Source organism: Rissa tridactyla, chromosome 3 (genome assembly GCF_028500815.1).
Source record: "Rissa tridactyla isolate bRisTri1 chromosome 3, bRisTri1.patW.cur.20221130, whole genome shotgun sequence".
Taxonomy (NCBI): Eukaryota; Metazoa; Chordata; class Aves; order Charadriiformes; family Laridae; genus Rissa; species Rissa tridactyla.
This window is the reverse complement of record NC_071468.1, coordinates 122,306,986-122,369,292: the sequence shown is the minus strand read 5'-3', so window position 1 is coordinate 122,369,292 and position 62,307 is coordinate 122,306,986. Positions and strand designations below refer to the sequence as shown.

The 62,307-nt window shown below is 40.5% G+C and overlaps 1 protein-coding gene across 1 annotated transcript; it reads right to left on the bottom strand.

The window, feature by feature from the left end:
• Window positions 1-12,606: 12,606 nt before the first annotated feature.
• TFAP2D (transcription factor AP-2 delta) lies at window positions 12,607-60,676 on the bottom strand. The gene is made up of 8 exons (XM_054196417.1): window positions 60,484-60,676; window positions 59,077-59,574; window positions 55,408-55,468; window positions 43,652-43,817; window positions 40,779-40,897; window positions 33,455-33,596; window positions 26,148-26,261; window positions 12,607-12,826 (listed from the first exon to the last, which is right to left on the bottom strand). Exons 1-8 carry the CDS (start codon window positions 60,520-60,522, stop codon window positions 12,607-12,609), a joined length of 1,359 nt encoding a protein of 452 aa, XP_054052392.1. The 5' UTR covers window positions 60,523-60,676.
• Window positions 60,677-62,307: the final 1,631 nt, after the last annotated feature.

Genomic DNA, 62,307 nt, shown 5'->3' with positions numbered 1-62,307 from the left:
ATTGCCACCTATGACCAACAATTGCCTTTCAGAGTTTCTACTTTGCAGAGTGGAGTCCACCATCTCATAGGGAAAAAGACATGTATTTTCTTCTTAGATATAGAAATTCCTTTTCACATTATTAATAATTTTTTTGCTGGCATCCAGTTTATTGAACAACCCAGATCATGATACATTTTTCCCCTTCGTCAGTTTTCCCTCAATCTTCCAGTCACTTACAAATATTATCATCAGTGATGTTATATATCCTCATTGATGAGAATATAAACTAACGTCAGGGGGAACTGAAACCTGAAGCTCTATTAGGAATTTACATGTTCAGTCATTATTCTCTCCTCCTCATCCATTTCAGGTTCAAATAGATAGCTTTAGATCCACTTAATGCATTTAGTATTTTGTCTAATTGTTATAATTGCAATCAACATCCCTGTGGTTGCAAGTTAAATGTGCTCTAGAAGTCAATCAAATTTGCAATCTCATTAAAAGGAAGAAAAACAAGTTCATTTGACAGCATCTATTTTCTGTAAACCCATATTGATTAGTATTAATTATATTATCCTCCTTTAATTTTTTTATTAATTGACTCCTCAGTCAGATAATTCATTAGTGAGAACAGAACTGGTGCCAGACTGTTAAGCATCTAATTATGTGGATTTTTCTGTTCATATTTTTAAAATTTTAGCAACATATTAGCTTCTATGCTTCACCAAGTTATAAAAAAAAGAAATATTTATTTTCCAGGCAGCTGATCATTTCTTTGAAAACTGCTCAATTTGTCATATTCTAAGACATTGAACAACAGCAGATGAAGTTATTCCTTTGTTGTTATTCATAGAGCTTGTTATCTGCTGGTCTGGTTTGATAATGTTCTTACACTGGACTTATACACACTTTTATAATCTTTATCCACATACTCATGTGTATAGAGCAAAATCTGGATGCAATTTTAAATTAAAGTCTTACCTAATAAACAGGATGGGTTTTTTCTTGTTTTTGAAGTTTTGTGAACCTGGAAGTCAAATGAAGATAGTGGCTTTCCGTGATCTCAAATGGAGCATTGAAAACGAACAGGTGTTAGTAGTAATAAAAAAAAAAAATCACCTGAAAAAGACGGGAAACATGTCCACTCCTTGTGCCACCATATCCCCTCAATATGGGTATGAAAACCCTCATGAAAACTCTGTGCAGATAACACATACACATCTAAAATTTATGAGGGATACAAATTGGAATTTGTAGATCAGTAATTACATATGGACTCATGAAACATGGGATTCCTCCTAGAAGCAGGTGGGAACACTGCTCAGCTGTGTAGTGGCCATAAAGTGTAGTTGTAGGACAGGATTTTTGGTGGGATGGGACGTGTTTGGGAATGGTCACTTGGGTTTATGGGAGCTAAAGAGAACCCAGTTTTGCTGTTGTCATCATTTTTGAGAGTGGGAATTTTGGGGAATCATGAAGGAATAGTGAAACAGTGAACAGCTTAAGCACTGCCCTGCAATATCTACCAATTTTCCATATGCTTACACTGCTAGAAAGTTCCTGGTAAAGTTTTGGCTTAGACTAAATATCAGTCTGCCAGGCATGGGGGAAAAAGTCATAACACAAGTCAGACCTTTCCTATTCTCAGTCTGGATGCAAACACCTCTTTTGAAGGAAAAAAGTCATGCTGTATCACACTGAAAACTTCACATTTATGAGAAGTACAAGAAGAAATCCTATAGAATAAGGGACAAAAGCATTGCTAATAAACAGAGTTGTCTGGAATTAATCCTGGTCCTACTAAAGTCCATGGGCATTTTGTTATTGACTCAAGTAAAGGCTGAAAAGGGTCATTAGGATACCCTCAAGGTACTGAGTACTAGTAGTCAAGGATGTAGTGTGATATTGGAAAATAAAAGGAATTATCTCTCTTCTGGGGTATTCTGTAACTAGGTGAAAGCAAGAAACTAGGAGGTTCCCTCTGAACTGTCATTTAGAGCAGAGAAAAGAAAGCACATTGTTCCCCATTGTAAATAATGGACACACTTTATATATTTATCTTTAAATATTATTCAGTGAAGCAAACTTTTGTTTCTCACCCTAAGATATATTAGAGTGTAACTAAAATTAGAAAAAATCTTTATAATTTTGGAATATAAATCTGATTTTATTTTATTATTATGATTATGATTATGATGTATATTTAGATTAGTTTATTAAACAGATCAACTTGCTTGGCAATCATCCTCATTGCTTGAATAATACACATGTTTAGTTTGTCTATGAGGTGAAACTCTTTTACCTTGATCTTGGGGTCAGTCAGCAGTTACATAGATGCAACCTTTCACATGAACACCCTGGGGCCTGGGTATGTCCACCCCTTTGAGGTTTCCTCTGGCCCTGGCCAGAAGCCCTGAAGTATGTGGCTGATGGATATGATGTAGGACCTACATAAGATCCATGTCATAACTCTGTAACACTTATTTTAATATTATAAAATAAAAAGATATGTATAGCTTGCTTGAAAAGCTAATGAGTCTGCTTCTTTGGCCTCATATTTGGCCCTTTTAACATGTAGACTTGGTTGATAGTTGCAGTGGCACATTTGTCTGATCTAAAATATGTGCAGTCATTTTGCAAAAAGTTTTTAATGATCCCTGTGAACTACCGACCTGTCAGCCTCACCTCTGTGCCTTGAAAGATCATGGAACAGATCCTCCTAGAAGCATTGCTAAGGCACATGGAGGACAGGGAGGGGATTTGACACAATCACCATGGCTTCACCATGGGCAAGTCCTGCCTGATGAACCTAGTGGCCTTCTATAACGGAGTGACTACATCAGTGGACAAGGGAAGAGCTAAGGATCTAATTAGCTAAGGATCTAATTAGCAAAGAGCTAATCTATCTGGATTTCTCTAAGGCCTTTGACAGCATCCTCACTAACATTCTTCTCTCTAAATTGGAGAGATATATATTTGATGGGTGGACTGGTTGGTGGACAGGGAATTGTTTGGATGGTTGCATCCAGTGGGGGGTGGTCAACAGCTCAATGTCCAGGTGGAGATCAGTGACAGACAATGTCACTCAGGAGTCTATATTGGGACCAGTATTGTTGGGTACCTTCATCAGTGACGTAGACAGTGGGATTGAGTGCACCCTCAGCAAGTTTGGAGATGACATCAAGCTGAATGGTGTGGTTGACATGCCTGAGGGATGGGACACCATCCAGAAGGACCTGGACAGGCTCAAGAAATGGGCCTGTGTGAACCTCATGAGGTTCAACCAGGCCAAGTGCAGGGTCCTGCATGTGGGTTGGGGTAACCCTCAGTATCAAAACAGGCTGCGGGATGAAGGGATTGAGAACAGCCCTGCCAAGGAGGGCTTCGGGGTACTGGTGGGTGAAAAGCTGAACATGAGCCAACAATACATGCTCGCAGCCCAGAAAGCCAACCGTTTCCTGGGCTGTATCAAAAGCAACATGGCCAGCAGGTCGAGGGGCGTGATTCTGCCCCTCTGCTCTGCTCTGGTGAGACCCCACCTGCAGTGCTGCCTCCAGCTCTGGAGCCTTCAGCACAAGAGAGACATCTACCTGATGGAGCAAGTCTAGAGGAGGGCCACAAAAATGATCAGAGGGCTGTCGTAACAATGAAAAGTAGGCAAAGATCAGTCCTGTCTCTCTTCATTCTGCTCCAAAATTATGAGATTGGATCCACAGAACCTTTTTCTGCTACCATAGTGTACTTTGCTCATTATTATGCTCTCTACTGACCATTCCTAATTTTCTGCATAGTTTTATTACTGGCTTCACACTGTATATTAATTGGCAAAGGCTCTATGCTCTGATAACTCCTTAATTTAGCTGGCCATGATGATGTCTCAGAGTGGTTCATTAATATTTGTGTTAAATGCATTAATTAATAAAAACCAAAACAAAACAAACACAAAAACTAGATGGCTCTGGGTTGTATACAGTAATAGGACTCATCCTTTTGCCACTATATGATCAGTTCAAGGCTTTAGATGCAGAAGCTGAGTTTCATAAGGTGTTGAAGATCTGTGTATGTACCACCAGTACATCAGCTTGTATTGGCACAGGTACGAATACGTAACTGAAATAGATGCAAGGCAGATGCTCTTTTCACAGTTTTATGCATTTATGGACTAAGGAAACAGAGTGAGGCTGGAAAATGTGACATATGTCCTCTCTGCAAAAATTCATATGGACTGAGCAGGATACCTTATCTATCTCAAAAGTTGCTAGGTCCTGTGTGTGGTCAACTGAACTGAGCCCAAAGGGTTCACAGAATCACAGACTAGCTGAAGTTGGAAAGGGCACCTCAAGATCATTTAGTCCACCTACCCTGCTCAGAGAAGATTAAAGAATTAGTTTGAGACTGTGGAGATATGCATTTGATTGCCAGCATTGTCACAGCCTTTCTATGCAATTGTGGCCAAGGCACTTCTAAGGTCATACGTCTCAATTTAGCCTGGTCATCTAAATCTGACCCTCAAAGCAGAATCGTCTTGAGCACATTGTTCAGGACCGTCTCCTGTCAGCCTCTGAGTATCTTCAAAGATGGAGATTCCACAACCTCTCTGGGCTACCTAGTCACTAAAAGTAAAAATATTTTCCCTATGTTTTAATGGAGTTTCTTGTATTACAATTTGTGCCCATCACCTCTCGTGCTATCACTGGACATTACTGAGCAGAGTCTGGTTCTGTTTTGTTTACTCCCCCATCAGGTATTTATATACATTGTTAAAATGGATCCACAGGGATCTGTGGGAAGCCCATTCTCTTCTGGATTGGTAGATGGACACGAAGCAGAATACTCCCGGGCTGCTGAAATGGCAGCAGATGCCTATGTGTGGGCACAACGGAATCAAAATGTTGATTTTGATTCAGGCTGTCTGTGTAGACTGTACAGTATGTGTATGTTTGCTGAAAGATGATGTGTAGTACTATTTCAGGTTGCCTTGAGTATCCATGATATACATGAGGGTTTGACAGAAACCGTGAAGCTGTGAGAGACCTTGATCCCTCTGGAGAAGCAGTGGGAAGCCAGGCAGGATAGACAAGACTGTCTAAAATGTCACTTGATGCTTATATGTGGGTGATTGAATCATGCCTCCAGTGTGTCTGCTGGTATAAAATGACAGCAAACTACGTCTTGATTGTCACAGTGTGGGTTTGCCTAGTGTGCTAGATCCTGAATGAGCAGAACTCTGTCCCATGCTGTAGCGTAATCCTAGTAATACTTTCTCCAAAAGCAGGATATTTTGAGTTGCTTCAGAAACTGTGTTCATATATCATAAATTCAAATGTCTTTCCACTAAAAAACAGCATAAACCTTTGTCCAGAGCAACGACAATTTCCATTCAGGCTTGAAGTTCCTATTGATTTCTTGTTCATGTCCCTTCTGCAGGAAGGTGAACCTAAATAACAGTTAAGAGTCTAGACATTTTGTTAGATTTCTCTGCTGGTGCCTACCTAGAAACTAGATGGTATTTTCCAGCAAAACATAAGTGGACATTCAACCTCTTTAACATAAGCGGGGGTTCTGTTGCTGAACACATGGACAAATATTACCATATGTACATCATCAATTCTGCTAATTCTGTCAGTACAGGACACTCAGCATTTTACAGATTTGGTCCCTTTTTTGCCTGGTCACTTAATTTGAATGCATATTTGCCCAAGGTCTCTATATGCAGTTTACCTTTAAAGTCTGATAGAGGTGGATTTTATTTTTTCCTATTCCTTTTTAACTTTCATCTCCTTGTATGTTACAGTGTTTACAAATTAGAGGCTACTTGTGCATGTTGACAAGTATTTTGGCATGGCACTTCTGCAAATCTCAGCAGGTTGGCCTTTTTGTTTTAATAGAGCAAGTGGAAAATTTACACACCGAAGTGAAAAGAGATGGGAGAAGCAACCTCTCATGTGACTGTATTTAAAATACCGATGAATTTGTCACAGTTGTGTTTCCCCTGACTTTGGAGAAGAGCACAAACAGAACTGATCAGAGGAATTCACTATAGCACCTGGGAAGTTCTATTTCCCAGAAGATTAGAGGGGTAATATTAATTAGTGAGAGTTCATTTGTTAGGAAGCAGAGGCGGGGATTGGATAACCAAGTTTAAACATGTGGAAACGGCCTCCTAAACCATTTTTCTTGAAATCCTTCTGAAGTTTCTGCCATTGCAACTTTGCCCTTGGTGTGTCATTGTCTCAAATTACACATAAAGTCATTTCTGCAAGCACTGAAACAATACAAAAAGAAGGGTTGTCATCAGGTTCCCAGACAGTTTTGAAACAATATGTCTAGGAAATTGCCTAAAAATCCCTCTTTCTGAATTTTTTTTTTCAGTAAAACTTTTCAGATCCATTTGTTTTGGAAAGGTTGGCTAAACATCTAATCTAGATTTGCTTCAAGTCTTACTTGAGAAAGGATCCTGTTTACATCTAAAGACTCATTTTTTTGACTCTCATTGTTTCTGCCTGGGAACATTCAAACTTTGTGCCACAACACTGGAATCAAAACCTGGAGTGGGATCATTAGCAATTAACCCAGACCATTGGCTGAAGTAGGGCTTGGAAATGAACTACTATAAGCTTGCAGGGAGAAGATTAAAGAATTAGTTTGAAACTGTGGAGATATGGATTTGAGTGCCAGCATTGTCACAGCCTTTCTATGCAATTGTGGCCAAGGCACTTCTGAGGGCTTATGTCTCGATTTAGTCTTGTCATCTAAATATTAAGTATACAAGGTTATCTAGTTTTCTAGGTTGAGGCCATTGTTGATGGATAGGGACTAGGATTCCTGCCACTTTTGCCCTGTGGTCAACTGAAAGAGATTAATCTAATGTAACTCATCCCATCTAGCTTTGATTTCTGTTTTAGGACAGTATAAATTGCCTTGCAGTTTGTCTTTCTCTTGAAACACCAAGAATGAAATCTGGTTAACAGATTCTGGATGAAATAACTATTTAATATAGCTACAGTTAGGTAGGATGAATTCCACCATTAATCTTTGTATAAGCCGATCTTCTTACTGTAATATGGTAACAGTATTATTGCTGTTCCTCTGCTTTGTATGTCTTAGCTATCGGATGGAAGTTCTGGTTCTGTAATGTCATAGATCTGGTTCCTAGCCAGGTTTGTTGTCCTTATTTATCCAGAGATGAAAATTATTTTCAAGCACCAGACAAATCAGGGTTAAATCAACATAGATTTTATTGCCGTGAAATGTTTGATCAAATGTGGTCATTATCTTCATAGACTCATGTAAAACAGGTAGCTTGTATAGGAAATAGAAATATAAAAGATTATGTTTTGCACCACTGAATTATAAATTAGGTTAAATTAAGTGGAAGGAAAAAAACCCCAAAACAAACCAAACCCCCAAACCAATAAATAGGACATTGTTTGTTGGTGACCAAGTGCGCACTTACATTTAAATACAATCACAACAGCTGCTGTACAGAAGTAATTGTACAAAATAAAGAAAAGAATAGCGATAAAAAAAAATCAGACCTCTCCAAATGACCTTCACCTGGCAAAGGAAAATGACTTTATCTTCCTCCCTCATTCCCCACACAGCTGTACTTGAAGTCTTGTTGAACCTGTAATGAGGGCAGAGGCAGAGGATATTTTTATAAATACAGTTCTTGTATAATTATGTTTACTGATTCTTCCTTGTGTTGCAGGCTTGTGTCTTCTATTAATGCTGTTTCTTCTTGTCCTTAAAAATAAAGAATTAGAGCAGCAGAACTATCTCTCCAAAGGATAAATGAAAGTCAAATGACCTTGGAATTCATCAGCAGCCCTTTTGGATATCTAAGACATCTCAGACCAAAACTGCTTGTTGGTGTTAGGAAACAAACAAACAAACAAAAAAGCAATTAGAGAAATTGGCTCTTAGGACAATAAAGCAGCCCTTCTTGCTGCAAAATTCTGAGCTGCAGCTGTGCCACTGAGTCATGTTCAAAGGAAGAGATGAGCTGGGAAAATATTTACACAGAGGTCCAGGATTTGGAAGGGCTATACATTGTGCCTGCTTTGTAGCAGATTTTTTTGTCGTTTTCTTTTTAGGTGAAGTTAAAGAGAAGCTTCAAAGAGCAGATTCCTTGTTGATTTGGAGAGCTGAAGTCTGTTCCCAATGAATGTTGGAGTTTCTCTTTAAAAAAAAGTAAACCAAAGGTCCAAATTCACCCCTTGTGCCAGTTCTCCAAGGCAACAGAAGGACACCTAGAAGGAGTTAGGGTTTAAGATGGCAACAAGAAGGACAAGATCCTTGACAGTCTTCAGTTGTAGGTGACAGGGTCATCACTGCTTGTCTGTGGTTCACTCCCCTTTACAGGCCATACGAACGTTGTCCCAGTTCTCATCATCTGCATAAAGCTCTCCCTTCGCTCTACATCTCTGCCATGTAACAATACTAGTGTAGGATTGGGTGAACAGAGATCCAAATCTTAGGGCAGAGGTTGGAGATGAGAATATCACTCCCAGCTCAGCCAGACACTTACCTTCTAAGCTTAGTCAACACATGAGCTGTTTGTACTCTCAGTGAGTAACACCTTGCTCTAGAAAGAAAGGCATGTAGTTAGTCAGTGTGTTTACTTCATGAGTAATTTGCTAATAAATCCAAGTACGAACAGCTGGTCTTTGCGAGTCAAATGTGTCGGTGCTTAGTATAAGAAGTAAGTACAGAGACCTACTTAAAGTGTTTTGAGGTTTGTGGTAGGAAAGGTGTAATGCATATAAAGCCGAGCAATGGCCTGAAGTACAACAGGATCCAAATATTCAGACAGCACTTGAGATATGAATCTCTTTTTGGAGTTTCAAACATCATAGTGAATTAGTACTTTCGCCATGGAAGTTTGGACACTTTTCTGTACTCCTTCAATGTTTTTGACCTGAACGGAATAAAAAATTCCATGATCTCTCAACAGGAGAATTCCCCCCCTCTCCCCCACCCAGATCATATTAATTTTGAAGTCAAAAAGGTACAAATATACCTGGATTTGCCACCAGTGAGCACCTACTAATTTCAAACCATGCCCGTCCTCCAGGCTGATCTAATTCATGAATGTATTTTGAGATGTCAAGATTTCCGTAGAGACAAGGACTAAGAAAATAAAAAAAATAAGACAACATAGGAACATTGTGCAGGTATAAGTGGGCGAGAACTTAGGCTGAGATTTTAACAGGAACATCAGTGAATTCATTGCTTAAAACCACACTGAAAGTTCCAACTTAAAAAAACAAAGGCATTTTGACACCAAACTGCTCTGATAACTACTCCATCAGAAAAGGCAGTAATAATTATATCTCTCAATAAAATTATTAAGTACAGTTAAAAATAAATAACAGAGAACCTGTGAATGTTGAAAAACCTCATAGCTACCTTTTAAAAACAATTTTGCTTTTAAAACATGCTAAGGTACTAATGTTAAAAAACAAAAAGGTGAGGTTATGAATGCAAGTAGGCTCTTGATGGTAAGAATATATGCCAGTTCAGTCAAGTTGAATCAGATCTATATTGAACCTTACCAAAAATCTTTAGGGGTCATTAAGTTGAAAACTGGAAGTTCTGGGGCTTCAAGAGTGCTCAGGTTAATTAATGTTAATCAATCAAATGGTAATCCAGGTCAAAATAATTTGCTGCCCACAGAGCAGAGGCTTATTGTGATTATGTAATAACAAAAGATGCAAGTCTTTAAAGAAATTATTGTTGGGACCTTGGACCATATCCTGAACAGGTGAATATTTCAAATAATGTTGTGTACATATTATTCCCAATAGCAGTCATTTGAATTTGGTTGTAATAAAATACTGCTTCCTCAACAGTTTTGAAGAATAATCTACACAGCCAATCATTCCCCCTTCTCCAGAGGACTGTTACTTTAGTGAAGAAAGTGGAAAAGGATTCTAAAATCTTTTTTCTTCATTTTTTTTTTCTCCATAAAAATCTGATTTAAATTTATCCACATCTGGAGGGAGAGGACCACAATTAAATTGCTTTACAGTACGTTTTCATGTGGCAAATCTGTGTATCTGGCACAGTCAAACTTTTAATTCTTCCCCTCCCCTCCTTTTCTCTCCCTCAGTTTGGGCAATAGAAAAAGGAACATGAGTTTCCTTTTAACTTTTTATCATGGTTATCTACTTTCACACTCAAGTATTTAATGTTCTAGAACATTTCTATGTTTCTGTTGAAGACATCTCTGAGGATCCTTCATTAGCACTTCTCCAGAGGCACTGGAGTGAAAAATTAATTCGGTAAAGTCTAAGTTCTGTTAGGCACTTAGCTGATCTTAGTGTGTTAAGGAGGTGGAGTCCCATGGAGATACATCTATTGCCCTCAATGTAGGTATCTGAGTTACAAACCTACCATGAGGAAGGACAAATCTGGGCAAAATAATAGGATTTCTTTTTTTTTTTTTTTTTTTTGTGTGTAGATTTTCTTATGCAAGCAAATAGGAACTCGATAGTTCCTAGTGTGTTTTCTCGCCATGATGGCAATGTCCTTACTGACCTCAAGAGGAACAGCATCATGCCATAAACGCTCTGTTTCCTTCCAGACATTTGGAAGGCAAGGCTGATCTTGTTAATTCAGTTTGACTCCCTACATCATGGCTGTAAACACCCTCAAATATTTGTCATAGTCCCTAGGTTTAGCCTGAAGCTGGTCATCCGAGATGTAATGCATACTAACTAGTTCTAGAAAGCTACGATGTAGACACCTGTATAAGCGCTTTTATCCTTGGCTTCCTTTATACCTAGTTGAGAAAAGCACACACTTTCAGGGCATGATTCATCATTACTTTGAGGTGAGATAAACTGCATACTGTAAGCGCCTTTTTCTCTCCGCTGATTATAGGGAGAGGAGAGTGATTAGTCTGGTTGTAGCCAAGTACAATGCAAAATGCCACCATTACATGCCGTATCATCAATGACAGGCACTTCCAGATGATCCCTTTTACCTATCCTAGACACTTGGTGTGCGAGTTAAGTGGCCACCCATAGGTCTCTAGCACTGTCTTCTGGGGTCCTCCAGCCCTTCCTCCAGGTAAGCCCAGTTCTCCTATAGGTTTCATCTTATATCTGTCAAAACTCTGTGACTGTCTTAGATACCCTAAAACATCTCAAATGGTTCTAAACATTTACACATGGACAACTGTGTTATTTCCTACCATAGAAAGAGATGAATTGTCCCTTGGAAGAAAAGGTCTGGTTCTACTGATATTAAAAGGAGTTTAGATGGCCAGCAGAACCCCACCCTCTAATACCCATCCTTCCTAACTTTCTCAATAAAGTAATGCCAGAGAAACAAGAGAAGGAATGGAGTAAAAGTCTTGTTGAAGAAGAAGTTAGAACCTGGCTGGAAAAAGCCTCTTGACTCAAAGACGCTTGAGCTTAAACTACACCTCCAATGCTTTATGAGTGAGGATTTGTGGTAGGTGGTAAAATAATATTTCAAAAGTACATTAGCAAGGTTGTTACCACTTAGCTGCTGTGGACCAAGCTTATTTGTCTTATTTGTCATTTTTGTTTTATTTTATTTTCTTTTTGGTAAGTGAGTGGATTCTGTTAGACCTCTGCACCTGAGCTGGATTTCTAAAGACAATAACGCTGCAGAAACAAGCTGTTGAAGAAAAGAAAGCATCATAAAATCAAGGCAACACAAAAGGCGACTCCAATTGCCTGCATTGATCCTGGTGAACAGAGACCGAGGTACGGCAGACTGCAGTGTTGTGGGACCAGGGGCTGAAAAGATAGAAGACAGAAGCCCATGCTGTCATTTAACATGAAGTTCACAGAGGGATCAGGGCTCTTATTGAAACTATCAAGTTTGGTTTGATTTTTTTTTTTTTCATTTAGTCTGCCATGCTCTTTTCACAAGAAACACCACGTCTGCTGCTTGAATGGTCAGGACAGATTCCCAACAGGTTCTGACCTCACTCCAGTGCAGCTTTATTGTACATTCCCACGTGGGGACAAGCAGTCCCCAACACCAAATAGTTCATTTGTCCCATGACCCAAGAATTCCTCTTTTGCCAGGTTTCCCTATTGTTTTCCCAACGGTGAGTAGACCAGGCTTCTCCGATGGATCAGGGGAAGCCCTTCTTTCAATCTAACCAGCATGCAAGCAAAGCCAGGATGCTGGAACTGCGTGTCCCACAACGGATGCGCTGGCCCTAACTGTGCTGCCGGAGAAGAAAGTGCTTCAAATTTCAGGTGCCACCTCAGCCAAGTCCAGAAGTGCTTATAAAAAACAGTGTTAGTGTATCATTCAGAACAATCAAATACTACGTGCACGAAAAAGTAGTTCAGGGCAACATAAATTTTAAAAAAGTGACAGTTTCATCACACAATTACTGTACACTACTGTTCTTAGGGTTGAATACTTTCCTCTCTCACACTCTCTCTTTCTCTCTGTTTTAATCTTTCTCTTTTTTATTACCTTTTTTTTTTGATTTTTTTCTTTCTTTTTTTTTTTCTTTTTCCCCCTTTTTTGGATTTGGTCCACTGGAGATAAATCGCCCTCAATGATATATATATTTAAAAAAAAATATCAGCAGCAAGACTCTCTTGAAATAGATTCTGTTTGATGTAGTTAGTCTGTCTTTTCTGTTTTGCCCTCTTTCACAGCAGCCTCTGAAGTTTTCCGCAGGGGGGCTTTCTCCGAGTTGGCGTGTCCTTGGCCGGATTCCGCCGCTCCTCCGTTTTTGTGTGATGTGTGCTTTTCCAAGTAGTTCAGCATTTCACTGAGAACAGTTTGGAAAGTGCTTAGGGCAGCACATATTGCAGGAGTTCCAAAACCATGAGTGATCAAACTACAAATGGGAAAGAGACAGAAAAAGAAAAATACACACACACACATAAATATAAATGCACTCACATACATTGAAGCGTTACAATACACTCATTTTGCTATAGTGAAATTCAAGATTTTCTCCCTAAACTATTTATTACCTATGGGGAAAAAAGAACAGAAAAGCGTAGAGCTGAAGAGCAGACTACATACAGCTTCAAAGGTTGGTTTTGGTAGGAGTCTCAGTTCTGATACACCGTGGGACAGATCTTCAGCTGATGCAGGTTGACACAGGGTTGTTGACTTCAGAGAGGCCAAGAGAGTATGTGTGCCCTAGGCTCTCCAGCATTGCTACGTTTCCAGTCTCAGAAGGTTTGGCTTCCTCCTTCTCAGGTAAATGAAACCAGTTCTATGGGGTTTGATCACTCTCTGAGATCACAGTCTTGAACAACAAGACCTGGTTATTCTACGTGGATGTATGGCTGCATCTGCACTAGGAAATTGAGCAAGGCCGAGTGCAATCTCTATTGGCATGGTTTGGCCATAACTGTGCTGCTAAGCCCTCTGAGCACCTAACAGGATGGAATCCAAACTGCCTATTGGGAATAGTCCCTGGACAATGCTAATGACCAAACAATGCCCAGGCCATGTTTCACATGGGGTTAGTTCAGCCAGGCTAAATTCACACACCATCCTAACCAATTAATAGTAAAAATAACCAAGTTTCAAGAACGTTGCCCTGGTGGTATTGAATTTACTACTATAGATTTACCTTGTTGCAATTTTCATTCTAATAAGGTGTTTTTCCAAGGTAACACTGTATTTTTCTTGTTTTTCTGCACTGCAAAGCAGCTGAGTTCAGTGTTGCTCCTCACTTAACAATTACTGAATCAACGTATTAATGCAGTTGCTAGGCGGAGCTATAGTGGGTTAATGTCATGTAAGTTTAGAGGAACTTTTCAGTGCACACGTGTATCTACAGTCACTTGAGATGCTTTGGGCATCCAGTTTGGCTTCCACTTGCAGATCCAGAAGTCTGCAGGTTTCCCACAGGTCCTGTCTCCTAAATACCATCTCTGTGAGTATGTCTCAGCTACCTTAGGATATTAGAAATGGCACTAGAGACCAGTTTTTAGGCAATCAAATCTAGCCCTATCCATCTAAATTTTATGTGTACTGTATAAGATGTTCACATAAGGACTAGGGAAACTCACGTTGTACTAGACATCTTAGTGGGGGCAACAAATTATTCTCATTGTTATAATGACTAATTTTGATAAGTGGTAAGTGAAAAATAACCACTCAAACACTGCAGATTTTTAATTTTCATTTAGAAAAGAAAATGAAAAATAATTTCAAAGGTTCGAAATGCCATTGCAGTTTTTAAAAGACTGATTTCAGTTATACCAATTCTGCTCAGGGCAGAAAGAGGACAAGGAGAGGAAAAGAACCTGATTTTTAAGTTTGTGGACATTTTTGAGAAATCAATATTTTATATTAGTTCGGGTGAAAAAAAACACCCAAACAACAAAGCATTACAGTGATCCTGACAAAACAATAACTATTTCCCATTCCATGCTAGTTAAGATTTTGCCTCTGTGGTAATTCTCTAGGTGTCTTAGACACCACATCAGTAAACACTGATGTAATGCAGATAACCACGCGCAGGTCAGAAATGGGAACATTTCACTTCTGTGAGAACCCCTCTCCTCTGCATTTTGGCTCCTTAGTCTTTGCAGCTGTTTTAGAAAAAAACGTGAAAAAGTAGGGGCCAAGGGAAAACAGGTTATCTAGAACATGGACAATTGCCAGGATGCTGGAATTATCAAAAAACAAACCCACCATGGGAAAGGCTCTGAGATATCTTTTAGGGTGATCTTTCTGTCTGCTGAACATAGGAACCCTGTTTTCTAGGAAGGCCGGTATCCTAGGGAAGACACCAAATTTAGGGGAGTCCTAATCAAAATGAGAGCTCAGTTTGGAAATATATCTCCATTTCAGATTGGGAGTGGCCCAGCCTTTTATGAAAGGTCTCCCAAAAGCTAATAACAAATAACTTGCTTTTAGAATGTTTATCCATTAGTCTCCAGGCACTTTTCAAAGCAGGAATTGATGTTTATCCCCAGTTAGTAATGAGAGGAAAATGATAATTAAATATTTACAAAGAATATTTTGCAGACATCAATTAATAATACTACATGATTCTTGAAGTTTGGACTTGTAGTAATATCTGGATCTTTCTAATTTAACATTAAAAAGAGGTAAAGAGGTAAATATAACTTGTTTTTTTTTTTTTTTTTTTTTTTTTTAAGAAATGCCTGGCATGCCAGGGAAATAAAAATCAATCATCATCATCATTATTGTAAGTCATATTTTTAACAGTAGTAAAAACAAGATTAGCAATAGCATCTAGATAAGACCAAGTCCTTTTATTAATCAGGTGATTTCAAGATTTTGTGTTGCATTTTATCATCATTTCTAGCCTTCAGAAGTCCAAATAAATGAACATGTGATGGCGCTTACAACACCAGAAAGCAAGAAGGAGCAAATTCAAATGTATCATTACTGGTTGTAATATCTCATGATTTTTACACTGCTTGTGTGATCTTCTGGGTCCTGATCTCAGGAACTAACTGTACCGAGACATATATAAAAATATTTATGATCTTACATGCAAAAGAAACCAGTTTATTTTCAATGTTGGCAATACCTGCAATCATTCATTTCCAGTCAAATAGTAAGTTTAACAAAGGATTGAATAAAAAAGAAATCTTCCATCCTGCTCTCTTTGAACTATTCTACTCGTGAGCAAAAGCAATAGTACTGTGTTCATATGATAGTTCAATGCACTCTGAAGAGTAAAGTGGGAATACTACAGTGAAAACTTACAGGGATTGTCTCAGAAATGATCTGTAGGGTTAAGAAAAATGATAGAAAGCTTTAATGTTCTCCAATACTGAACAAGATGGTAGAAAATACCAAAATGGGTCAAAATGTGATATTAAGGTACATAAGCGTAAGTGTTGTCTTGTAGGTGTATATATCAACAGTGCCTAAACTACCATTTCAATCAAAGGGGACTTAATGTAGTTTCCTACATATAAGAGTCTACAGTGATTTGAGATGCCCTATTGCATCTGAGACATCTGCACAGAACTGCTAGATATGATATAGGACTTAAGTCTACCTTGAACCCAGGCAGGTTACCCTTGTGTACCTCACATGACACTAGATGCCAATGTTTGGGCGACTGAATTGAGCCCCGGGGCTTTATTCAATACAGAGAAGTCTGGAGAATGATTTAGCACATGGGATGGACATGTCACCTTTATGGTGGGCCGCACCACTATTCTGGTTACATCGAGCGCTCCATAAAGCTGAATAAAAATGTGTGTTCGATGCTATTTGAGATGTTCTATAGTAACAAGACACCTGTGTCAGGTGAACAGGTAATGCACAGGACTCATAGGAAAACAGCACCCTTTTAAAGCAACAATGGACTAATGGAATATCTCATCGCATCTAAAAAGATGCTGCATGCTAATGTTTACTCAACTATATCTTGTCCTAGGTCTTCATTGACTACATGGGAAGCTTAGACACCCAGCTTACATGAAGACACCTAGATATGGCTATTTAATTCTGAGCAGAATCTTAAACTTATTATCTAACTAGTGTTTATAGGAAAAGGATTTTGTGGGGTGAGCTAGCGGTCTAGCTCCTTTACAGTTTAGCCTCTTATGTACCACCAATCATCAAATATGGCAATTTTTTTCAAGTTAGCACTGTATTTCTTTTAAAAAAGCCAAACCATTTTTAGTGAAATGGCACTGCAGAGTCTCATGGCAACTCTACTTTCAGTTCCTGATGTATTTATCCTTCTCCACAGATTAGGATGTGCAGATCTTATTAATTTTCCCATGAAGCTTATTGAAACAGTTTTATGGAAAATTTCTTGCCAGCCCTCCTTGCCATGCTCCTGTGAGGGTGTATTTTTTTAGCCTCACTTTATCTAATGAGCATAAAAAGGCTGAGAGAGATTATCTTCTACTTTGTGTTACATTTTTATCAGTAATTCCCCTTGCTCTAATTTTGGTGGACTTTATTTCTCCACAAGTTAAAGTCTTTGAAAAATCGAAGAAAGTTGGATAATTTCCCTCTGCTGATGAAAGTTTCAAGTTGGGGAGAAAATCTGATTTTACATTTTAATCAGACGTGACAGACAGAAGACTAATGGCAAAGCATTCAAATGTGTTTCATGAAAGTCATATTTAGTTGCTTGATTTTTCAGACTGAGCTCCCACTGAAGTAGGTTCATTTTTGGTATGCTTCATACCTATCAAATGAGTTGCTTTCATTGTAAGACTTTCACTTGTGTTTAAAAGCCTAAAATTAAACATGGTGGTTTCATAACGGAGTCTTCTGGGTATTCTCAGCTTTGTAGTGCATCTCATTGTGATTCCTATAAACTAGTAACTTTATTGTTCTAAAAGGCAAGGCTGAAATCTCTGATTTTGGTACTATGCATGGAGAGCTGCAGAAAGAAGGCAATGAATATCAGGCCAGCATATTCTATAAATCCTGATGCTTAAGGACATCCAGACCTGCCTGCAATTCTGCCCAGCACTATGATGCAATTATGTCTGCTCATGTTTTAATGATGGCCTTACTTAAAAGTGAAAAGATCCAAGTGTGCCTGAAGGCTTGGACTCTCGTTTGGCAACTACCTCAAGGACTCCTCCATACCCCAGGCTGGTGAAACGCCGACATGCGGCAAAAGAAACAGATTCCCTCTCAGTGGGGGGGAAGAGGCCATCTGCACTGAATGTTTACACCCTCATTTAAAATAAATTATTACTTTAAAACAATAATAATGAAGAAAAAGCAAGGTTGAACTTATCAGCTGGACTTTGTTGGAACTTTGAAAGTGAAAACAACTTCATGATTATCCAAATTTAACAACACATGGCAGACAACAAATTATAATATTGATAAGACTTTTGGTGGCTGTAAAGGAAATGGAAAAAGATTTGAATACCTTCACTGATACAAGTAACTTCTTAAGTTAGAGGTACCTATATTGACTTTGAAGTACTTCTGTTGATTTGAAGATCTGTCCTATGAGGAATGCTTAGAGAGTTAAATCGTGATAACATTACTTCAGAAGGTAGGTAGGCCTGACCATGACACAAGTTGGACTGATAGTCAAGGTAAACATTAGAACATGATGAGTATATATGTCAGGGATAAGTAGTCTACAGCACTGGAGTGGCAAACAGCACATACAAAAATTGCCTTGCAAAGTAGGCTCTCACGCTTGTTTTCTGTTCATAACCAAACAAGTGTATTAAGGTCATGTTCTCCTAAGCAGATGAACCTCTTTTTACCATGTGTAAAAGCAGTGGAGAAAGTAAGAAGAGAGTGCTAGAGCTGATGCGCCATATTTCCAAAATATTCTATTTCAGCTCTGTATATTTTAGACCTTGGGACTGATTTTCTGCACTAGGAGAGTTGCCCAGGGAACATATCTGAAACATCCAAGACTGTGACTGTGGAGTGTTTCTGAGCTACAGACCAAAGATTAAACCATGGCCCTGTGTTGCACATGGGGCTTACAGAAGCCCTTGGATATTTGCTGGGAAATGTTTCCAGCATAACGCCCTATATCTTCTGAATAAAACACTGGATAACACTATGACTTGCTGGTTTTGAATGACAAAACGACGCACAAGCTTCTGCCTAACTGTGGATGAAAAGTGACTTTGCTGCCTACTACTACCTGTGGAGCCAAATACACCAGTGAGACCACAGATCCAAGATGACTGGCTATTTTTGAAGAAGAGTGAGCATGTCCCTCACACAGCCAGCAGCTCTATCAGTTTCTCCTTTCACTTAGTCAAAGGTCACACCTCTGCCCTACAGGAAGGCAGAGAAATGAATGAGATCCATCCAACTTGCTACCATGCAAAGACTTTTTCCAGTGAGACAGCTAACGTAGCTGAGAAACCCCATTGCCCTCCTCAAATGAGAAAGACCAAGAGGTACGCATTATAAACATGCCGATGACGAGAGACAATGCAACTTTGTAACCTAATAATTTAGAAATGAGGGGATGGCGTTTGTTTTTTTGGGAAGCATGAGGGTGCCTTAAATGTTTTAAGAAATCTGAAGTGCTGGATCAAGAAACAAATCAAGCCCTGCAAGTTTTTTTCCATCTTTGATGAATGTATATTCACTTTTTCCTTGGTAATCATGGAACTTCTTTGTTAATGAAGAGGATAAAGAAAAGAAAACAGATTCTTATCTGTTCTCTTGACTCCATAAGTTGTGACTTTAAGGGAATATGGTATGGTAAGGTTTATGATAAAAATCATTAGCAATATTAGAAATTCTCACCCTTCCAAATGGATTTTTGTCATGAGCAGAACAAGAGAAGGTGATTGAACTCTTGCTATGGAATGATCAAAGATGGAATCCCTGGGAAAGGGAATGAGGGAAAAATCCCAGAGCAAGCAACTCTAATGCCTTCGGTAAATGAAAAGCCAAGGAAAAGAAAGAAAGAAAAAAAAAAAAAAGAAAGGAAAAAATTGTTGATTACTAGTACCTCAGCACTGGGAACCAGTGTTGTCCCTCTCAGCTAGCTGAATCTAAAACCAGATTGAGAGAGATCATGAAAATCAGGGAACTCTAGAGGGCACCAGAGGTGTTTCACCACAAAATTCATTGCACACCAGGCGTCTTCCAGTCTGTGCAGCCAAAGAGAAGCCTGCTGCTGCTAATCAAGATGACTGGAATTATGACAGCAGCTGCTCCACCTCCTGATAAGCAAAGAAGTGTAAAAAGGAGAGAACAATATATAAGGGGGGTAAGCACACCTGTAAAGGTGACCCACTAGTAAGTCTTTGGGCTTGGCTCTTTGTTACAATTTATAAAACATGTTGAGCTTCAAAATCCATTTCAGTGGTCCCTTTTACCCTTCAGAAAGAGGGATGTTACTTTCTCGCTGCTCCCGAAGTCTGAGCCTCTGGTTTCTTGCCTGTCGCTTTTCATGTCACCTTGTCAGTGTGATGCCAGGCACTCGCAGGAGGCTGACAGCTCCAGGCTCAGAGACTAGCTAAATGACAAAACTCCTGTCTCAAACAGTTTCATAGGAAGGGTGTTTCATATCAGCTGGATGGCTAGGCGAAACACAGAATAATTTGTGAAGATGCTGATTGCTTTCATTGTCTAGCTTTAGTATTCTGAGCCTATTATTTTTTTGTCTGTTTTTATAAGGTTTCTGCACTGAAAGAGGTGCCACTTGCAAGAAAGTAACTTTCTCTTTGTTGTTTTGCTGTCTTTATCTTTTATATATAAGGTAGATGTGGATCTGATTTTGTATCTTAATGAAATGCAACCTTAATGTGAAAGGATCAAAACCAACTTCTGTAATTGGTGGCTATTCCTCTTTCCCTATATGACGGATGACATCAGTAGGATATCTGAACTTTCCAAACACTACAGATTCTTACAGACATGAGTACTCCAAAAGTGAAGAAAGTGAGACTAAGAGTCTGCCTAATGACGTCAGGGAGTCTGTATGTGCAAGCCAAGAAACACATGCAGACCTCGTAAGCAATCGTGCCCTGCTTCACCATTTTCTAAAAAGAATTATTGCTCATTTTCTCAAGTGAATTATTCTGAAATCGTTATGTATGTGTTTTGTTTGTATCCATCTCTTTGCTTTCTTCAAATATTCCAACCTCCTTTTTCCCTCCTATCACCTTCGATAATTGAGAGCTGTCTCTCAATTTCACTGACTATGAAACTTGTCTCTTTTACCTGATCTGAATTCAAGACCAACCAATCTACAGTGCTAAAGAGAAATTTGTACAACCTTTCTGCCCTGGGGAAAAAAAAAAAAAACAAAACCAAAACCAAAGATGAAATCCCAGCTTTACTGCCACCAGTGGGATTTGAAAATGTTTTTAGTTTCAGCAGGAATTAGAATCCCAGCTTTTCCCTCTTGCATACACAGACACATACAGATATAGAAGTGTCTCACATGATTCTGTGGGGTTCTGGGGAGAAGAATCTCTCAATTATAAATAATAGAAGACATTTAAAAAGAAACTATCTAAATATTCTCTCTCTCCCCCCCTGCTTTTCCTAATGCTCACTCCACTTTGAAAACAAAGAGTGAGAGAAATAAGTTCCTCTCACTAAAGCTATAGAAACTTTTGTGTTCTTTTCAAGTACTGGTGTGCTGATTTTGTTCTCTACTGTGGTGGACTCATAAATGCTTTTACACAGATCAGCCTTTAGAGGACAAGAAAGACACACTCATGTATCCACACAAAAAAATCCCATTACTTAGTGGAACTGTTTTTTTTCCAGGGTTTTCTTCTTTGCCCTGTTGCTTAATGATGACTCTGTCTTCAAAAACTGGGGACAGGGTAGATCAAGTGGTGGCTTTCAGGCCAGATACAACACACTGGATTATTCCTCTTGCTCCTCTGCATTTATCATGATGGAACCAAAGAAAAGCTGAAGGACAGCTTGGGTAGCCCTACACTTACATATCTCCTTAGAAATCTGAGCTGCCCCAACACTTAGCCCATGAGGACAATGACTTATGATCCAGCCCTGACAAGGTTGGGCTTCTCTTAGTGTCAGTACATTTTTTAAAGCACAGGTAAGGCACCTAACTGGGCTGTAATAAGGTCTGATTCTTCCCTGAATTCTCAGGCTACATATATGTTAGCAATATATATGTGCCACTGTGCCCAGGAATAATTTGTGACAGTGCTACTTAGACAGGACAACAAAACCCTAGGGAACCTGCTAAAAAGCAACATGGGTAGCCAATACCTGCCTGTGCCCTGGCACTACTTTTATTTACTAAAATCAATATAACTTCTTTACAGCAAGATACTCAAAAATGCCTTGAAAAGGGGAAAATCTTGAATAAGGCACACATGGCTCAAGAAGGGCACAATAATTGCTGCTATGAATGTAAAGATCTACTGAATTCTCTGTTCATGGTCAAACAATATTGGGAAATCATTCTTCCTGCAGCATTGAGTTTTCTGTATTCAGGTCAGGTGGACACCTCTCAGAGCAGCTGCACAAACATGGTTGCACCAGGGGTGGAGAAGTGCCTCTGTTTTTTGCATATCTGGTGAAGTTGTGCAAAACTCAGCAGTTTTCAGGCTCGCTGGCAGCTCCTTTGAAGATTTCCCTTTTTTTATGCTTTGTATATGAACTTTGAGTTTGGAGTTTGAGCAAGCCCAGCAATTCCGGTCCCTTCTGACTACCCTGTACTTCAGGTTGGACACATGTTTACAGATCTTGATGAATTGGCACTCAGTAGAAAAACTTCAGAGCGAAGGGTGAGCTTGAAGATTCAAAACAGAGGAAATGGGAAACATTGTTTCAGTCTGACTTGTGCCAGTCTGTGTACACTGGTCTTATTAAAGTTGGGCAAGTAACATCACGAGCAAGTGGAGCATGTGACTCTACACTTAGCAGCTGTAGGGCAATTTTTTCCTAAAGAAAACTCTCTTTTACCCCAAGGTAATGGAGGCTGGCTTCTGCTGTAGGTATCAGATATAGATCTTCAAAAAGTCTTTCATTATCTTAGAATTTATTCTAATAATAGAGATTTGTGCTATTCCTCTGAATTTTTCTGGTCTTAAAAATTTCTTTGACTTTCTGACATCATGTGGCATCAACCTTTCACCTTATGGTTTCTTTGCTGCCTTGGTTATGGTTTACAAGACCAAATTTTTGAACCTCTTCTTGATATATTAAATCTGTATGAAACTATATGAGATTTCCCATGATCAAAAATCAGTTCATATTGGATAATGGTAGAAAAATATGCTATATCTATGCTAAAAAAAACATTCACAAAGCCTTGTCAGAGATTCCAGTGAAAAACTATGGCTTGTCCTTGACAAATGTAATATTTTGGCTCCATTCCAACCTAGGGATTTATAGAGCACAGAGATGGAGAATTTATTGCGAGAAAGCCCACAGTTCTGGAAAACAGATAAAAATGAAGATGAAAGTTTCACTGTTGAAAAAGCACTTTATAAAATTTGTGATGACTATACAGAGTTACTGCTTCAGATTTATGTCTACTCAGCAAGACCTATTTGTAAAGCACCAACAGCTCTTGGACGTTTTGGTCATAAGTAACATTAAATTCATGTGTATAATGAGGACCAGACACTTATTAAGACAGTCCAATTTTAGACTCTGACTACTATAGAGGTCATCAGGGTATTTGACAATGACTATGGTATGAAGGTCAAATCCATCTCTGGCATACAGTTGCAAGACTCTTATCTATAGATATAGGTACATGATAAATGTGTTCATTTCAGTGTAATTAAGGACAACCTGTTCTTATGGAAATCTGATCTTAGGTGGGACCTAAGATCAGGGTTGCAGAGGCCACTGTACTTTGAATATTTGGATTCTTAGTGTTAGGCATGTGCTTTATGTTAGGCAGATGCATTCAACATCTTCTTATGAAATAATTTTCAACTGATGTATAATGACAAATAGCTATTTGTGCTTGTGACCAGTAGGAGGCTGTGCTATGCCTGAAACAGTGGTGAGCATGTTGCTCATGGGCTACAAGGACTTTCTCTGTGTGTTGGGGTACAAAGAATATCTTCAAGAATTTCTTCCTCTTCTCTCAACCCCAACTGATCAGGTGCAAATTTCCTGTGACAGAGGTTGGTTCAGTCTAAGGATCATCACTTAGAGAAAACCAGAGAAACCAAATGATAGGTCGGACGCAGTCTGTGTTGAAAACTTGACTCAGAAAATGCTTAATGCTCACAGAAAACACGGTGAGTTGCATACTTGCATCTTCTCTAGCATCTGAGACAGACTTAAGTGCATTCTGTGATATTTAATCAAGTAGCGGTAGGAGTGGTTCAGATGACCTAGCTGTGAAGGCTGCCAGGTTCAGAGGATGGGAATAATGATTTTTTTTGCCTACATCAGATTTAGCTACTTACAATATAAGTGTCCAGCATGTACTGGTTGGCTAAGCTCCTGTTCAGCTGGAGATCTAGATCAGACTGTTCAGTCAATGGAGTTTAGAGGGAAATTGAAGTCACACTAATGTAGATGTCTATGTTAGGCCTGCTTAATTGTAATGCAGATTTCATGGGCTATACAGATGAGATGTCTAGAGACTACAGCAGAAGATATACACCTGGCTGAAATGGAGGCATCTACACGTAGATGACTTGAGTTAGAAGTATGGGTTAGAAGCCAGATCTGAACTCAACTTCTCTACAATAGACAGAAGAAGAGTATGGTCTCAGCTCAGCCTCTGGGTCTGGCAGTACTCATCATTCCCCAAGCACAGACATCAGACAAGGCTGTCTGATTTAAGCCCATGGAAGCATCTGTGTAGGATTGAGACCTATGCTCTTCTAGGTACCCATCTTCAGTCCAACACTCATTACCTACAGCAGGCATGAAAGAAAGCACTGAATGATCCAGGAGCTGCCTACAGATGCTTTGTGCTCCAACCTACTGAAGTGAAGCTGAGAAAGAAGGATGGGAGCTGTACCAGTTGATGGTTTTTATAGCTGAAGCCTTCAGCATTTTATCCTGACTGCTATTTCTTCTTTAAACACAGGAATCCTTGGAGATTTGCTACCTTATATCACATTTACTTTTTGTGCATGTATTGGGGAATTATCTGTTCTTCCACAAGCCCAGGCGGCCCATTAAAATCCCCCTATGAGTATCCTGTGTAAATAAGTATGTCTTCCTTGGTGTGCATGTGTAGTTAGGCATTTAGGAGAGTGTGTGTTTAAGGGAAAGTATACATAGGTGGTATGTGTGTGTGTGCACATTACTGCATGAGAATAGAAATGGGGTTGTCTAAATGTGTTTGTATATGCGTAGGATGCACACAGGTATGTGTAAGCATAAACAGGAATGTGTGTATTCGTGACCAGGCATTATCTTTGCCTCTCCCTACCCTGCAACAGACAAATGGAAGAGGTGGAATGGTGGGTATTTTGGATTCCATTGGAAGTCTGAGGGACTAAACATTAGGTATCACATCACCATCTGGCTGGTAGGTGTTTCACATTCTATCACAATCTTAACAAATAAAAGGTGTTGGGATGTTTAGGCACAAAAGTTTTCTGTCCAGCCAATGGATGAAGGTTTATCTGGCTGGGCTAAAGAATATGCAGCATCACTCTAAGGCTTTATAGGACTAACAAACCTGCTTGGTCTGTAACCAACTCTTTGAAACAGTTCTTTACATATTGATTTTTTCAGGTACCGGTTAATGGCTAGAAAAATATAAAAATCTCTAGCATCAGCTAGTCATGTATTCCCCTCTGTGGTCTGAGAAAAGACAGGAGCACCTCTAGGGTGTTTCTTCACACTTATCTTTCTTTGACAAATATCTTAGATGACCCCACTATTTCAAAGTGGTCCTCTGGAAGTTTCCATCTCACTCTTGACTGTATCTAGTATATAGCCTAAAGCAAAAATGTGAAATTGCACAGCAACTCCCGGGATAATAAGTCTTTCTAATCCCAAACTGTCTATACACTTTTATCCATAACTTGGATAAAATTCTGATGAAGTTTAGACTTGGCATGCAGGTACCATGGGTCCTTTCTTCGTAACAGCTTCTTAGGCTGTCTGCACCAGTAAATTAAATATTGCTAGGGCATGGGCCCAGGAACTGAGTCTAAATATATTAGCAGTCTCCAGATCTTTGGTCTGAGCCAGCTTGCATTTTCCCACATCTTTCCAGGGTGCTGTTCAGGAATGACTGCAGTGAGACTGTTCCAGTAGGTAGTCTGCTTTAAGGCCAGTCTGCTTTGAAGGCCGAAGAGTTAATAGTATGGTCATGGTAAGATGATGTCAAATGATCTCAGTAGCGTAGAGGAGGCTCTGGAACTATTTAGTTACTGGTAAGGTTGTGGCCTAACTGTTTCTCTTTTATTGCTACTTTGATTCATCAGTATTGTCATTTTGGCTCTGAACTTGAGTTTCTACATTTCTGAACCATCCAGTTCGTTGGTTGGCTTGTGATTTGGCTCACATAGAGCAAGGCAACTTTCTTTCCAGATGGAGACATTTGGCCAGCAGATGTAGACAAAATCAGGCTGTGGTCCTAGAGGCAGGGTAAATGCAATTAGCCTGAACTACATTGCTGGGCAAACATGTGCTTTTAATAGGCACAGACAACAGAGGGATTACGGACATTATAGTCTTCTAGGTAAGGGAAAAAACATTATAACATTATATGTAGTCTTTATCAAAATTATGCATTGTAGTTAATTGTTCCTCTTTCAAAATCATACCTGAAATGTGTTAAATGTCTCTGGATGTCGAGGTCTAATATTGGAGTCGGTCTGGAGGATCCGAGTGGTGATCTGTCTTGACTTAGAAGGTCTTGGAATTCTTTACATATTTGTCTGAAAGGAAAGTGAAAAACCTTAAATAAGACAGGTGTAAAGCTGATTTCCATAGCACTGTCACCTTATCCTGTGTGATCTTATTCATAACAGAAATATTTGGCAGAAGCATTGTTAAAGAAATTAAAGGTGAACAAATCTCCCTCTTGCCTCCCAGCCCCAAATTCTGAGAACTAGCAACATACAGAATCTCTTAAACAAGAATATTTCCCCAGTGGAACCATATTAACATTGACATTTTAAAATGTGAATTCTCTCCTGGATTGGTCCTGGTTTGGCAGTGTTAAGTCTGGCTTAGCTCACCTACATTAGAAGCAAGGGTTACGGTTAAAGATAACGATGAACTAGCATTAGGACATGCCTGAAGAACTTGTGTAAATACACCACTACTTCTACATTTGCTTGTGTGCACTGGTTATCTGCAAATAGAAGTCCTGGACATTTTGGCCTAGCCTTCTTGACCCCAACTCATAAGACAAATGAATCACTAGGAGTTGTGAAGGAAAATGTCATCTTTGCTCTCTTAGTTTCTATTCGTGTTCATACTCTGCTTCTTTGTAGACTTTGGGGCAGAAGAACAGATGGATCCTCAACTGATACCTCTCCCACAGGTCTGCCCAGAGTAAGAATTCATTCCAGCATCAGCTATTTAAATTTCTTATTGAAACATTCATTAAATTATTTTACATTTCTACCATGTATTGGGCACCCTGAAGTACTTGTCTATAGCAGTCTAGAGGACTTGCGTTCTAACAGGGCCTCTTTCTCTCCAGTGACTGTAGGAGGAGCTCAGTGACTCACTCAACTGTCAGTACCCACACGACAGACAGGCAAGTGAGGCAAATCCCATTATCTCCACTTTTTCTCGATGATGGTTTCCTGGGCAGCACACACTTTCAGCAGGTAGGACCTGGGACCCCAGTTCAGCACCTTGCAATGGAAACTCAGGCTCTGCCTTGCCTGATCTCCCACCAGCATAGTAACACTACTTCTTTGATGGTCTTGCTGTCTTTCCCTCTGCTTCTCTGTATGCCTCAGCACCAGGGGGTTAAAAACATCCCCTAGCATAACTCTATATAGGATCTAACACTAAGAGAGAACTGAAAATAAGATTTTTTTTTTCATTCTTGTGATATTGTTGGTTTGGGCTGGTTTGCAAATTAATCCATGAATGTTCTACGAGTGTGGATTTTTTTTAAAGGAATCAAACAGCTTCCATTTAGTACATGCCCTCAGAAGAGTACTGTCTGGACCATGGATGAATAGAGACACCACTTATATCAGTTAGTTTATGATATAGTTAATTAAAAAAAGAAGGGGTGTCTGGATCTCTCGTTCAGGACTTTTCCAAATGAGCATACCTTTCTCCTTTGACTGCATTAAAAGAATGGGTACTTAATGTGGGGTCAGGAGGGCCTGATGTACACTAGATGATCAGGACGATCAGTTTGGTTGCCTGATATTAGCCTGAGACTCAGTTGGATTGGCCTAATATTGGCCACAGTGACTACATGTAACCTAGTAAACAGTGCCGTCCAGTAAAGTGAGCAGTGCCAGGGATCCTTCTCACATCCTCATGACAATTGTCACCATCTGATAAGATCCATATATTTATGCTCTTCTAGTCTCCTAAACAGGGATGCTTCCTGAGAGTGGACCCTGGCATGGGCTAACTCCCAGAACATGCCCAGAAGATATTTGGGAGAGTTCAAGAAGCCATTCTAGTGTTTTAATAATATAGATGATTGCAATGTGATGACACAGCCTGTGTTTGCTTTACTTAGTTAGAATAGATGCAACTACTGTGCCTGGGCATGGTTTCAAATACTAAAGAGCATCTCTGTGATCCATGATTTCTGTTAGAAGACTCTTTGCACATCTAGTCCTAGATAAAGTTCAAGTACTTCATTACCACCTTGTAACTCTTGTCCTTTGGGACAGGGACATAATGGAAAACAGGTGTGTAAACTCAGCTTCTTGGTGTTTAGAAGGTCCTCCATTGCCCGGTTACAAGAAAAGAAACTGCATTAACCCGTTTTTACCCTTCATTATATCACTGTTCTGCACATTATGGACATAGACTTTGGATACCACAGCTCTCTTCTGACTAAGAGGAGAGGAGATGCAGAAAACTATTTCCTGCTGTGTTACTGGGCTTCATCCAAGCCTGATTTCTGTAATCGCTTGTCATCTGTATGGACCTAGACACCGACTGCTTGAAAAGACAGCATCATCTTAGCCTTTCAGGCAAAGAGAGGTATTCAGCAGAAATATATGTAAATGCAGCATACAGTTTTAATGAATCAGGTCCTTAGAGGAAAAACAGTTCCTTTCAAAAACTGAAAACAGTCAGTCATTTTGGCTTCTAAACAATCTACTATCCCCAGTCGGTCCTGTCAGCACGGCTCTTCTCTCCTTCCTCCAACCTCTACTTTCTACCTGTTGAAAAAGTTCATCTTAAAAGTTCTTATGTTTTGACAAAGGAAAATGTCAGAACCAAGTGTGCAATTAAGTTCCCTTCTATCTTCACATGTCAAAAGTCTTTACTGAGTGTTGGCAGATTGAAAGAAAAGAAAAAACTTTTTTATTATACATGAAAACCTGTAAAAGGCAGTAACCTACTTTTTTCAAGGGGATTTCTAGGCAAAGTGGTGTCTCAGAGCCTCCACTACCAATAAAACGTCACCTGAGGTAGTGGCAGGGATGCAGCTGACAGTTATTTGCTGAGCTGGACTGTGACTTTGAAAAAGCAAAGAAAGATGGTTTTGCCATCTTTTTTTAGGGGCCACAGATTAATAAAAAAAAGAGAGTCCTGGTCACTCCTGCAAGGTAGGCACCTAACGATTTGTGATAGATCTTTGGATGTTCCAGTATATGATCAGGAAAAGACAAAAAATTCTGTACTGGATCAGAACAAGAGCCCCTCTAGTCCATGATCTTATTGCTATCAGTGGCCAAAGCAAATACCTTGTGAAGACCACAAGAGTGGGGCAAATGTGTGCCCATGAGTCTGTCCAAGTATGGTAGAGTTGCCAGGCATCCAAAGATCAGATATCAGAGAGATGCTCAGAAGGTCCTATGTGTGTGGTCTCAGAGCTGCTTTTCACAAAACTAGCAAATTGAGCACGTGGTGTCATGAGCCAGATGTTGATTGTTCTGCACTGGCCATAAGCAACCCCATAATAATAGTTCACACTATTCTGTTTTGGTCTGTGTAAATGTGTGTACCTGCCCCTTTCTTATGTGGAAGATCTTGTGCTGTGATACTCTGTGGTGTTTCCTGTAGGATAGTGTGCCTCTCCGTCAAGTGGAATTATTGATGTTGCCTTTAGCAGTTCTGCATCTGTCTTAGCTGCAACTTGATGAGGTTCTGTCTCCTGTTATAAAGCCATCCAGTGTCTCCCACACCTCTGCACAATGAACTACCCTATGCTTAAAGACCCTCTAAAACCAGGTCCCAGGTTTGTTGTTGTTGTCTGGTTTTGTTTTTGGTTTTGGTTTTGTTTTTTTTTTTTTCTTTTTCTGTGGGTCTGTTTGTTTGCTTGTTTTTTTTCCTGTGTGGATTGCATAGGTACGCCCTGAAGCCTTTCAAAAGAGTCTAAGGTTAATAGGCCAGTATCAGCACCCTTTGGCCAGAATTATGACAGTCTTTTTTTTGAAGCATCTTGTTCTGGAGTGACCAGAAAATCATCTGCTCAGTCAAAGGAGGTGAGTGCAGAGAAAGAGACTAGTAGGAGACCAACAGCTCCCATTGTTTACTCCTTTCTTATCCTTTCAGCCCTTAGCCAAAGTTTGCGCCACTCTCATCCTGTCCTTGCTGTCACTTGTGTTCAGTGGTGTGTACTGGCTACAATCATCTTTTCTTCCCATGATAATTCTTCATTGTCTAGTTCATCAGATTTTTTGAACAGGCCGTGACACCATCTTGTTGCATCATATAGTACTGTCCTAGGCAGATCTTGAGTTTGCAAATGTGAGGGACCATTTCCAAGAGGTAGTTTTGGAAGATCAAGTAGTTTAACACAATGAATATGGTTTGTTCCATGCCAGAAAGTGGTCCTAATTTAATTCACTGTACTACTGCCAACATAGCCTCAGACCAGGTAGGGCTGAGCAGGGCAGTGAAGAGAGTGCTACCTCAAGGTTAATGACCTCCGTGTGTTAAAGAGGGCTATTGGCATCTAAAATAGCAGTCTTCAGTCTTCACTAGCCCATAAGACACAGTTCTGTGCATGGCAGATGAACAGCTTCCACTCAGCATGGGTGGATTGCTTCATTACAAGGTATAGATGCCCTTGATAACACTGGGAGCTTCTGCTGGACACCAGAGACTTCTGCATTGTAGACATTAAGGGATCTATTTAGTTACCCACACACAGATATGCAGTACACAAGACATCCATAATAACTGGCAGATACAACACAGTAACAAAAAGTGACTTGTGTGCTTCTGGAGCAGCAGCTGGTAATCAAGCTGGATAACCCAATTCATCTCAAAAGGCAGTAGGAGCCTGTATTTGGGCAACTGGGTCAAGCCAATGAAGTTGGATGTCTGAATCCAGAATGGAGTTTCACCTATATATGAGGAATTGTGGAATTAATGTTTTTCTTTACCCTTAGTTTTCCTCAAGACCCGACATGCGAAAGATCTCAACAGTTCTCCCAAAGGCAGACTTCTATGGGCTTCTAGAGTGGACAGTGGTAGCACACAGGCAATGGCACTCCATTTCTTTCCATAGGCAAAGCTTGCAGTGAGTGATTTTACCACCCTGGAATTTCAGTGTTGTTTTTGGTGGCAGCATAACAATCCACCACTTCTTCAGGTGTCATAACCCACAAGCTCATGAGGCAGGGCAGTGGTGACATTACTGAAATGACAAACCTAGAGCTTACAAACGTCTAGTGAATAATTGAAACTCCTGGCAAATGACTAGAGTACCTACTGTCAGACACATGGAAGCATGGCTGGGAAATACCATGCTAGTATTGCGATGTCATGGACCTGTGTGTCCTGTAGTATCTAGGTGGGGTTGGTCTGTGAATCACTGTTCTGCTTCCAAGCAGGAGATGGCAGTAGTGGCACACACATTGACCCATCTGTCCCTCTTACAAGCACTCTGACTGCAGTAGTATGTGGCCTATCACTGTATTGTCGACAGACCTCTCTGATCAATTTGCTGGTGTTTTTAACTGATGGAAGGGGGAAAAAGACATTTTGTTCCTTACAAGTGCAGGATAACAGCCTACAAGCCAAAGTTCATTGCCAGTAGGAGTAATGCATGCCCGCGACTCCCCACCTCAGTAGTAAAGGAAGGTGAGAAAGTAGCTATGGAGTGATGAGAAAAGGTAGTGAGACTTTTATGTGTGGGGGGCACAGCCTTTGGAGATAGGACACAAAGAAAAGGAGTTTGTGGAGAGGTAGGGATCAGTCTCTTTCCCCAAGTCACAGGTGATAGGACAAGAGGAAATGGCCTCAAGTTGCGCCAGGGGAGGTTTAGACTGGATATTAGGAAAAATTTTTGCACTGAAAGAGTTATTAAGCATTGGAACTTGCTGCCCAGGGAAGTGATTGAGGCACCATCCCTGGAGGTATTTAAAAGATGGGTAGACATAGTGCTTAGAGATAAGGTTTAGTGATGGTTTCTGTCAGAGTTAGGTTGATGGTTGGACTAGATGATCTGAAAGGTCCCTTCTAACCTAGGCAATTCTATGATTCTATAATGTGTTAAATAATTGGTTAATGTGTTAATAATCAGTTACTCACTGATTACTGCAACCCACAGTAATGTGTTCTCTCACTAGAGCCATAAAAGAAGGGGGAAGATTTGCATCATTATGGTTGAGTAAAATTTTATAGATAGGGCAAATCATCCAGCTGGGGCAATTTAGAGACTTCACTGTTGTTTAAGTTGTGCTGCCCAGCAGTACAATCAGCTTTTCCATAGTTAGGGGGGCAGATTGTTAATGGGCAATACAGCAATGGGGAGACACCACTTGCAGAGAGGAGCTGCTTCTTGCCGGCTGGTTTATTCTCACGTCTCTGAAACCCCTAGGGCCCTTAAACCAAATGGGGATGTAGGTAAGAATAAGATCACATTCCACTTATATAATTCCTTTTAACCTACAAAGGACTTAGGAGCATGATGAGCGAGGTCCCTCATCACCCGCACACTGGCAAATGTCCCCTGAACCACATGATGCTCTGCTGAGCACCCCAGGGAAGGATCACAGGTGTGTTCATGGGATTCACAAGCCTGAGATGTTTCAATGCATGTTGTCTCTGAGTCACCTTCAGGGAGAAGAGCTCTGGCTACAAGAGGGACACCAAGGCCAGGAATCCTGTTCCCCACAAATAGAAAAAGCAGAAGGACATGGGGCTACAAAGGACAATCCTGTTGCTGATTAGCCTTCTCCTCTACTACATGGTGACTACTCTCTGTTGGACGTATCCCAGCCTGGATAATTCCCAAACATTTCCAGCACTGGGATGATGTGTTGAGAGGTCAGGTTTCTGTCCTCAGCTCTCCTGCAGCCTCACTGTGTAACACTGCAGGTTAATTCCTCCCTCATCAAGGCTAATTAACCTAAGATGAAATGTAGTCTTAACTTGATGTTACTGCTCCAGGGGGGTGAGTGGCTTGTTTAGAGCAACGACAGGTGTCTCTGTGTGTCTTTAATGGCTTTAGCAAAGCTTTCCTGCTGGTGTATATTGTTCCAGCGCCTTTGACTTCAGGGGAACTCTTGCAATTTCCATCCAGAGAAGATCTGTCCCTCTGTAAACCAGCTCTCCCTCAGCAGACATACAATAATTATCCCACACTAACTAGTACTGCAGTAGAAGCTTAACTCTCCTGCTCACACACAAACAGGAGACAAAGCCAGTCTGTCCTATAGATCTTACCATGTAACGATGACCCCTCCTCTCTCCTAAACCAAAGCATCTGAGAAGATGTATGTGACTCCTTGACTGCAGGCAATACGAACGTAGCCACTAAAACCTCTTTACAGTAAATAAGGTTCCTCTTAAAGCATCTCTAAAGAGGGTTGCTTTCACTTGCTGTCAGTGAGTACTGTTGTGATAGCAATCATCGCAATCCCAGCTCCATACTCCCACTCCTCCCTCCCCCAGCCCCCAGATCCAAAATGGAGAAGTGACAGACAGATTTCTTTTTTAGTTTCCTCTCCCTTCTTACTTTGTTGCTAGGATCATCTTTTTCCTCGCTGTCTGCTCTTTCTGTTCCATGTGCTGTCTGGCAATGTGCTCTCCTACCGCCTTGGCAGGGAACTCTGTTTCACAGGTGTAGCCGAAATCTCTGGCCAAATGTAATGCTTCCCCTGTGGGCAAACAAAATGGGTCAGTTAGTTTTTAAGGTTATTATTATTACGCTTGCAGAATTTCTTCCACTCTTAAAAAAATAATAATACAATAACAACTCATTTTTGTGGACATTGATTCCCAACCTCAGTTACAGATTTCAGCTCATTTGGCTAGTTCATGCTTAGTCATCAGATGGTGCCAGCCAGAAGCTAGGGAGGCTATTCCTCTTATGAGAAAATATTAGTCAAGACACTTGGCTCCCTCCTCTGCTACCAGTGAGTGCTGGGCAGCTGCTCAAGTTTTGTAAGCCCAGTTCATCATTGATATTTAAGGCATGGGAATTAGTGGAAGGTAGGAATAAATCACTCTGAAGAGCTGAGATTCAGCCTTTGGTGCTTCACTTCTCTATCTCTAAAGGAAGAACAGCCTTCTACCCCAGGAGAGAGATGGGTGGATAACATACATTTCAGCATATTTGCTTAGGGGTGAGGCCAGCAGGCACAATACAAGTGCCCCACACTAAAGGCGAGCAGACCCCCAAAGTAGAGCACAAGAAACAATCAGGTTTCCAAAAAAGATTGCAGTCAAAATTGACCACACGAAATAAAAAAGGATGACAGTGAAGATCACAGTTGCTCTTTCATAGGTGGGGAAATGAAGGCAAAGGGAGTACATAATTTGACTGGGCTTTGTGAGAAGTCTGTGACAGAGGCCGGCACTGAGCACCTCTCTACCTCACTACAGAGACCAGACTCCATAACCCAACTCCGTGCTGGGTGCCAAATACCTCTGGATTAACCTGTACCTCTCCACGAGCTTAGAGAACACAGGAATTTATTTTAGGGTTTACTGAACACTCTGGCCTGCGTGCTGTGACTTATGGGATTTATTTGATAAAATACAGCTGCCTGGAGTGTGAACATCTGTGCCTAAGTTAGTCTTTCCCTAATGGGAAATAGGCACTTCGAGATGACACTTGCGCTCATCTCATCGTAGAAGGTAGAAATAGGTCAGCTACCTGAAGCGTATGTTGAAACACATCTATATGAGTGACTGAGAGGTGTGCTCCAGAATAATTTTGGGGTTAGAGTGTTGTGGGGTTTTTATTTTATTTTCCTTTTTTTCAGAGTTATTTATTTGATTGCCATCATGAGAGGTGGCATTGGACCTTGGCTCTTTGGAGACTAAGCTGATGCTCCAAGCAAACAGTTAGGAGGGATGCAGGACCTGTAACACTTCTCTTTGAGAACATGTGTAGTGGAATTCATCTGATTAAATGTCAATATTACATTTGACCTAATACTTTCAAGTCAACAGAAACAAGCAAGCACTTAAATCATGTATCATCCCATACTAAAGTAGAAGGCAGAAGTGGATCAGAGGAATTATAGAAAAGTCCAGGTTAGAAAGGAACTCAGAAGATCACCTTCTTGTTGAAAGCATGACCTTAGATTATGTTATTCATGGACTTTTCAAACTAATTCTTGAATATTTCCAACCATCGAGATTACACAACTTTTCTAAGCAACTTAACCAAATGTTTAATAATTAATTTAATTTCATTATTAATCACCTAAAAGTGCTGATTTCTCTGTATTGACTACAATGAAACACGAGAGGACAGATACAACTACAGTAGAACTGATGAGATGAATCCCATCCCTAGCAAGACTAAGTCTGCTCTGCACAGGCCTGGCCAAGACAAGGAAGATGGGAACTTCCATGGGAGCAGTGGTCCTGGGGCAGGGCAGCATGAGGCATAAGGAATTACAGGCACTGACCTCTATTCCAGACACTATTTTCCACCTTTTCAGAGTTTATTGTCTCCCTTACATCATTGTAATTTTTACCAGAAAAATACCTTTCATTTCCATAAGCAAATACTTTGTTGTGTATTTATCTGACCTAATTGGATTCAGGTACTAGTGAAATACATGCACAACACCCAGGGAATTTGTTTGCTGACACCAGTCAACAGCAACCTTCACAGCTGCAACCAATTTTACATGCAAAATTCGAAGATTTTACTAAAAATCGTCTGCATTATTTGGAATTTTTAAACATGATTTCCAATATGGCCAAAAAAAATAAGTTAACAGGCAAGAATTGTCTCTGAGTTGAAAGGAAAAATGGTTTCCATTTCTTAATTGACAGGTTCTGGAAAAGTAAAATAATTTTCAATGAAATTAAAATGGATTTCAGTGATATGTTAACAGTGAATCAGAATGAACTATATAGCTGAGTGCCAATTTTGGATTTAAAATGCCTATTCTAGACTTCTTCATGGATGAGAAAGGGTACAAATTTAAACCATAGCTGCTAAATTTCTGTAGAGTTGCTTCAAAATTTCTATTTCAGCTATGCTTTTACTCTTCCTTAAGTAAAGACTTAAAGAGTAAGTCAACTGCAGAAGAGTATCAGGTTTTGTTTTTTAACCAAACCGTTAGAACACTTGATAGGTTTGTTTTCATGCCAGCATAGAAAGAGGATAAGTCAAACCCATTGAAGTTGTCATCAGGTTGAATTACTGTTCTCCAGACAGCTCTATCCTGGTCCCAGTCAGACCCAAGAAACAATGCAAGGAAGGTAGTCAGCAAAGCATTTTAGAATTTAGCCATTGGTTTCTTCAAGAGAACGAAAGTTTATGGGATTAAATGTAGGCATTTATTTAATAGGGTCGACAACAAGCTCACTGAAATGTCTATGTTTTCACTCGATGTCAAAAAGAAATGGAATGAAAACATGAATTATCATTAAAACTTATCTTTATAAGTTATCTTTATAAGTATAAAACCTAACTTTATACACAAGATAATGTGTATTATTTACTAGAGCTGAGAAAATTATACTAAGCTGTTTTGATGATCTGAAAAGATTATACAAAAGTGTAGAACTTCTCTATTTTATATGGAGCTGGGATTGTGATTAAATGATAATGGTATATGAAAAGATAAAATCATGAACAAAATGAAACAAAAAGACTTATCTGCTTGTGGATATATATAGGTAAAAACATATACACAAATGTACCTATTGTGAAAAAAAGTAAATCTACAAATTTTTAAAATATATTTTTACTGGTACATATTAAGAATGCACGTTATAAGTACGCATATGTATTCATATAAGCACACACTTCCCTATGATATAAGGAATAGGCATTCCAAGTTACAACACCAAATTTTAAATAAAAATAGAAAACTGGACATGAAAATACTCTGCAGAACATGATTTCTAATATATCTCATTGTTGAGCAAAGATCTCATTTTGAACTGTAACCAAATGATGAGATATTTATAAGTGGATTGTGTTATACTTTTATATGTATTATTTTTTTGTTAATCTCAGTACATAGAAGTCCCTTGTATTACTGCACAGTAGGAAATAAGACAGCTTGGTGGGGGAAAGTAATTTGTACAAAATGCCATGGAAGAGGATCTTTCTTTTTCTACATTATAATTTGGACACACATTTATTCTGGGGGAAAATGTGGAAATGTTGGAAATGTGGATGAACTGACATCTTTTCTTTCACCTTAGATTTACCTTTTTTTGCCCAGTTATTATTTATGTCAGGGAGGAGTCATACCAAAGGTAGAAACCCCTAAAATCCCTGGCTTTATCCCGCTGCTTTATCACCATTTCTTTCCTCCTGCAGAGACAAAGAATGGGTGTTGGGGACGGCTGACTCTTTCTCCTTAAATCCAACACACAGCTTTGCAGCCATAGGCAGCACTGCCTTTCCTATATAATTTCACAATTGACCAGAGAGCTTTGCATGATGGAAAAGGACAGTTGCTGAAGCTGAATTGGCAGAGACAGCTCTGGAAAGTCTCAGTGGAGAGACCAGCCCGTGTACCTTAACAGGCTTCTCTGGGCAGGTGCAAGGAGCAGTGTGGCTGTCTCCTGGGTCTAGCAAGAGTGAGAGATGCTCCTATGTAAAGTGAAGGCAAAAGCTGTGTCCCAGGAGAGGGACATTCGGCATCTGAACCTCCTACTCTCTCCTCAGCTTCGCCTCCTCCGGATGCTCTACCCAGGGGGAGGAGGGACAGGCAGGAGGTAGAAAGAAAGGGAAAGTTTTTTTTTTCTATTTGTAGGGTGAGAAGGGAGGAGGAACAAAGGGAAGGATACTTAAACAAAGGCTGGTGGGGGTGAAGAGTGACAGTTGATAACAGGGTGAAAAAAAGTAACCACTGACCTACTTTTTTAAAGAATTTTAGTCCCCAAATGATAAATGCAGTCAATTCTATGTCTAGTAAATTTAACATCTCAGTTAGGTTTGATAGGAAAACAAATTCTGGATTTTTTGTGTTTTTTCTGATTTTTGTAAATAATCTGATGGTTTTAAAATCATTCATGCATTGCTTTTACCTGCATCTGCAATAACATTTTTATGCTATGTCTCTACCTTATAAGTGACCTGTCCAAACAGATGGGGACATCTCCCCTTTTCTCACATCTTTTCTTGCTCCTACTGGGGAGGCTTTTGACTCCTTTGAGACAGCAGTTAGGCTTAGCCTTGGCAATGCTGGTATTTAATGGAGGAGCTTGTTAAGATGTTAAGATGTTAAGACGTTAAGCTTGTTAAGATGTTAAGATGTAGGATTTTTCCTTTTAAAGCAGAAAAATGACCTTTCCCTTCATCTAATATAGGCACTAGAGGGCATCCCTCACCTACATGTTGTACAAAGCTATGTCCCATACTGCTGTGGAGAATCTTGCAACGCTGAGATCATTCTCCCAGTCTGTCTTTCCACCCATTGTCCTGATTTGTGTGGATGGCAACATAAAGGACGGAACTCATCTGCCAAACAATTCCTAATCTGGGCCCCAGAATTCCCTGCCAAAGACATTAAAGATGCAACCTGACCAAAACAGGAATAACAGCAAACACCCAGCAGCCATGCTGAACCCCAAAAGAAGTAAGTTTGCAGAAAACAAGGGGCCACAGAATAATTTTCATGAAGTCTGGATCTTCACGTGACCACCACAGCCTAGAAATTCATGACAGTTCCTCTGTTGAACTTAGCAGTACTCCCCAAAACTCAATGATTTTAGTCTATTTAGAGGAAGAGAAGTCATGCCAGAGACTTTCAAGATAACTTTGATCAATATATCTAATGACCACGCAAATTTTGCCTTCTCTCACCTCAAACAGATATTTAAGAGGTTGAGTACATTCCTACCTTACAGAGATATTAAAGGCCTTGATACATTGAAGACTGTAAGGACCTTGAGTAATAATAAACTTATAACCATCTAAAGTAATCAAGAGTGACACAATCCTGGGTCCTCATGAGAAGTCCACACAGTCCATCTGATATTTAGGGATTTAATAAGACTAATAAATCTTTATGTCAATTTGTATACTGACATCACACAGAAAAAGCCAGTGTTGTTTTCTTCATGTTTTCTTCTCTGAAACCCACAATAACCCTGTGTCTTTCCATTTCTGCCTCCCACTACAGCAGGAGCCATCGAGGATGGGCTTCCTCGCATAAACCATGCTACAAGTTAGTACCACTTGGAAGTAATATCACTATGTACAAAGGAAGGACAGCTAATACCACAAAAATTCAATAAGCACTGCCAAGTTTGGCCAAGGACTGGTTACATAGATAGAAAATCAGCTTCATTTTGTTTTCTGTTGGCGCAGATGCTGGTGCCTTTCCCAAAAATCCCAGTAGATAAAATTTATGATTTGGATGCCTAGGCAAACAGGTCTCTGACAAAGTGAGTTCAGTTTTCTCAGTATATATCTTTAGGACTCACATTAAGGCAGTCCCAGAACAAAAGTAATACCATAGGCTTAATAACAGGTTTGCTATTGGCTTTGAGTAAAGGGCAGAGAGACAAGCATAGCTCCCGTCCTGGGAAAAAGGAATCTGACTTACAGTAAAGATATTTTGCCATCAGTCCCAGGCCAGCAGTTGATAGAGGGCTTCCTCACACTCAATCCCTTCTAATGAATGAGTATCTGTCCACATAGCCCTGTTTATGCTTCACAGCTGAGACCCAAGAGGCACGAAGGACTGTGAAGGTAGATTCTCTAAACTGGAGGAGAAAACTTCCTTTTCCAAGACTAACTTCATTATAGCTTTCTCTTTATTACAAGCAGGTGTGATACGGACACACCTGTATTTCAGAGCAGTCCCATTGTAGTTGTGTGCACAGTGGCCCCTGAGAACCTTAGTCCCTCCTCTTAGATGCTGAAAAACATCCATTGTTGTGGATTCAGCACTACTTCTGCATCCTTTGAGACATTAAAAACCTGACTAGACAAGGTCATGAGCAACCTCTTCTAATTGACCCTGCTTTGAGCGGGAGGGTTGGACTAGAAGATCACCAGAGGCCCCTTCCAACCTCAACCTTTCTGTAATTCTGTGATTCTGTGGTAATACGTGCTGAGACCTCAGCCTACTTGCCTAGATCTGTATGGACCTTTCAGGTTATGATCCTGGAAGGTGTTGACCTTTAGGATGAGCTGAGCGCTCTCAACATCAAGGAAGTGGGATCTGAAATTCCCAGAGCTGCTACTCGAAGCCAGACAACAAACCGAGTACTTAGTGGATTCACCAAGAATAGAAGACATTAAGGTACAGTTTCTTCCCTTTGCCTGAGGGGTTTGAACCTGCATCTCCCAGCTGAAGGTTTGAAGAGCCTGGCAATATTTGGTGAATGATATTTAAACAACAAATAAAGGCCAAGAAAGTGTCTCCTGGGCCTGTCTAGAGTTTATCTGAAAACAGATTTCATTCCTTTATGTGGAGGGGGGGAAAGTCTTGTCTAAATATTATGTCTTCTTATGGGAAAAATAAATCACATTTTTGGATCAGTTCCAGGAAATTCACAAGTTAAAAAAAAAAAAGGAGGATAAACAAACCTACTTATAGAGTTGGTATAAGACATTCATTTCTCTCACAAGAACATTTGGATCATCGATTTGTAAGTCAGATCCCAGCACAGAAAGCACAGATCAATGTTGAGGAGACTGCAGTACCAAACCACTTGCAGGGGGCCAAGACATCTCAGAGTGAACTTCCATTTTGCCACTTGTTCTGTCTGTGGCTTTAGGCAAGTCAGTTCTCCTCTTTGTACAAAATACAAATTATAATATTTAACATTGTGGCTGAAAAGTGTTGTATACAAGGAAACCTTTTAATTATGTTTATATTATATTGCAATATTATAAACCCTACCTTCTACCAAGGAAGTCAAGAGTGTGACGTTTGCTGCTTTTCTTCTTCCTGCAGGCAAATTCAGTCCCAGTCTGTCTAATTTTTCTCGCAAACAGCGTCCTCCATTCTTGGATTTTGCTCTATCATGAGAGAACAGTAGGAGAGAGAAACTTGTCTTTATCCTGCACTTTTTTCCCATGTTAATGTAAGTCAAGAAATTGTACACACCTTATTGACAAATGTGTGGGGTAATGCCTGCACTAATGACACCAATGGGAAATTTTTCAGAGCTGTATTCTTGAGGACCTGCTTGCACTGTGTGAGTCTTTCACGTTGGTCCTATGATAAAGTTAGACATTTTAATGCCTGCCACAGGGATTGGATCAGAGCTTCAGGCAGCTTTCTACCTAGTGGAACCCATGGTCCTGATTTGGGCAAAGAGCCTGGGACAGCAATGACTGTATATAAATATTGACAATGCAGTAGCTTATATCCGGTCTAGCCACCCCAGGCTCCCAAGACAATCAAGAGAGAAACATGCATGCCTAGAACGTGCATGAACATGCACATCTAGATATTAAACAGATGTCTAGAATGAGGGGACTTCACCCATCTCTCCCGCCTAACTATAAAAGGAAGACAGATGGTCATTCAAATGTAGATGTCTATGTGGAACCCAGCTCCAGCTATCCCTATATAATTTTTGTAGACACCTGGGTACTTAGAAATGTAGTCTACAAAACCCGATACATACAAGGAAGAAGGATAAGGCAATAGGAAATGCTGAAGCTAAAATCCCAGCCGTCGTTGATTATCTATGTCCCTACCCCAAATGCCTGCCTCACTTTGTTCTCACAAAATGGTTCCTGGTGCATCCCACACCTGCTTTTCTGCAGTAGCTCAGTGTTTGAAGTATTTGAGACATAGCCACTTATGCAGCAGATGTTGGTTCAACTTTTTGCTCAGCCTGAGGGAATTTAAACCCGTGTCTTTCAAATGAATGCAGCAGCCAGCAGGCAGCGAATAATGAATGTTAAAATGCTTAAACATTGAACAGAACAGTGACTGGAACCCAGATCTCTCCCATCCCAAATGTATGACCTGGTCATTAGATAATAGAGTCATCAATACAGTTACAACTTTGCTTTTGCCCAATAAATATTTGATTAGCCTCAAATGAGATTGAGGGGCCCTCAGCTGAGAATAACCAATCACTGAGTATTAGACATGCCTAACTAGATGTTTTGAAGTGCAGGTTCAAGTTCCTTCAGGCAGAGGAAGGGACCAAACTTGGAATACCACCATTTGGATGGGTGATTTTTATGCACTGAGATACCATAACTTTGACCATGTTGTACGTCAGGAAATGTCTTCTGAGAATACTTAATTCTGAAGAAAAACTCACTGGGTAAATACCTAGGTGGTGACTGCTGACAGGATGCAAAACCAATCCTGGCAGGTCTCCAGCAAACCACGAATGAGATTTGGTTTTGCTGCATCTCTGCTGGTCAACTACAGAGTGAGTTGTTCTCTAGCTGTGACAGTTACAGGTATAGCCTGACCAAATCTATTCATTTATATTCTCTGCTTCATAAAACAGAATTAGCACATCCAAACTGCTGTCTGGGACTAGTCTGTGGCTTTTCCTAAATCCTAAACCACACCCAGTTTTAATTTGGAATAATGATATTTGGTCTGGGTCAAAAACTTATGGTATCACTCTAGCTTTTTAACCAAAGAGAGAAATGAGTCCCCATGTTCACGCTGATGCCCTTGCATTCTCACTAGTTTGTACTGCTATTGATGAAGTCTGCAGAAGGAGTATTTAAAGTTAATATTTCTGTGACTATTAGCTGAAGTCCTCTCCAAGGTGAAGCAGTAACAAAGAACTTTTGTGGATGTAGATTTTGGATTCCAATGCCTATAGAGGCAGGGAAATGGTGCCTGTGCACCTGAAACAATTTTGTCATCTATAGTCCCTACTCTGTGAGATGGCTTGAGACAGCTCTTGGACTACTTCATATTTTAAGATATCGCAGGTTGGTTAAAATGACTTTCAGTATAAGCATGAGGATCAGTGTGGCCTTCAGTGACAGCAGTGAAATAGCCTATGACTTTCCAGCTAGTTTTGATCAAAGTGCATTCAAGTAGCTTATGCCATCTAAGTTGACACCTCAGGGACATTGCGACTTACATATGCCTGGCTGAATTACAGTTGCCTCCTTGTTTTCCACTTGCAATGTGAGGCACAGTCTGCCACTTTCCTCATCTCTGCTACTCTCTCTGCAGGTGTCTACTCTGGTCAGTGAAGGGTCAGATGCAAAATTGTACCTAATTACTTGCTTCTCCTCCAGTATCTCAGAACGAGAAAATGAAAACCAGCGTATTCTGCTAAGTCTATCTTTTCCGTACTCAAAAAGCATGCAAGGGAGAAGAGGAGAAAAAGACATTCCTACACGTCGATGTTTTAGGTTTTTGGTGAGTGAGGGTTGTAGCTACACTTGGTAAAACAATTTACTTCAAAACAGTTTCTCAACAAGAAGTCACATTTGTAGCTCTGGTGAAATTTTCCGCCCAACAAGAGTCTTTATTTTTTTTTTAATTCAAAATAAGGAAGGCGACACCTGCCAATCTCTGATAGGGGGATAAAAAAAAAAAAGTCAGTTCACTGAGAAATGTAAACTTTCTGTGAAAAATGTCAACGCAGTCTTCATTTTTCTCATTTATTGAAAATTTCCCTAGAAACAGTGCTCACTCCCAATACATCTCCTTCTGTTTTTCCAAACTGTGACCAACTGTCCAAGTGGGGAAAGAGAATAAAACCTATTTGTAGAAAATAAAATGACAGAAATTACAGCACTGTCTGGGACTTGTTATTCTCACTTTCAACTTACCTTCTCAAAATACCTCCTAAGAGGGAAGCATTTAGGCATTCTGGTGGTGAAAGGCGCCTCTTCACCTCTGCAATGGTCACTTTGTACTTCGAAGTGGAGCTAAGTAGAGATAAGCGACCAGGAACGGAGCAGAACAGGTCGGTGGGGTTAACAACACAGGTGCCACCTACAAAACAAAAGAAATGTTAAAGTAGGGTAAACCTCATATTCCATGTTTTGACAAATTCATGAAGAACAATTCTGTTATTTACTTGTTGTTGGTTTTGTTTGTATTTGTTGGGTTTTTTTAGGGGTGTATGTTTGTGGTTTGGTTTTTGTGGTTTTTTTTTTTTTTTTTTTAATATTGTATCACATTATTGCTTTGAGAAAGATGAATGGATTGAAATTTCAGTGTGGGAAAAGTGAATTATTAGATCTCATAAGCTTTACAGTCCAAGTAGATCATTATGGTTATTTGATATCATTTGATTTCATGCTCAGTAAAAATTAAGTATTACCACTGAAAGACTTGTATCTAGTACTATTAACAACATAAGATTGAACCAGCTTCACGTATCACTCATGATTTAAAAAAATGCAGTTGGTGAAAAATTTAGGATGTTCGTTCCAATGAGAAATCATTTTAACTCTCATAGCAGTGAGAGGCTTACAAAGATGCAACGGCACTATAAGTTTTCAGTGATTTGCAGACAGAACGGCTTTCCACACCTTTGAACTCGCATATACTCCTTATAAAGTTAGGTCAAATCCTCAGCTGATATTAGTGATTGAAATCTATTGAGCTACTTCAGTTTATCTCAGGTTAGTTCTGGAATTGTTTATTTCTTGAAAGTGGCAATTACTTGGCCTGGATCTAAAACTGCTGCATGATCACCAAATCTTTAAATGAAGACTGTGATCAATAACTCTTCAGGCAAAATTGAGCTTTTAACTTAAAGTTAATATGTGAGAGAGCAAGAGAGAAAACTTTCTCTACAACTGATCCAAGAGGATAGAACTAACTCCCAGGAAAAAAAAAAAGAAAAAATTAAGGACCAACATATTTTATCACCAAGAGCAAAACACTTTTCTTTGACCTGCCTTCTCCAACCTGACTACAATAAAAAATTCTGTGGAAGAAATATATCTTACCACTGCATATGCAATTCTTCTCTAGGGGAAAGATGAGAAAAAAGAATGAGCTGCATATGACAGTGATATAAAGTATCATGTAATTCAATGCACTATTAGAAGGAACTCAGATGGTTTCTGAAAGGATGATGATACAAAGACCTTCTTACAGCAGAATGAATCTGTGCTCTTCGTTCATGTTTAAAGGAAAGATACTGTATTTTTTAAATTACCAATGATAATTTCTTCTTTCCTGTGGACACCCTAATCTTTTTGCACCGCAAGAGCTCAGTTTACTATGCTTAAAAATTTTAGTTTGTAATCTAAATTCTGTAATGTGAATAGAATAGAATAGAATAGAATAGAATAGAATAGAATAGAATAGAATAGAAACAACAAAACCAAAAAAGAATAGCTCACTTTAGACAAGATCTTAACACCTTTACTTTATCTTCTTCCAGATGTAATCCCTCTAAAAATTAAGGTGATTATGTATGTTCCAGTTATAGCAGAGACAGAGGAATATAACTGAAGGATAAAACTTCATTAAAGGCAGGCTATTACTTGCTTACATAAGGCAAACAGAATTTCTTTCCAAATATTTCAGCTCTTGAAGGTATATTTAAACATTTGTGCTGACAGCAAAACCAGAAAAGAACATCTCTTGAAATAAATCCCAGATGGGTGAGATCCTGACTCAGTACAGCAGGATATTTTATGACTTTTCTAATTACGGTACAGGACAGATATTAATGTCCACTTCTCAGACAGAATTTAGAGACAAATCATGCATTATCAAATACACAGACACATCAAGGGCACCAATACTCATGAGCTTGTATGCTCAAATACAGAAATCCGGTGCCACATGTCTGGAATGTTTTTGATTTTTGTGTTGTTTTGGTGTTTGTTTTGTTTTTGTTTTTGTTTTTGTTTTTTAATTCGTATCTGAGGCAGGGCTGCACAGAAACCTATAAATATTTTCAATCAACATTTTCAAACTTATGGTCTGTCAGGTACATTTGTGAAGAGTGTCAACACTGAGTAGATTTGTTTGTTTGGCATCTCCTGCCACACAATACGTATATACACGTGTACATACATACGTGTCAAGAAAACAGTAGCAATGTGTACATATTTATTTACTTTAATTAGACTGTGAATTTTATAATGAGTGAGATTGCACTGAAATTGGTGTTATATTAAAGTTTATATTCTTGCCAGGTTAAGCCAGCATGTGCACCATTTATGCCAGATAAAGAATTGTTCTTTTAATCCAAAAACCTGTTACCCTGCAGCTGCTCCTACCCTAAACAGAATTTACTGGAACACTTCTCACTACTATTTAGTAGAAGGTTGTTTACAGTCTAAAAATATTTAAAAATATCATGCCTGTGCAATATGTTCTTAAACAAAGCAACTCCAGGTAAGCCAGGTATGGGTTAAAAGTAAAAGAAAACAACAAGTCTAAGTCATTTGCTTTCCAGAAACATGGAGAACAAGTTGCAAACTGCAAGAAGGTAAAATCTGTTATGTATAATTATTTCACTATATTAATTATTCATTGACAAAGCAACAGAGAACGGTATGGTGCTTTGTAGACGAAGCTATGTCTTTGTCACAAACTGTGTGCAGTTTGGAAGGCATGGATCTCCTACCACAAACACCACCTTGGAGAGGAGATGGATGAAATCCTGGCCTTACACCAGGTGGTAAACAGAAACAGGCATGACAGTAAACAAAGGGAGGGCTGCTGGAAAGAGAAAGGAAAGGATAAGTGCAACCACATTGGAAGATGAAGGGTTAGGTTTCTTGCCAAATTCACACACTTTAGTGTATTCCTTCCCCCACATTCTGATCGTGCACTGGAGTGGACAAAATGATTTTGTGAAGAAATGCAGATCAAGTGGGGAGATCACAAGGTGTCTTTTAAGTTGCACTAAACAGCAGTGGCAACAACCAGCTTTTCATTCCCATCAACCCCATGCTACTGCAGGTGCTGTTAGAAAAGATAGTCCTTGTTCTATTATTGAGCTGGTCTAATCACAACAAGGTATTTGAGAGGTGGGATGCTAACAGACACCAGATAAAGAAGGAGAAGAAAATGCCCTCAAAACTAGAATGGAAATAATGCCTTTTATGAGTCTAGCAGTTCAACCTGGAGATCTCTATTCCTTTTAGCAGTTTTTCCTTGTTTTAGAAATCTTTACAGACTAGCTTCTGGTGTCAGGATACTTAAGACCCCACCAGCTAATCAAATGAAGAGCCCACACACAGCCATGGCAAAGTAATGTGCCCACCAGCATACACAAAGAAGAGAAAACTGTGGTCATTTCTCCCCGACTAGTTACCCACACCATCGGTCCTGCTGCAAGGGTAGGAAAAAGAAAATGAGAGAACGCAGAAGGTGAGATAAATGGTAGGATCACCCAGCAGTTTGCCTCAGAAATTTTGCTCTCCGAGTACCCCATGAAACGAGCCTATGAATGTTAAAAAGACTCTTTTTAGGACAACTGTTTATTCTCACAGGAAAGTGATTATGTGGTCTGGTCTGACATCATCTGTTGCCATAACATACTGTGTTAGAAATGACTGTAAATGGTGGTAGTTGTGCTCTTGCAGCCACAGAGGTCCAAAGAGACAAGCAAGACAAGATCTAGACAAAGGAGGAATATCTTTTATATTTTAGCTGATTGATTTGGGAAAGAGAAGGAAGGAAGGAAGGAAGGAAGGAAGGAAGGAAGGAAGGAAGGAAGGAAGGAAGGAAGGAAGGAAGGAAGGAAGGAAGGAAGGAAGGAAGGGAGGAAGGGAGGAAGGGAGGAAGGGAGGAAGGGAGGAAGGGAGGAAGGGAGGAAGGGAGGGAGGGAGGGAGGGAGGGAGGGAGGGAGGGAGGGAGGAAGGGAGGAAGGAAGGAAGGAAGGAAGGAAGGAAGGAAGGAAGGAAGGGTGGGTTTTACCTTCTGATCTGTCATCTTCACGTTGATTTTTGAGAGGAAAAAGATGGGTGAGGAAGAGATACAGTTTGTGCAGCAGACTACATTTGGGTGAAAGACCCAGGGCCCAATACTGAAATATACTGCATTACCTCAGCCACTGAATCACCTCAGGGGATTGTATATAACCTGATCTAGTTGAAGATGTCCCTGCTCATTGCAGCGGGGTTGTCTAGATGACCTTTAAAGGTCCCTTCCAACCCAAACCATTCTATGGTTCTGTTCTATTCCATGATCATTGTCAAGTGGTCTCAGGGAAAGGAATAACAAAAGTCTATGTTGATTTTTGCTAGCTTACTTGTGGGGACCAATCCTTTTCCCTCTGTCTGACTGCTTCATGCTCAGCACAACATAGTCCTTTGTGTGAACTGTGGTTTTGCTTTGTTTCCCAAGCCTAGGATGAACAAAAGTTAGGCTATGTGATACTGCAAAAGGTAGTCACAGCAAACATCGGGAGAGTATTTTCCCTTCCTTATTCCTGTCTCCCCATCAAATAGCACAAGTCAGTACAAAATGCCAACACAAGTTGATGATGGGTTGTTTAGATGACAGCAGGGAGAACAACAGAGCCATACTCTAACCCAACAGTCTTGTCAACACAATGAAAATCCCAATAATGCATGAGGCAAAAAGAGCTTGCTCTGTTTTGATTGTAGGTGTCCGTTTGTATAGCTGAAGAGGACAATAGGGTGGCTGGAGTGCGATGATTTATTCTGATTTAGTTATGCATTTGGGCATCTGCTGAAATTCAATTCTCCCTGACACCCTCAGAGTTAAGTATAAGTGCTTCTTTTCATTGACAAAATCCGTACTCTCACAGGCTTTATGCTTTTCATAAGTAATATTATTGCTTTATTAGGAACGAAAGAGAGAGATATCAGTTGATGTCACTGGATGATTTTTACACTTTAGATGCAAACATTTTTTTAAATATATGTCTATCATTAAAATACACACATCCCTACACCATGCAAGGTCATTTCTTATTTGTTAATCATAACAGCTGTAATATGATGTGTATTTTATATTCATTCAAGAAGAGGTAGTCCCTTTCTCCAAGATATTCACCCATAAATACCATGCAGTTATGGAAGGAAACATCATAATATATGGGTGACAATCACGCAGAAGTATTGTGAGAACAGTGCAGAAATATTGTTTGTTTTTCAGGATATACACACGTTTGTGTGTTTGTGCACATTATTAAGTATAAGCATGCGTGAGTGCCTACAAATTAATATAAAATATTAATAATATGCTATGCTTTTTATTAGTCTATTATTTATATCTACAGGTGCTGTTAGTAGGACTCTGCAGCTTATAGTATTTTCTGCTCTGTTTTGAAATTCTGGCAAGTTTACAGTATGTTACAGAATGAAGACATGAAAATCTACCTCTTCTCAGCTTACTTTTTTTTCTTAGCAAGTCACAAATCTAAGCAAGCAGTTAACTGTAGAGAGTTTATCAGTATTATTTAATCCCATGTTCAGTTCCCAAAGTCTATAAGCTATTTCAAATGTTCTCCAAATTATCCTCACTTCACCCCGTCATTAATCTCAGGAACTGAATATACAAAATTCTAAAACTCATCTACATTTGTCGGGGAAAATTCTGCTTCTTTTCCCAGTTATTCTTTTGGTTTTGTGTACAGACTTTGCATCATGTAAATAGTCATGTAAACCAGCTCATACACGAACATTAGCCATTCTGAGATAATGATGTCCCTCACTACAACATTCACGGTGAGAAAACAAAGACATACCTGAATGCACAAAATATGTTTTTTGGGGGGTTTGTTTGTTTGTTTGTTTGTTAATTTTAATTTTTGTTAATATAAACCAGAAGATTCAGTAGGACTGACGTGCTGGTTAGCAGTTTTTAAGACCAGACACTTAGCTACAGTTTTTAAGGCTCTTAACAAGTGTTAAGAGTTTTAAGTTTAGGCACTGTTAAAAAAACAGCTTGGGAGAAGCAAGGTATTATGGTGGGAAACAGAATAATATAAATAAGGGAGATTGTTGCAAGTACTCAGCTTTAAAGATTGTATCAACGTGCAAGGGAATTTTAAATCTCGGGCACCCAGAACCAGCCCTCTTGTCAGCAAGATGTATTGGCACTGATACAGGAGCACTATTACAGCTCCTGGGGTGAAGGATGGCACCCAAACCAGAGCCAAAAGAAAAGATACCTACTCGATTCCTCTTTCCTATGCACAAACCTTGAGAACTCACCAGCACTTTTCAATGCCTCTCCAGGCCCTTCTTGGGGGGTGGTTTGGGAAAACAGATGGACAGTGTGGGTGAGCCTGTGGGGCTGCAAGAGGAAGGTGAGAGCAGGCTGTGTGGGGTGTAGGTTGTTTTTGTGAGGGTGTGGGAAGGGTTTGAAGCTCTGCCCGTGGTGTCCCATGAGTGGGCTCTGTGTGGGGCAGAGCTAGAGGTGTTGGAGGGGCAAAACTGTGCTCCCTGCAGGAGGGACTGACAGGTTGTGAGTGTTGTGTGACCGTGTGTTGTGCTTTTATACACTTTGTTCCCTGGGTGTGTGCTGAGTTTGTGGGATGCCGAGGACTGCTCGGTGTGGTGTACACCCTGTGTATGTGGCTTCCAAATCTCTGCTGAGGCAGGCCAAACTGGGACTGTGTGGATCACAGTTACCCGCAGCTTGGAATGGAGCAAAGGGAGACAGAAAACACATAATACACAACCTCTACCCCAGCAGAAAAGGGGCAGGACAGACCCCCAAAGCATATGAGATCCCTACCCAGGGTCTTTCCATTGCCCCTTTGTACACAGCCAGAAAAGTCGCCTTAAACCAAGCAAACAAACAAAAACCCACAGAAAAATCAGAACAAACCCCCAAAACCCTCAAACTCCAACCTCACATCTCTTCCTTAAACTTCTCCCAAAGGTCTTCCTGGTGCCAGGACCTAAGGAAGTCGACTCCGCTCCATTCCCGGCCCAACAGAGCGCCCGGTGCCCGGGCAGAGCCCGCTTTAACCTGCTGCTCAGCCCTCTCAGTCCCCTTCCCGAGCCTGAAACTCCCGGGAAGCTGAAAGTCGCCGACCGATTTGGCTTTAGTCGGCTGGAGATTATCTCAGCTGGAGCCGCAAGAGCCATTAATTAAGCCAGCTATTTAGGATTTTAATGCGATTTAAATTGGCCCTTGGAATAGAAAAGAAAAGAGAAAAAAAGACAACAGTGCTAATGACAGTGCATTAGGATCTGAACACAATGATGGGCTATTACAAGAGTCCCGAGGCTCTTGTAAGGTTCAGAAGAGCCGGAGAAAAGGAAGGCAGAGGACAACAAAGGGAAGACAAGGAGGGGATCTGCCCTGCCCTCGACTGGGTGCGGGGACCGCCGCACCGAGTCCACCTTCTCCGCCCGGAGCTGCCGAGCGGGCAGGGACACCCGCTCTGCCCCCGGCCCTGCCTTCCCCTGGGGCGAGACACGGCAGGGCTGGGGGGCGGAGGGTGCTCTGGGGGTGCGAGGGGGTCCTTTAAGCCCCCTTTGACGGGGTGGGGCTAGACAGGTATCTCCAGTCGGTTTGCCAGAGCAGGGGATAGCAAGGGGAAGGGACATGTTCTCTCTGCCCGTTCCTGCACCCCGGGACGCCTAGACAAGACAGCAAGGGGGTGGTAACACGCCAGTGCCCTATTTTTTCCCTTTCATCTGCGCAAAAAAAAGAAGGGGAGAAGATTCTCCTGGGGTAAGGTGCAAAGCCCTCAGCCCCTGCCTTCACCCGCCTCCTCCAACCTCTTGCCCAACGTCTCGCCCTTAATGACTGAGTCATTAGGGGGGTAGTTTGGAGTGTCAAAAATGAGAATTAGACGAGGGGAGAGGATCAAGGCTCAGCGTGCGCCTTTCAAATGAGAGGCGATACCACGACTAAGTACATAAAAGGCAGAGGCGAGAATGGGAGAGTCTTTGCCCAGATTTTATTGGCAGACTTTATGGTGACTGATGCTTGAGCTTTTAAGAAGAGGGTGGGTTTTTTTTTCCTCTTTCTTTCTTTCTTTCTTTCTTTCTTTCTTTCTTTCTTTCTTTCTTTCTTTCTTTCTTTCTTTCTTTCTTTCTTTCTTTCTTTCTTTCTTCTTATTCTCCTCTTTTTTTATTTTTATTTTTTTTTAATCAAATAAGATCTGAGAGTTGTTCCTAGCTAGGCACATTAGTGCATTCGGATGTCAGTCACCTCTAAGCGATTTGACAAACTCAAGATCTCTTAAAACGTGCAGAGTTCAGATCATATTAATTCCCCAAAAATGTTTTGATTCAAAGTAGTTTGTATTTTATGTTGCCAAGGGCAATCGAAAAAGAGCTATTGCCGATAGGTTGGCCCTTCTCTCTTCATGGCCCAGAGGCGATAGCAGTATTTAAGCTTCTGAAATTAGCCTGGGGCAGGAACGATGGATGATCACAAAGCGAAACAAGAGCTTTTTTTGGAGTTTGCCATCTCGATTTCATAAAACGATGCAGGCCAAATGTCACCATGTTGTCTTTTTAATCCAAATATATGGAGGTGAGGACACCAAGCCTGCATACACTTCATGTCCGAGGGATGGGGAAGGGATGGGTATGAAAGGGGGCTCGGAGGGCATTTAAAAAAAAGACCGCAACCAAAAAAAAAAAAAAAAAAAGAGGGAGAGACAGAGAGAAGTGAAAAAAGGGAGAAAAATCAAACAAGAATCAGGTTATTCTCCTTTTAAAATGGCAACCTAGAGAGGAATTAAAAGGGAATAGGGATGTAATAAAAGCCTGAGACGATTAATAGGAAAGTATAAGAGGGGAGGGATTTTTTTAATGATTAAAAAACACAGACGACTCCTGTAAATAGAAGCTTCATTTCTTCAAGTGATTTCTTTTGAAACGAGCGATCTGAATATTCAACTTTAAGGCAAAGCTCCACTCTGTATGTACAACATTAATATGATCTCTGCAGAATTTGGTACTCAGAAATATTAACATATCAAAGCCGCTGCCTGAGGCTAGAGAAGCTATCGATACACGAGCAGTAGGAAAAGTAAAGATTATTGGTTCTGATGGTTAGAGCAGGGAAGCTCCGGGCTAAATCCTGCACACCATTAACTGAAAGTGATAGCATGGGGATCTCTGCCCTGGAATCGGTGGCAAATATTTTCTCTAGCTAGTAATTAGCTTGCCAGCACCTAAGCCTTGCAAAAATCTTTTACTTTCCGAGCCTCATTAAAAGCAAACACCAAATCACTGCACTAAACAATCTAGAAGGCATCTGATATGTGCAATGGCAGCCAGAGATGGAAGCAGGGAAGACCCGTGTTTGTGATGTTTGTCATTGGTATTAGCATTAATACCAGGACTGCAAACCATGGCACTTCTTAGAGATTGCTTTTTTTGGAGAGGACTAGGGAATGGTGTGTTCCTCTGGCAAAGTATATGGGAAGTTTTCTTTTCTTTCTTTCTCTCTCTCTTTCTCTCTCTTTCTCTTTCTTTCTCTCTTTCTCTCTTTCTTTCTTTCTCTCTCTTTCTTTCTTTCTTTCTTTCTTTCTCTTTCTTTCTTTCTTTCTTTCTTTCTTTCTTTCTTTCTTTCTTTCTTTCTGTCTCTCTTTCTTTCTCTCTTTCTCTCTTTCTCTTTCTTTCTTTTTTTCTCTCTTTCTCTCTCTTTCTTTCTTTCTTTGGGTGTGTCTTTCTCCCTTCCTCTCTCACTCACTTTCTCCTTCCTTCCTTCCTTCCTTCCTTCCTTCACTTTCCCCTTTCCTTCCTGCTATTGCATCTAAAGCACTCAAAAACAACCTTTTAAAAATATATATGTATATATTTGTGACAAAAATAAAGTTAAAAATCTGACACGAGTTGTTTAAAATATTAGGGAAGCCACTCTCGAGTTAATATATTCTTATTGATGTATTACTAGAAAATAAGTGTGATTTATTTATATGCGATACTGTATAGCGCTTAGGTGCAGGATGTTTTGATTACTGCTAACACCTATTGCTTTTTTTGAAGTCGGACAAAATATTTATTATGTATTTTTAATATACATTTGAAACTTATACTCTCACCTTTGATATCTTCCCTGAATATGCCAAGAAATAGACAGCAGTGCACTAGTAGTTCAGCACTTAGATCAGGGTAGAGAAAACCTTGCATTTTCATGCTGGATTTCCTTTACTATCAATCTTTAAATCCTTGAATAATTTCATTGCTTTAAAGAGAGAGAGAGAGAGAGGGAGGAATAGAGAGACTTGACTACAATCATCTGCTCAGGTAATTGGAATCTCCTTAACAGGAGCTGGAGAGCTGAATAAACTGGAGTTAAGCAGAGCGGAGATTTGAGACGCCCTTCAGCTGGGAAATGAGCACCGCAGCCACACACTAACAGGCACAGCCCCCCAACCGATGGCGACTCTGCCTTTCTCTCCTTCAGCTAACCACCTCCGCTCCTCGGAGGTCAACTCGGATCAAACCCGAAAGAATGACCCCTCTTCCTAGGGAGAATCCGAACCCATTGAAATGAGAGGGACAAGGACCTTGGACAGGGACGGACTTCCACGGCGGCTGCAGCGGAGCTGTCCATTCAGCACCACCGCACCGTCCGCTGTCACGACCTCGCTCTGCCGGGACCTTGCCGCGGCCCCGGGGCCGGGTCCCGGCGGGCCTGGGTCGGGACGGCGGCCCCTCGGAACCCCCAGACAAAGCTTGAACCAAGTCCTTGTAGGCAGAGGGTACCTCAAAACCTCCTCTCCCGCGGGTACACCCGCCTGTGAGCCTACTCTCGATATCTGCTCACCATCGTTTTGCGTGACTGTCACTTCAAGCCTGTCTAGTGAAATGATGGCTCACATCAGCTCGCTGGCACAATAGTATCACATCGCCTGAAATATCTCCTAAATATCTATTTTTATTTATATTTTTGTGAATGAATAAGGAAAGAGAATAATGGGATAAGAAATGTTCACTCCAAGAGGCTGAGTTGGGAAGTGTTCTCTCTCCGACGGCACTATTCGTTTTATATTGTGAATGAAAGTGTGCGTTTAAGCTGATAAGAATGAAGTGTTTGAACGTTAGGCCTTTAGACTACTTTTGTTTCCCTTCACGGTAAATGACGGTAATAACACCACCCCCACCCACCCCACCCCCCCAAGAACACTCAGATTTCGCAAGATGCTGAAGAAATGCGTATTTAACAAGAGTTCCAAATCTTTCCTCTAACTTTGACGTTAGATATTTACACTGACAGATGGTTATCAAATAAAGTGACACTCAAAAGCGAGTTCCAAACCGGTCTGTAGCACTGCTACACATTTCCCAAAAAGCTCCTTCCTTTCCCCACACGAGATCAAACTGCCGATTTAACAGCCCGGCGCCAGGAAACACGTTTCTCAAACTATCAGGGATCAACTCGATTAAATGAGTAATGATAAAACGAGTCAAGAAAGCTCTGGATTCAGCGGGAGTATCCGAGAGCTACCGAGGAATAGATCACTTGTAAAGCGCAAATGGACTGTGAAATGTGAAGTGCTCTAAGCGAGTTTGAACGTACTTCTGTCAAATGTCAAATTATCACTATTTCGGCAGTAACTCCAAACTACGCTAAACAGCGGGGAGGGAAAGAGAGAGAGAAACGGAGAGCGTTTTATGTTTACAAAAATTGATAGACGCAAGTGTTTGTAACCTCTTACCTCTTCTTATCACACCTCCTTGCCCGTTCAGTACAAGTCCACACTGGGCCTCCACTGAGCTCTTAAATAATGAGAGGAAAAAAAAAGGAAAGAAAGGAAAGAAAGCAATCAGACACTGAAACCCACAGAGAGATCACACAGCTTTTGCTTTGTTACACGACTTGCATGGGAACAATAGTTAAGGTGAACTGGAAAAACACAGTTACTCTCGTCGAACTCAAGCGCTCTGGCGAAATCCCACCGCCCCTGCCCCACAAAATGTGAAATAATTATCACTTTCATTGCCCTTTAAAGGCGAGTTTCTCCTGAACTGGGGCGTTAGATCGGCAGTTACGTGTCAGGATAGAGACACAAAAAAATAGTCTAGAAAGAAGTGTGTTCGCGCTCTACAGTTCCGTGCACAACAGTAAAACACACATTTATATAGTATTTTTGTGTGTTTAACTGTATATTTATATAGATATGTATAGCTAAATTCATATATATGTTTCGTGACACGTGTATACCGACTTACAAAGTGTGCAGAGAAGTAGACAAAGAGCACAAACAACAGACGACCTACTGGGCTTTGCCGGCTACACGGAGTCACAAGGGTGTTGTAACAATGCGTGTGTCCACACATAGGTGGGGATGAATATGCATCTGTGTACGCACACACACAGGCACCCATGTGTGAGCGTGGGGCGAAGAACCATCCAAAAACCTGCCTAGGGCTTCTGGTGCACATCCGAAGAGATCTCACTTCTTTATCCTCCTGTTACAAGGCTGATTATTTAGGGATCTTCGCCCTCCTTAATAAATATTTTTATTGGGATGATAAAAGACTTGAAAGGGTTGGGTTTTCTTTGGGTTTTTCCTTATGTTGGGGTTAAAAAAACACAACAAACCAAACCTAAATCTTTGCCCAGTGGAAATGTGTTAAAGACGCATTTTCCTCTACAAACAAACGAGGTATTGGACATGAAAGAGGCCTTTAAGGGTGTTAACCTACTCAACAGCCCGTGAAGAGTTAAGTAAATGCGGAGAGAGTCGGTGCATAATAAAAACCCCACTTTACAAAACAACCTTTACAGTCCTGGCTCTCTCCCCCACTTTCACCATATTGGCGCTGGCCCTGTAAGACCTTCCTTTTCAAGGCTCTTTTTTATTTTAAGTGTTCTGCCTTAAAGTGATTATGAAATCAATATGAAAAAAACTTGGCGACTGAGCATAAATTAAAGCGGTGATGGGAAAAGGTGTGACAGTTTTCTTTGTTGCCCATGGAAAATCTTTTTAGGGCACTGAAAGATGCCACTCCAGCTCCAAGACTGTTTGCATCTGTTAGGCTGACTTAAACCGCCCTCGAAACTATTGGACATTCACTTAAAATTCTGTGCAGGGAAAAGTATATTTACATTTGTTGCATTTGAAATGAGGCATATGCTGATGAACGTTTTAAAAAGAAAGAATAAGGAGAAAGGGGAAGACTGGTTAGACCACAATTTTGGTTTAAAAGTATTTGTGTGCAGTCTTGTTTCTCTTCACCACCAAAACGCTTCCCTCTAAGCCCAAGGTGGTATTCGCATGAGTCCAAGTTTGTTCCGAATCATCTCAATCATAACAACAAATATTAATATTTTCACCGTCTCACCGTTCAGGCTTTTCGATACCTCACTACACTCCCTCTGCTGTTCGGGAAAAGAGGGAGGAGTAAAAATAAAGAAAAGATTAGGTACAAAGACCTAAGTCATTTACTTTCCAATAAAGTGTGATCGAAAAAATAATATTTTCCGAAGAAAAGTTGTTTATTTTTTTCTTCTCTAAATAAATAAAAACTGAATGTGTCTCTAGCAGCTTAACCAACCTCTTCTTCTTTTTTTTTTTTTTTTTTTTTTTTTTTAAAGGGAAACATGTTGTTTGGTCGGATGACATTGCATAAATGACCAGTTGAATGGCACTAAGTCGAAAATTGGATAAACTATGGTGCTTTTTTGCCCGGGACTTAGGCATTGTCTGCTGTCTTGCAAACGTTCCTAATCCCCTCTTTTGAAAAATACAAGGCTTTGTGCCTGCCAAAGAAAAAAAATTTGTACAGATACAAAAAAATCAGCAGCAGACGTGGTTATAAAAAGGAGTAAATAGGTTTTAGTTGGGCTGAGCAGTGAATGGCAGATTTTTTTTTTTTTTTGAGGGGGGTAACATAAGGAGATCCTTGTGAAAAATGTAAACAAAAAATGGCCAGAGAGGATAAAATTATATAGTGAATTTTAATGGAGAAACCTAGGTTTAAATAGTTAGGGTTTCCTCCTCAGAGATATAAAAGATAACGTTCTTTGTTGTTGGGTTGTTGAATCATTTTCCTCCTTACAAAAAAGGAAAAAAAAAAAAAAAGATTTATTTTCTCCGATATAAATAGAGATTTGGTGGGGTTTTTTGTTTTGTTTTATTTTTAAGGGAAGAAAATAAACCTTCTTAGTTTTACAAACTTCGGGGTTGTTTGGTTTGTTGGTTTTTGGTTTGTTTTTTTTTTTTTTTTTTTTTTTTTCCCGAGCCTTTGACCACTACGTATTTTTGGAAAGACCAACATAGACAGCTTTGTATGACTGGGAGCGAGATTTGGGGGAAAAGTAAGTACAGTAAATACGGTCCTGTTTGTCTCTCCCCGCCGATCGGGAAACCTTTAGTTCCTCAGCTCGTCGGGAGAAGGAAGGTTTGCTTTTGATTTGGGGGACATTTCGAAAAGGGTGTTAGATACTGGAGGGCGTTGTTTGCAATTTTGGAAACAAATTTTATTTAAGCTACCAGCTCAATTTACCGGAGGTGAATTTTTAGTGCGGGGGAAAGGACTTTTGAGCGAATAAAGCTGAGGTTTTGATGCACAGAAATAGAATTTTTTGATGGGTCCAGATGACGGTTAGGGGGGAACAGATGAATGATTAGACAAATAGATAGATGAATTAGCTTTATCTGCTTGTGCTTCTCTCCCTGTTAACAACTGGATCGGATATTGCGAGGGATTTTTACCATACTGAGTATTTCTGAAGAACGTTTGCTCCCCTTTATTTCTTCCCTGCCTCATGCCTCGGAGTTGAACGGAAGGTTTGCCTTTGTATGTCGGAAAGCAGATTTATCTCCTGCCCTGCCTTTTTTTGCTGTTTTCCTACTCCATCCCTTCCTTAACACATTTGCCTGCTCTGTCGGTGCAAGTTGTTTAAACTGTTCCGTTCGCCGGAAGAAAGGAAAAGTTTAGGAAGAGCCAGAAGATGGGTTTGGGTTGGTTTAATTTCTGTGTGACTTTGGTAAGGGCTGGTAGAGGCACACACGGACCCGCACAGGCACACACGCACCCCGAGATCTCCGGATGAGTCCCACGGTCTCAGCCATCCCAGAGCCACAACCTACGCGGGGAAGTCAGGAGCGAGATTTTTTTGTTTGCTTGCTTTTTTATGGCCAAGAATGACCACTTGTTTGTTTGTGGTTTTTTTTGTTTTTTCTTTTTTTTTTTCCACCCCACATTTTTTGTTGCTACTATTCTGGAGGGTGCGTGCTCCGGATCGGATTTTGGATGAATCTGCCCTCCTTTGTATGAGCTGTTTTGAGCAGAGGAAAATGGGGAGGGTGAGGAGGGGGGGACCAGGACAGGGGGAGGGGAGAAGAAGGTGCCTCGAAAGGAGATCGCATGCTATTTACCTGCAAATCGTCTGCTCCCGAGGCTGCAAGCCCGAGGCTTGGTCCTGGCAGGAGTCTTTGATCTGGATGCATCCCATATTGGGATCCATGGCTCATAAGAGACAGGTCGTGGCGGCGGTAAGCATCTAAGCACCCCAGCTCTCTCCTCTGCTCGTCCAAGCAAGAGGACTTAAGCGCCCGCGCATTGTGCAGGTTGATAAAATCAGTGGGTTCCCCATGGTGGATCTGCTGGTAGTATTGCTGGGAGTGATGGAGAGAGTTCAAGGAGTAAGCGTCGGGGTTGACTGCCGGGTGGCTGTGTTGGAACTCGTAGTGGAAGGACTGGTGGTGCAGTGGGGTGTACTGGTGGTTAGTGGAGAAGTACGGGGAGGCGAACTCGGTGCCCGTGGTAGAGTAAGTGAGAGGAGATGAGGAGGAATAGGCGACGGTCGAGTTGGCCACAGACTCCAGGCATCCAAGCTGCATCAAACGGTAACTGTTTGATCCGTCATGACGTATCTGAAAGGAAGAAGTGAAAAGAAGACCCCAAAATTGGAGGTTTGTCATTGAAAACCCCGGGTGCGGTTCTTCCAAGCACGCTGTCCTGCATAGCTTCTCCCCCTGCAGAAGCGTCTAAGCCTGCGAGCGGCAGCCCCAGCAACAAAAGATTCTTTCCTACCTTGGGCTGGTGCCATAAAGGTCTGTTCAAAAACCCGTAAACAGCCCAGCCAGCCCTTAATACCGTCAAGCAAAAGGAATCCACGCACTGAAATAAAAACTATCTCTTTCTATCCGTCCATCCATCCATCTAGCCATCCACCTCCTGATCACAGCTGTAATATCTGGGGCTGACACAAAAAAAAGTCATCAAACAGAGGAAACTACCGAGAATACACACAAGTCCCGTCCCTATGTTACAGCGTTACACATTGAGAAAGCTTTGCCGCCTGCTTGCCTTCCTTTCTTCCTTCCTTCCGTTCTTTTTTTTTTTGAACCCCTATTTTTCTTTCTTTTTAAAATAACGAATCAGATCCAAAATTCCCCCCCCTCCTTTTTCCTACGTTTCGAAAGAAAAGGGGAGTCCTGCTTTTTTAGTGAGAACTCCCCATTCCTGGCGAGCTGGTGGTGATTTCTCTGCACTTCATTATATTATTAGGGGTATTATTCTGATTTTCGTTCTGGCAACGGTTTTAACGTGGTAATGAGTTGCCCTTTCTGGCGACAGATGTCATAACGAATTTTCTCTCTATACTTCTTTAAGTTATCTCTGAAGCCGGATTATAATTAAATGTAACGGTCCAATATGGATTTAAAAAAATGGAAACAACCACACAGGCACATCCACACACACATATGCACACACAGGCACACACACATCCACACACACGCGCGCGCACACACACACACACACTCACACACACAAAATACCTCTGCATCGTGGACGAGACCTGGAAAGGTAGTTGACATTTTTTGGTTCTCCGGGAAAAAAAAAAAAAAAAAAAAAAAAAAAAAAGAGAGAGAGAGAGGGAGAGAGAAAACTCTGGATAAAATTCCTCTCTCCAAATTAAAAAAAAAAAAAGAGAAAGAAAAAAAAGAAAAAATTGAAAAATCCAAAGTTCATGTATTTCCCCAATTTTTTTTAGAAAAAATCTCTACAGACAGAGAGAATTTGCAATGTATCTGCATAGATCAGATCTCTCGCTTTTCCATGCACCTCCTTAAAAACCTGTAGGAACAAAATTTTCCCTCTGCACAAAAGCTGCTCCCTGGATCAGATTTTGTACTTGCTGGGTATTTCTTTGGCTGATGTCGTAGGTCCCTTGGTAATATAGAAGTTTTGAAAATTAAGCATCAGCACTGAGAACTGGGAGGACAATAGATAGAGGAGCTTCATCCCAGGAGACAAGGAATAAATATTGTATCTTCGCCTAATAAGGAACTGTAGGTTCTTTCAACATTTTTATACATTTTTTCCTCCACTCTTTAGAATGCTTTTTCTTACCCAGGCTAATATGGGAGCTAATCTGATCGAAGGGGTTATTTTGTGTACATTTTATTGGGAAGACTTAAAGCTAATATATATTAATATATATTATTAAACCATCCTTTTCAATAGGTAAGTGCTCCTTCCTGTTGATTATACTGCTTTTAAATACTGACCAGAATTTAAGAGTGCACATTTGTATGTGTGTCTGTTTAACTGTATTTTTTTTTCCCTAAATGAAAACTATGTGGTTTGTTTTGGTTTGGGATTTTTTTTTTTTTCTTACCCTTGCATTTACATCGAATTTAAGTCCACCCCACACTCCAACCTGCTTTTAAAGCTTCCTAATATGCTATCTTACAGGCTTCTTTAAATAGCATTTTCAAACATAAAACTAGGGTGAGAGCACAAAGTATCACTGCAGTGACATATTCTATGGAATTATACGTAAAATACATATAGATCTACGGAATTACATCTGTAATAGGAGAAAGGAAAAAAAAAGAAGGGAAGGGAACGTATGAGCTGAAGACCACTCTTTCGACATTTCTAAGTGCCGATATATTTTAGTGTTGGGAATGCAGGGACGCTGCGTAGCCCTGGGTTGCAAAGCAGAAGGGGGACGTTATTAATTTATTTAGTGACACCGGTCCGAGGAGTTGCCACTGGGGGAATAAGTCCTCTCTGCGTGCTCAGCCCCCCACCCCCACCCCCTGTCCCTCTGCCCCCAGGTAGTGGCTCTGCAGCTCCCGAAGTGACTGCGGGCTCGGCACGGGGAGCGCTCGGGGGGGCCGGGAGGTGTGTGTGTGTGTGGTGGTGGGGGAGTCACCCGCCCTCCGAGAAGATGCCAGCCCAAATGGCATTTCCCGGCGGGGTGGCTCTGCTGATGGCTAGTTTCCACAAATGATAAGCCTGGAGATAGGAAAGGGTGTAACTTGCTTTTAATTGCCATTTAATTTGGGTTGCTTTTAAGCGTTTAAACTGCGAAGGTGTCTTAATAATAAGCCGCAGGCAAATAAGCATGTGGCTCTCTGCCGCTCTCCCCTTCCTCTGTATTTTTTTTTCTTTTCTTTTTTTTTTTTTTTTTTGAAGGTGCAGGTTTTGGGAGGGTTTATTGGTATCTGTTCATGCAGGCTAACAGGAACTGTCACTCAGCCGTCTTTTCTGCCTCCAAATGGACAAAGACACACGACTGGAATTGAAATGCATTGTCTGAAACGGGAAAGGGCGATGGGCCGGGCGGGCAGAGGGGTCAGCGGTGAACAACC

Excerpts from the sequence above, each read along its gene's own strand:
- TFAP2D (XM_054196417.1), bottom strand. The coding sequence starts at position 60,522 with ATGTCAACTACCTTTCCAGGTCTCGTCCACGATGCAGAG. Across the intron at positions 40,898-43,651 it reads TTAGGAGGTATTTTGAGAAG|AGCAAAATCCAAGAATGGAG; the intron begins GTAAGTTGAAAG and ends CTCTCATGATAG. Across the intron at positions 12,827-26,147 it reads AGACATTTAACACATTTCAG|TTTGATCACTCATGGTTTTG; the intron begins GTATGATTTTGA and ends TCCCATTTGTAG.